This window comes from Girardinichthys multiradiatus, chromosome 18 (genome assembly GCF_021462225.1).
Source record: "Girardinichthys multiradiatus isolate DD_20200921_A chromosome 18, DD_fGirMul_XY1, whole genome shotgun sequence".
Lineage (NCBI taxonomy): Eukaryota > Metazoa > Chordata > Actinopteri > Cyprinodontiformes > Goodeidae > Girardinichthys > Girardinichthys multiradiatus.
This window is the reverse complement of record NC_061810.1, coordinates 20,584,308-20,655,267: the sequence shown is the minus strand read 5'-3', so window position 1 is coordinate 20,655,267 and position 70,960 is coordinate 20,584,308. Positions and strand designations below refer to the sequence as shown.

Below are 70,960 nucleotides of genomic sequence, written 5' to 3'. Positions count from 1 at the left end.
TTCTCATACTAGTTCGCTTCAATTTTGATCCATTCCTCCTGAGTCAGGTTTGTTGACTGCTTTGCTCATACACACATTTTCAGCTCTAGCCAAATATTTTCTAAGGGATCAAGACTCCAAAAAACATACTTTGTTGTCCTAATCCACTTTGTAACTAAAGTTGACAGTATGGCTGATGTCTTGAGATTTTGCTTCAATATTTCCATATAATGTTCATTCCTTATCATATCATCCATTTTGTGAAGTGCATGAGCTCCTCTTGTAATCTTTTTATGTTGCCTTTGGAGTAATGCCTTCTCCCTCATTTCAGCCCATGTCAGTACAGGATTTGTTCCACTGTTTCCCATCTTTCAAGTTCAAAGTTGAATCAAAACAGGTTCATCTCATGGGCACAAAACCAATATACTTTCTGAACTGTATGATGGCTGGACATTCCCATGCTGTTTATACTCCTATGTGGTAATCTTCTTGTACAAACTTCAGCATTTGAATAAAGTCAGAAAAATACTCTAAAACAATGTTGGCTTTTAAATAGAGACCATTTGGTAATCCTGACTGACCTTCAGGCAGGAAATTTAAGTCAAAAAGTAAAAAAAAAAGGTTTAGTGTATTTTTATACAGTCTATGTAATAATCTGGTTTACTTACTTTTTAATGTTTTACACAACTCCGTTTGGCCAGTAAGACATAACTTTGTCTTATCCTATGCAATTTTACAAGGTGCAGCACAAAGAAAGAGGCATGCTTGATCATTGCTCTCTTTGCACAATCTTTCAAGGTCAAGAATGTCATACTCTGGTCTTCAAGAGCCACTATCTTGCATGGTTTAGACCCTTCCTTGGTTCTGAAGATCTAAAATAAATGAGTGGTTCATTACCCAGCCCTTGCAGAATTTGATGAGATACTGAGGGAGTGATTCAGATTTAGTCATCATTTTTAGGTAACATATTCTGGTATTTCAACGTATTCATGATGGCACTCACTGTAATAATGTTTCAGGGGCCTTTAGAATATAAAAAAACCCACAGCATTCAGCATCCTCCACCATACTTAACAATGGGGGAATCCCACATTCTTTGTTTTATACCTTGACATTTAGTTTAAGTGTTATATGCTTAGTCTCTTAGGCTTTTCCCTGGAATGCCTCCAAAACAACAATTGGAATGCAGAAAATGTCTAATGGTTGGCATAGACTTTGGGTGACAGTTCTCTGTGAATAAGCCTGGGAGTTATTTGTTTTTAACTTTTAACTCACCATTGGGCTAAAAGGTGAATGGTCGGAAGAAAACTTTGATTCTTATCCAGCCTTGTTTGTCATCCTTCCATTTGTTTTATACTTTGCTCAGTGATTTGAGTCGAAATGAGCAAATTTTGGTAAGTAGCTATTTTCAAGTTGCCATTTTCTGATGTATCAATTCACAAGTGCCTTATTTAAATGGCATGGTATTTTGTCATTTCTATTTTGAAAAGTGGCTAAGATAAATTGACTTATGAGGACACACAAACCATGTATTACTCCTTATAGGTTCCTAAAGACTCTTTAAAGACAAAAAAAAAAAACAACTTTAAAGAGTAAAATATTTTTTAACATGACATTTTTTGTCATGGAAGAAATTTACCTAAATAAATGGCAGGATTTTTCTGAAAGTTTTTATTTACTATAGGACTTTCACACATGGTAAACAGGACGTCCAACAGGTTTGGTGAGTTTTGTCCATTGGTAGAGTGAGAGTGGCAACAAAATATGGATCAGATTGAAGAGAGGACAGAAAGGAAGACCATCATAAACAGATTTATGGACTGGAACCAGAAAATCTTTTGTAACCATTTTCACTGAGCATAGTCAGTTTCTGTATCAGCTAAACGTAGGCCCGAAACAGTTCATAGCCCTGGCAGATTTACATTTCATGTCATTTCATGCCTTCCAATCTCAAAAATCATTGATCATTGATACCCAGAGCAGACATGGTAGAGATGATCAGGAATCATTAGATGGGTCTGATTGCTGTAATACCTATACATACTTCTTCACTGATTATTAGGAGGGCCATAATTTTCAACAAGCAATTTTCAAATAAAATTATTTGTAATGGATTGTCATTTAATTTAGTTTAAATATAATTTATTATTTATTCTCAGAAACAAACATCTCAGTTGAGTAAAATTAATTTTAAACCTGAACCTGGTAGGTGCATGAATAATTTCAGGCTTACTTATAATTCAATTTCTGAACTCAAAGCACATAAACACTCCAAATTCATATACAAGACCATAGTGAGAGACCTTTCTAATGCTACACCATAATCCCAGCAGTTAATGTTTTTTTAATTTTGCCATGGATAAACTACTTGAAGCAAGTGGACAGAGTCCACGTGTACCACATTTTGGTTGTTTGACGTAGGACCAGAGCGCAGATTCTGACGAGGAAACCACATATTGAGTTGTCTTCAGGGACCAGGTCCAGGAAACAAACAGAGATCTGGTCACAGACTGACAAAACTCGAGGAAGGTAACAGGCTGTCAGCCGAGGAAGTTTACAGGAGGAACCAGTTGGGAACAATGAGAACCCGCAAGCTTATTAACTGAAGGAAATGGAGTGTGGACCAATGAGACAGGGAGGCAGGTAATCAGGGGAAACATGTAACAGGTGTGGACCAGGCTGCAGGGAGGCTGAGGGAATGTGTCTGGTTAAACTAATGAGCAGGAGGAAAACAGAGACATGAGAAACTGAGCAAAAAACTAGATTAAATAACAAAACTCAGGGAAACAGATCTTAAGGAAACTATAAACAAACATATAAAGTACAAGAACCTAGAAAGTAACAACTAACAGAAGTAATCTGAGGACATGGATGAACACTTAACTGGAAAAAGTAAACAAACACAAGTGGCTGATAGTGACACCATGTGACATTCCAGTTCGCTTGCAAAGTGCAGAAAAGCAGTCCTGTGTCCTTCATGTCATGTTAGAAATCATGCAGCATCATTGTTTTCCTTTCTTCAATGTCAGTTCAATCTTCATAACAATTCAGCAAGTGAAGGATTACCAGAGTACCACCGCCTGTATGGGGGGCCTGACCTCAGTTCAAACAATTCATAACATCACCCATCAACAAGGCCATCCTATTTAAGATTCAGTCCGGCACATTAAATACAGCAATCTGCATTTACTGTGGTAAATATTTATCCACATTTTGTCATATTACAAACATAAACTCTAATGTTTTCTTGTTAGTTTTTGTAATAGACCAATACAAAAGTAGTGTAAAATTTGGTGAAAGGAAAATAATAATAACGGTTTTCATTTTTAAATTTTTTATACATATAACAATATAAGGTGTGTGATGCATGTGCATTTAGCCCCTTTGGTTCTTCTAACCCTAAATAAAATGTAGTTTAACCAACTACCTTCATAAGTCACCTATTGCAAACAGAGTCCACCTTTATGTAACATAATATCACTATAACTTCAGCTGTTCTGTGAAGGTCTAAAAAGTCTGTTAGAGAACATTAGTGAATAGCATTATCAAAACTAAAGAAAACACCAGGCAAGTTTAAAGCAGGATTAGGTTACAAAAAATATTCCAAACTTGATTGAATGATTGGCGCTACAGACAGAGGCAGTCTGGGGAGAAAATCTGTGGGGAGACTTGTGGGGAGGTTCACCTTTCAGCAGGACAACAATCATGTAACATCTTCCTTTTGCTTCACAATTATGCAATACCCTATGTGTTTAATATCTAAACAAACCCTGGTCCAGTTTGGTCCGGACCAGGGTTCGCTTGAGTGTATTCACACCTGCACAAAAGGTCCGGACCAAGGGAGGAAACTGTTGGGGTCATCCATTTTGGTCGCACATTTTGACATGTGCAGCTCAACAGACGTCGCAGCTCTGACGTCACTGGGAGCATAAACTGGCTGAGATGCAGAGTTTTGTTGCCATTTCCCGCGTGTCTCACAGGACAGTGCATCGGAGGCGCATATCTGGAGAGACAAAAGCTCGCAGGCAAACTTTTGCTCCACAAGGCCATTCCCGGAAGAGCTTGAAAGCTGGAAATCTGTCTGATACGAGAAGATCAGGAGATTTATTTACCGATTGAAGACTGCGCCGGCACCCGGCGCAGGTGGAAACCCACGGAGGTTCTATGTCCAAGGAGATGAGTTTTCCCTCCTTGTGTATGCAGTCGACTAACAGTTCATCTTTTCCCCTACTGGACGGATGATAAATTGCGTGGTCCCCCTCCCCTTCTTTTTCTTCAGACCTGATCCATCCTCAACTGGTGGAGAGCAGAAATCAATGTCAAAGTAATTTTGTTCTTTTCATAGTAAACCGGATAGGTGCATTTAGAGGTCTGGGCAGGATGAGGCAGTTAAGGTGATGTAGGATCACCAGTAGTTAATCTCAGGTATTAACTTGTTGCATGCAATACTGATTGAATTATGTTATGCTGAGCTGTGTTTTGATTTGTCCGGCTGATCTCGAATCAGCCAGGAGTTAGAAGTCGGACTTTTAAAAGTTTTCCATTCAAAGCAGCTGCGGTCTGTATCTCGTGGTCTGACCACTCTTTGTTCCAGTTTTATTGCTGGAGATTTTCCACTGAGTTCCTGCCTCAGAGTTTATGACTCTTTGTTAAGATTTGGAGCGATCAGCTGGTTGTGGCTAAAGGGGCGTGGCCCCACCGTTTTATCAGATGTTCGCTGCAATCGAGACATCAGCACGACAGGAGGATTTCTTTCCATTTAACCTAAATTACACATTTTGTCCATAAAAAAACTACTGGTTTGATCTTCTTAGACACTAAATGCGCATATATGTTTTTCTTTTATTATCATTGTTACGTAGTCATTGTTATTCCCTTTTGTAGAATAGTGCTTGTTAGTTAGGTGATGGTTTTGGACCAGAATAATGGTATATCAGAATTATTTGGCTTCAATAAATCTTCATATATATAATTAAGTGAACCGTTTGTGTTTATTTTGTGCAAGAGTGATTTATCTGTCAAAACAAGGTCGAAGTTCCCCCACCTTCGGGGAAGTGGTTGAATAAACAGTGACAGTTGGTAGTTTTGGTTAATAATTTGTAATTATTAAAGAGCTTTGAGTCCATAATCACAACACCAGAGGACATCTCTGATTTCTATTCGTAAGTAAAGATTTTTTGTTAAGAATTTGATTTTTTTCAAATCTTGATTTTAAATTATAATCCTTGATGAATATTAATTAATCAATAATCATAATCCTTACAAAACAAACTCTGGTCTGTTTAAAGCGGCCCAAAAGTTTTAAGGGGAGTGGTGGCCTACTGGTTAGAACATGAGGTTTGTGTTCCAGAGGGCACACAAGGGGCCAGGTTCATATCCCACAGATTACTCTGGGTCCCCAAGCAAGGCCCTTAGCCCCAGAATGCTCCCTGGGTGCTGCACAATGGCCACTGTATTTAACCCCTAACCCTTGTAAGGGATTTTGTTGTAATGTGTATGTGCAATGACCAATAAAGATGATTATTATTAAAATTTTAAGTTGTAAAGTGACAAATTGTAAATAATTTCAAGTAGTATTAATACTTGTGCAAGGCACTGAATTGCTTTCTTGTTACTCCTGACTACAACCTTAAGTTTATTTTTAACTTGTCTATGCTTTGTTAAGCATGCATGACCTCCAAAGCTCTCACATATTCACAAGTTGTCAGGTAGCCCATCTCTTGGAGTTTGATGCCATTTCCAAGTTCAAGTGTGTATGATAGATGATAAAATGCATGCTTTACCACCTCTTGCAGCATACAGGCAATTTTGCAGACACAATCTGAAACTATATACATTATATTATACGTACACTGGTCATAATGAAGATAAAGAGAATGAAATACTTGCACACAATAATGAATTAACATATTTGTCTTTGCATATTCATGCTGACACAGTCTCAGTCACCTGTGAACACCTAACAGGGTGACCTTGGAGCCTACAGGGGTTGGACAATGAAACTGAAACACCTGTCATTTTAGTGTGGGAGGTTTCATGGCTAAATTGGACCAGCCTGGTAGCTAGTCTTCATTGATTGCACATTGCACCAGTAAGAGCAGAATGTCAAGGTTCAATTAGCAGGGTAAGAGCACAGTTTTGCTCAAAATATTGAAATGCACACAACATTATGGGTGATATACCAGAGTTCAAAAGAGGACAAATTGTTGGTGCACGTCTTGCTGGTGCATCTGTGACCAAGACAGCAAGTCTTTGTGATGTATCAAGAGCCACGGTATCCAGGGTAATGTCAGCATACCACCAAGAAGGATGAACCACATCCAACAGGATTAACTGTGGACGCAAGAGGAAGCTGTCTGAAAGGGATGTTCGGGTGCTAACCCAGATTGTGTCCAAAAAACATAAAACCACAGCTGCCCAAATCACGGCAGAATTAAATGTGCACCTCAACTCTCCTGTTTCCACCAGAACTGTCCGTCGGGAGCTCCACACGGTCAATATACACGGCCGGGCTGCTATAGCCAAACCTTTGGTCACTCATGCCAATGCCAATGCAAATCTTGGGCTGTGGACAATGTGAAACATGTATTGTTCTCTGATGAGTCCACCTTTACTGTTTTCCCCACATCTGGGAGAGTTGCGGTGTGGAGAAACCCCAAAGAAGCGTACCACCCAGACTGTTGCATGCCCAGAGTGAAGCATGGGGGTAGATCAGTGATGGTTTGGGCTGCCATATCATGGCATTCCTTTGGCCCAATACTAGTGCTCGATGGGCGCGTCACTGCCAAGGACTACCGAGGACCATGTGCATCCAATGGTTCAAACATTGTATCCTGAAGGCGGTGCCGTGTATCAGGATGACAATGCACCAATACACACAGCAAGACTGGAGAGAGATTGGTTTGATGAACATGAAAGTGAAGTTAAACATCTCCCATGGCCTGCACAGTCGTACTCGTACTCGTACTCGTCGTCTTCCGCTTTATCCAGGACCGGGTTGCGGGGGCAGCAGACTCAGCAGAGACGCCTAGACGTCCCTCTCCCCAGACACCTCCTCCAGCTCCTCCGGGGGGAGCCCAAGGCATTCCCAGGCCAGCCGAGAGACATAGTCCCTCCAGCGTGTCCTGGGCTGTCCCCTGGGCCTCCTTCTGGTGGGACGTGCCTGGAACACCTCCCGAGGAAGGCGTCCAGGAGGCATCCGGTATAGATGCCCGAGCCACCTCAACTGGCTCTTCTCGATGTGGAGGAGTAGCGGCTCTACTCCAAGCCCCTCCCGGATGGCCGAGCTCCTCACCCTATCTCTAAGGGAGTGCCCGGCCACCCTACGGAGGAAGCTCATTTCCGCCGCTTGTATCCGGAATCTCGTTCTTTCGGTCATGACCCAAAGTTCATGGCCATAGGTGAGGGTAGGAACGTAGACCGACCGGTAAATCGAGAGCTTCGCTTTTTGGCTCAGCTCTCTCTTCACCACAACGGATCGGCACAGCGCCCCCATTATTGTGGCAGCCGCACCGATCCATCTTTCAATCTCCCGCTCCATTCTTTCCTCACTCGTGAACAAGACCCCGAGATACTTAAACTCCTCCACTTGAGGCAGGAACTCCCCTCCAACCTTAAGAGGACAAGCCACCCTTTTCCGGTCGAGAACCATGGCCTCGGACTTGGAGGAGCTGATCTTCATCCCAGCCGCTTCACACTCGGCTGCGAACCACCCCAGCGCATGCTGTAGGTCTTGGCTAGAGGGGGCCAGCAGGACCACGTCATCTGCAAAAAGAAGAGACAAAATCCTCTGGTCCCCAAACCAGAACCCCTCCGGCCCTTGGCTGCGCCTAGAAATCCTGTCCATAAAAGTTATGAACAGGACTGGTGACAAAGGGCTGCCCTGCCGGAGTCCAACATGCACCGGGAACAGGTCCGACTTAATGCCGGCAATGCGGACAAAACTCCTGCTCCGCTTGTACAGAGATCGGATGGCCCCTAGTAAAGGGCCCCCGATTCCATACTACTGGAGCACCCCCCACAGGGCATCACGAGGAACACAGTCGAATGCTTTCTCCAGGTCCACAAAACACATGTAGACCGGTTGGGCAAACTCCCATGAACCCTCGAGTACCCTGTAGAGGTTATAGAGCTGGTCCAGTGTTCCACGGCCGGGACGAAAACCACACTGCTCCTCCTGAAGCCGAGGTTCGACTACTGGCTGGACTCTCCTCTCCAATACCCTGGCATAGGCCTTACCAGGGAGGCTGAGGAGTGTGATCCCCTTGTAGTTGGAACACACCCTCCGGTCACCCTTCTTATGTAGGGGGACCACCACCCCAGTCTGCCAATCCAAAGGCACTGTCCCCGTCCGCCACGCAATGTTGAAGAGGCGTGTCAACCATGACAGCCCCACAACATCCAAAGACTTGAGGTACTCAGGGCGGATCTCATCCAACCCCGAAGCCCTGCCACCGCGGAGCTTTTTAACCACCTTGGTGACTTCAGCCTGGGTTATGAAAGAGTCCAACCCCGAGTCCCCAGCCTGTGTTTCCACCAGGGAATGCGTGATGGCAGGATTGAGGAGATCCTCGAAGTATTCCTTCCACCGGCCGATAATGTCCCCAGTTGAGGTCAGCAGCTCCCCACCCCCACTGTAAACTGTGTTGGCAAAGCACTGCTTCCCCCTCCTGAGGCGCCAGACTGTTTGCCAGAATCGCTTCGGGGCCAACCGGTAGTCCTTCTCCATGGCCTCACCGAACTCCTCCCAGGTCTGAGTTTTTGCCTCTGCCACCGCCCGGGCCGCGGCACGCTTGGCCCCACGGGACCCGTCAGCCGCCTCAGGAGTCCCACAAGCCAACCACAGCCGATAGGACTCCTTCTTCAGCTTGACAGCGTCCCTTACTGCCGGTGTCCACCACCGGGTTTGGGGATTGCCGCCGCGACAGGCACCGCAGACCTTACGGCCGCAGCTACAGGCAGCAGCATCGACAATAGATGCGGAGAACATGGTCCACTCGGACTCTATGTCTCCAACATCCCTCAGAATCTGGTCAAAGATCTCCCATAGGTTAGAGTTGAATACATCCCTGGCCAAGGGGTCCGCCATACGTTCCCAGCAGACCCTCACTATGCGCTTGGGCCTGCCAAGTCTGTCCGGCTTTCTCCTCCCCCAGCGGATCCAACTCACCACCAGGTGGTGATCAGTGGACAGCTCAGCCCCTCTCTTCACCCGAGTGTCCAAAACATGCGGCCAAAGGTCTGATGATACGACAACAAAGTCTATCATTGACCTCCTGCCTAGGGTATCCTGGTGCCAAGTGCACTGATGGACACCCTTATGTTTGAACATGGTGTTCATTATGGACAATCCGTGACTAGCACAGAAGTCCAATAACAAAGCACCGCTCGGATTCAGATCGGGGAGGCCATTCCTCCCAATCACGCCTCTCCAGGTGTCACTGTCGTTTCCCACGTGGGCGTTGAAGTCCCCCAGCAGAATAATGGAGTCCCCAGGAGGGGCACTATCCAGCGCCCCCGACAGGGATGCCAAGAAGGCCGGGTACTCCGCACTACCACTCGGCCCGTAGGCTGAAATGATAGTCAGAGACCTCTCCCCAACCCGAAGGCGCAGGGATGCGACCCTCTCATCCACTGGGGTAAACCCCAACACGAGACGGCTGAGCTGGGGGGCGACAAGCAAACCCACCCCAGCCCGCCGCCTCTCCCCGCGGGCCACTCCAGAGTAGAAGAGAGTCCAGGAGATGGGTCCCAGAGCCCACGCTGTGCGTGGAGGGGAGCCCCACTATTTCTAGTCGATATCTCTCAACCTCGTGCACGAGCTTAGGCTCCTTTCCCCCAGCGAGGTGACATTCCACGTCCCTAAAGCCAGCCTAAGCATCCGGGTATCGGGCCGCCGAGGTCTCCACCTACGTCCGCCGCCCAATCCTCTTTGCACCGGTCCCTCACGGTTCCCCCTGCATGTGGTGGGCCCACTGGGGGGCCTGCACAGTTACCAGATCTAAATATTATTGAGCCACTTTGTGCTGTTTTGGAGGAGCGAGTCAGGAAACGTTTTCCTCCACCAGTATCACGTAGTGACCTGGCCACTATCCTGCAAGAAGAATGGCTTAAAATCCCTCTGACCACTGTGCAGGACTTTTATATGTCATTCCCAAGTCGAATTGATGCTGTATTGGCCGCAAAAGGAGGCCCTACACCATACTAATAAATTATTGTGGTCTAAAACCAGGTGTTTCAGTTTCATTGTCCAACCCCTGTATGTATAGAAGGATGTTAAAATGATGGGAGAAGATCATTATAGGATAAAGAGTGGAGGATATTAGTGAGACGGATAATAAAAGAGTTCAGGGGAAAGACGGAATGGGTACAGAAAGGTGAGGGTGGACAGGGCAGCATGATACATGTTGGGTTTGTGTGGGTGGGGGGGTAACTCAAGAGATGACAGGAGGAAAGGAGGGGGTGAGTTTAGAGGCGGAGAGATGTAGAGAGTCGAGGATCTGTATCTGGGACGGCTACAGCAGTGAGATGCTGCAGTGAAGCTGACCAGATGAGCTGGCCCGTGTACAGCTACTTGCTTAGAGAGTTCCTGCACTTTCCTTTTTCCCCCCATATCATCATCTCTCACCATCTCCACCTCCTTGATTAACTTTTACATCACCCACACTTCGGCCTTCGCCATTCCCTCCTCCCTTTTCCGCTGACTCTTTCTCTTTGCACCAACGGTGAGTGAGCAGATTTCAGAACGCATCTGAGGACATGTAGGGTGGGCCTCTCTCTGCCCCTCTTTTTAAGTTGTTGTTTTTCCTTTAAGATGAAGGTCAGACTGTTATTTTCTGAATTTCCCTTTACTAACGTTTTACCTTATTATATTTTTTTCAATGCCATTGGTCTTGTTGGCATTTTCTGTACCTCTTTTCTGTGTGTTTTTGTACCGCACTCCTGTTTAGCTTTTGTGTTTGTACAATATCCAAGTTTGGCGGTGGGAAACAACCATCACTGAAAGGTGAGTCCTGTCTAAAATTAAGAGCAGCTTTGCAGTTTGTAATAATTTACACACACCTAAACCTACTTTGAAAGGAGGAGTAATAGTGCCCAATGTTAGTGCTGACATGTGAGAAAAATCTGCAGACCAACTGTAGATTTGTTGTTGGTGGTTTGTTTTAAGCTAGGTTGAAAAAGCCCGTAATTTACCTCCTAGTTAAACCTTTTGGCAAAGGATTGTATATGTACAGGTCCTTCTCAAAATATTAGCATATTGTGATGAAGTTCATTATTTTCCATAATGTCATGATGAAAATTTAACATTCATATATTTTAGATTCATTGCACACTAACTGAAATATTTCAGGTCTTTTATTGTCTTAATACGGATGATTTTGGCATACAGCTCATGAAAACCCAAAATTCCTATCTCACAGAATTAGCATATTTCATCCGACCAATAAAATAAAAGTGTTTTTAATACAAAAAACGTCAACCTTCAAATAATAATGTACAGTTATGCACTCAATACTTGGTCGGGAATCCTTTGGCAGAAATGACTGCTTCAATGCGGCGTGGCATGGAGGCAATCAGCCTGTGGCACTGCTGAGGTCTTATGGAGGCCCAGGATGCTTCGATAGCGGCCTTTAGCTCATCCAGAGTGTTGGGTCTTGAGTCTCTCAACGTTCTCTTCACAATATCCCACAGATTCTCTATGGGGTTCAGGTCAGGAGAGTTGGCAGGCCAATTGAGCACAGTGATACCATGGTCAGTAAACCATTTACCAGTGGTTTTGGCACTGTGAGCAGGTGCCAGGTCGTGCTGAAAAATGAAATCTTCATCTCCATAAAGCTTTTCAGCAGATGGAAGCATGAAGTGCTCCAAAATCTCCTGAAAGCTAGCTGCATTGACCCTGCCCTTGATAAAACACAGTGGACCAACACCAGCAGCTGACACGGCACCCCGGACCATCACTGACTGTGGGTACTTGACACTGGACTTCTGGCATTTTGGCATTTCCTTCTCCCCAGTCTTCCTCCAGACTCTGGCACCTTGATTTCTGAATGATATGCAGAATTTGCTTTCATCCGAAAAAAGTACTTTGGACCACTGAGCAACAGTCCAGTGCTGCTTCTCTGTAGCCCAGGTCTGGGGAATGCGGCACCTGTAGCCCATTTCCTGCACACACCTGTGCACGGTGGCTCTGGATGTTTCTACTCCAGACTCAGTCCACTGCTTCCGCAGGTCCCCCAAGGTCTGGAATCGGCCCTTCTCCACAATCTTCCTCAGGGTCCGGTCACCTCTTCTCGTTGTGCAGCGTTTTCTGCCACACTTTTTCCTTCCCACAGACTTCCCACTGAGGTGCCTTGATACAGCACTCTGGGAACAGCCTATTCGTTCAGAAATGTCTTTCTGTGTCTTACCCTCTTGCTTGAGGGTGTCAATAGTGGCCTTCTGGACAGCAGTCAGGTCGGCAGTCTTACCCATGATTGGGGTTTTGAGTGATGAACCAGGCTGGGAGTTTTAAAGGCCCCAGGAATCTTTTGCAGGTGTTTAGAGTTAACTCGTTGATTCAGATGATTAGGTTCATAGCTCGTTTAGAGACCCTTTTAATGATATGCTAATTTTGTGAGATAGGAATTTTGGGTTTTCATGAGCTGTATGCCAAAATCATCCGTATTAAGACAATAAAAGACCTGAAATATTTCAGTTAGTGTGCAATGAATCTAAAATATATGAATGTTAAATTTTCATCATTACATTATGGAAAATAATTAACTTTATCACAATATGCTAATATTTTGAGAAGGACCTGTATATGTATAATATTGCTGTGTGTAGGTGCAGGTTTAGAGGAAGGGTCATAGGACATGTGAATTTACCCACTTTCTCTTATTTCCTTTTACTACAAACTTCAGCTAAATCATGGAAATGTGCTGCTGAATGACAGGTGTGCTTATATCTACATTTTAATATAAAATAATTTCTGGTAATGTGTGTTATCTTTTCTTTATGCACATGATTCATGTTAGTTGGTTTTAAATTCATGCTTAACTTTTATTTTTTGCACTCTCTTGATCCAACTGATCTGTGTGGACTGTCCTACTTTTCTTGTGGACCTGTGGTGTTGGTCCAGTCTGTAGCATTTAGACTGATGCAATATGTAAGTCACAACCAACTTTACTTTATTGTAAATGATCAGAAATGTTTTTTCAATACTCTAAAATGCAAAGATTATAGTTTTGTTCCTGAGGCTTTGACAGAGGGTTGTGTACTACTTACCTGAGTTTGGTCCTTCAGCAAAGCAGCCTCAGATATTGCCTAGGACATAAAAATTCAGTGTCCTGAAAAAGTATCTACTCCCTTACAGATATCTGTTTTACTGTTTTCTTGTCACGCTTTCAAGTTTCAGATCATAGTAAATATGATGATTCGTTTTCAAATAATAATATCTTTAAAAAAAAAAAATGCTTCGACTAGACAACTCCAAAATCTTCATGTTGTTTTTTTACCCTTCAGTCTGGAGTTGCTGCACATTTCAAATGGTTTCAACAATTGCAGGAAATCTTCAAGATCATAAAGCAGCACAACATCCCTGACCATCACACTACCACCAAGATGTTTGGCTGTAGATTTGGTGTTCATTTTTGGGAATGCTGTGTTAGTTCCAAAAAGTCTTTTGGATCATTAAGATGTTTTTAGCAAATATGAAATTGGTGTTTTGGGCTTTTGGAACTCTACCAGGGATCTCATTTTTGCCCAGTTTCTTTCTTATTGTTGACTTATAAACACTGAACAAAACAAGTTATTCCAGGACTGCAAAGGTGGCTCATTTATTGATTTTCTAACCATGATGTGTCCCCAAGGTACTGTTGTGAGCAATAGCCTTTTTTTGTTCATCTGATTTTTCTTGATTTTACACATCAGGTTGTTGTCAGGCCTGGATGTGGCCAGTGAAATTGAACCAACAAATGTGGTTAATCAAAGTTAATTTGTGATTTAGAAAAGGGGAAAATTAAATGTTCACACAGGTTGTTTGAATAGCTATTCTCTTTAATAGATGTAATAATCATTGGATACCATCTTCTTGTTTATTTTTGGCTGATAACAAAAATTGTTGGATAGTTTAAAAAATTTAGCAATAACAAGAAATATGTAAGGAGGCAAATACGCTTTCTTGGCATAGTAACTTTCTTTTAGTGCTGCCACCCAGCAATGATTGTGATAAGGTAATATTCAAATGAGCTCAGCATGAGGCCACTGTTGTCAAAACTCCCCCACATTGAATACAAGACTGTTAAACTATCAGCACAATAATAAATCAGCATTGCTATGTTTGTGTCTTGATTATCCTCAAAACAGTCAGAGAAATCCCATGTCTCTGAATTTTTATCACACATAATTGGGAGTGCATTGCATATTGATGCACTGCTGAAGGTCCTATATATACTGTGCAAAGACCACCTATCTTTTGCCTTGCTTTCAACACCATCACACAATCTTTATGCAATGTGAGGGGTGCCATAGCATAGTCAACTGACCATTAAACCTTAAAACTCACAGGGTAACCTTCATTAGTTGCTCGCAGGCTTTGTTCAAGCAGTGACACATTTCATTAACCAAATATATTTATCCTACTAGCCCTGATTTTTAAATACTGTTTTAAACATCAGTTGGTTTTAACAACCAGCTAGCATTGGCTCTGGTTTAGTGCTGCAATCAATTTTGTGTGGGGAAAAACTGTATGTCACCAAAGTGATTGACCTTTCTGTGGAGTTATGTTTATGTAGTTTTTTTGTTTTTGTTTGTTTGTTTCATTTCCTGTTCTAATGCAAAGAAATGCTTATAGTAAGAGAAGGGGGACTGAATTCTGTAAAATCCCAATAATATTGTTTTGACATATACAGAGATGTTTCATCTGGCACTGAATCCTGGTTTGCCTAATACTGAATACCTCTTGAGTCAGATGAGAAACTGGTGCCATGGTTATAACAGTATGTGACGACAGGAAACTCTCTTAATCTTTATTCAAATTATATAATGTGATGACTGCAGCCTGTTTAGAAGTAGCACAGTGCCAACATTACTTTGGTTGTCAACTAACAAAGTGATTCAAAAACAACTATTCAGAGCAAATTTATAGTTAGATACGAGAAACAGTAATACGAAAGAAAAACTATTTTTTACTGTAGTAGTCATATTTTTGATGTTTATTTATTTCTGTGTGGAAACACAGGACATCCAATCATAAACAGTACAGTATATGACATCATACAGCCAAAATAAATATTCTTTTTCCCCATAAAATAATCGGCCATCACCTTCTGATCTATAAAACATGCATGAATACACAGAAAGTCCCCAAACACAAATTGAATTTTTTCCTAATCAACTATGCAGAAACTATTTCAACATGTCAACAAATCACAGTTTGATTCCTACCAGGCCAGTTGTATTGAATGCTAATTTGAGGTAATCGAAAACTGCGTGTAATTATGAATATGTTAATGTTATGTCATAATGTGCAAATTTAAATATACGGTTTCACACCACTTTTCTGGTAACAGAATTTCCCAACATTTTCTACTCCCATTTATCCTCACAAATCAAAAATAAGGGTAGGGAACTTTGTTTTTTTAATTGTTCACAGTATCTCTTGTTTTTTTCTTTTTTTGTACACATGTATTTTCTCTCTATAGAAATGTGTGTTCTCTTCCAGTGAAAAACAGCTCCTTCATGACTTATTATTAAATCACAAACTTCACCTTCCCCCAAAACAAGAAATCATTAAGCTTCAGCTAATGAGCTACAGTGACATTAACAACAGAGCATATATTTCCAAGGTGATTCTGACAGAACAACAGTCAATATTACTGTAGTCACTAAATATAATAGTTATGTGTATCTGGTTTGATAGAGGTGTGGTTTGGTACTAAAAATACTTAAGAGCTGTTGATCGAGCAAGTTACAATCTTTTTGGCCTTAGCTACTGAACTCATAGAGCTTTTTCCAGCAAGCTGCAGTAAAAATTTTTTTTTATCTAAGAGCGGTTTCCACAAAACCATTTTCACAGTTTTGCAAATCTGATCTTCCCTGACCTATATATTATTGCCTCACTTCACAGGTATTTCATATATGACTGTCTTTTTGCAATTAATCTTATATTATTTTCAGTCTTTAAAAAAAAGCTCCCCTTGGCAATAAATAAAAATATCTCATAACATATTTTTTGATATTTTAAAATATATACAGTTTCATAGGTAACAGTTCACAGGGGGCAAAGCAATCACAATAAAGTACACGTGAATAACTCTCACACTAAAATATATGTGCAGCTAATGCATGTCTGAAAATTAAATATGAGATTTCAGTGATAAATTGCACCACTGAATGCTGAAGCAAATGTAAGCCTAAGCATGCTTTGACTCACATTGGTATATATTTTTTGTATCAAAAAGAGATGTTTTTAGCATTATTTTATTTTCATATATTGTGTGTTTCTTTTTGATATGTAGTCTGTGACATGCATTTATGGCAGTATACTAAAATGTGCATGCTTCAGCTGCCAAAACAATTGATTTTACTAGCTTTCATGGATAATTACACCTCACTGATAAACAGGTAAATTAGCAATACACTGCATGCTCTTCTCAGTCAATTCATGACTGTAAAACATTCTCTTGTTGGTCATTTGGTATTGTTTCATAATTTTCACGATAGTACTAAGCTCTTGTGGGTGCCTGATGTCCATGGTCATTCCTAAACAACCATTGTTCATGTGTTTATACCACATTTATTAACAATATTATGAAATATATAATAGTAGGTGCAATGTACAATTTTTGGTTTTATACGTTTCTGGCTGGCAAAAATTGTGTCATCTAGTAAAGAATATTTCACTTCTTTTTCCACTACAAAATTTATATTCACTGTAGCCTGAATGAGGAGAACTTTCACTGTCAATGTTCACATGACTGTAAAATGTATTGCACCTGCAGATAACATAAATATTGAATGTTTGTATTCTAAATTCCTATGTTATTCTTTAAATTAGAGTCTAAGTGTAAAACCAGTTTTTCACTTCAGATACTGCAAGATAAAGACGTGTGATGTCTTTGGGCAAACCTTGTAAAGTTCTATGAAAAGGCTTAAAACAAATGTATTTTTATGCAGTAGCATATTCTGACATAGAAAAGTTTAGAAAAGCCTTAACTTTTTTATTTTAATACATTTATTCAGGGAGTAAACTAACAGTTTTTAACAAAATCAGTAGTCCAAGACAATTAGCAATTATATACATGGTAAACAGTTGTTGTATGATGCTGGAAAAATTCTGTCTGCTAAACTTAAACTGGAACTGTGTGCTTTGGTCAGATGAGACCAAGATCAAGCTTTCTGACAACAATCACTCCAATTGCGTTTTGAAACAAAAGATGAAAATCTTTCACGGTGTCACCTGTTAAATATGGCAGATGATCTGTGGACCTGTTTCTGAAAGCCATGGTAATCTTGTTAGAATGCATGACATCAGGAATTTTTTAAAATTCAATTCAATTCAAAAATACCAGGAGATTTTGTATAAAAAAATCGACTTAACCATATGGCAAAAATAGGCTTCTCATTGTGTATCACACAAGACAGGAGTGATTACCCATACCCAAAATAAGTTTTCTTCCACAGCTATAACAGTCCATTTACCTAAATCCTATAGAAAGTCTGTGGGGTGGGGTGAACTAAGGAAACGTGAACATAAGTAATAATTTTACTAATGTTTCGTCTGACTCAAAGTAATATTAACATTTCGGTATGGCCCAGCAGGAGTCTCAATTTAAATCTGAAGTGAGAGCTTAAGATCAGGGTGAGGCTTTGAGCTCATTACCATGAATAGATGGTCAAAATGCAAGCTGAACATGCAAAAAGCTGGTAAGCATTTATATGTAGGAAGAAAAATATAATAAAGATTTTTCCACAGATTATGAGAAGGGTATAAATAATTTTTGACATTACATTTTTTTACATATATAAATAAAACAGTTTTATTTTTTCAAAAATTATTTCAGAAACTTATTTTAAATTGTTTTAGTGTATTTTGAGAGAGATGCTGATCTCATTTACTATCAGAAACAAACTACTTGGTTGAGTTAAAATTTATATCTAAATCTACCATGGGTATGAGTAATCTTGGGTTTAACTGTATTTCCTACTGTGGGAATTAATAAATTTTTTTCCCAGTATATAAATGTACTCAAAACACAGGTTGGTTGTTTTTTGTTTTTTTTTATATAGTAGTGTAAGACTTTTTATAAAACTTTACAAGGGGGGCAACAAATGTATCCAGGTCCATATGTCCCTTTATAAAAGGATTATCCTAACTAGCAGGAAAAATTGTTGTATGGTGGGTGTGGCCATAATATGGTATTATGAAATAATATAATTTTTAGCAGAAATATATATGTAGTTTCATTGTTTGTATCAAATCTCATAATGTGGTCTGAACCACAACTTACATGATATTAACCAGTGCTGTTATTCAATAAAAAAAACATGAATGTATCATTAACCTCTCGCAGTAAACATCACTAACAAAGGCAAGTAATAAAAACTGACAATGAAATAAGACAGGGCACGTAGAAATGTCCATAAAGTTTTAGTCACTTCCAATGATTGCTTTTAGCTTAACTATTATGTCATAAAAAAGTAATCTTCTTAGCTACTATTGAAGACACCTCACAATTGTTATTGTACTCTCTTTAAATTAATGCTATTTTTTAAACACCTAAAAAAGCTATTAAGACTATTGCACTTAAACAATTTGAAGATAAAAGATATTGGTGAAAGTACAAAGAGTGTACATAATAACTTACTTGATTAAATTAGAGCTATTGCAAATGTTATTGGGTGCATTTGTGCTTGTTCCACTTTGCCAAAAAGCGTTTCCTCTAAAAAAGGCCAGTTCAATAAAGACATCTGATTTGTCAAAACTCCACAATTGTTTGGAATGTTTGAGAATAATCTCTGGCTGAGACATAAGTAGACATTACTGACAAATGTAAACATAGTTGGGCTGAGTTGTTAAGCATTTGCTGACCAGCTGCTGTGATGGACGTTACACATCTCCTAACTTCATTAGCTATATCTAGACGTGTACTGAGAAAAAAGGCATGGCTGAAGACAATGTAGGAAGCGTTGGATTTATATTACATCAGTTCAAAATATCAAAGTTTTGCCTTCATAAACCCATTCCCAAGACATGGATAAGTTTTACGTATATTTAATTGCTAGGGAGCTTTCAATCCATTTTCTTTGTTCTCCTTAAAATTGTTATTAGATATACAAGTTGTGCTTGAAAACTATGTATGGTGACATAAACTGACATTTTTAGCACCAAACATCTTGTAGCTATATTTGTCAATCCCTGCTATTTTTTGTTGTTTATTCTTGTTGTGAAGCACTTTGTTAAAATTGATCTTATTTGAACAACAATGACGCTAAATTAACTGTTTTTCTTCATTTGGCTAGATTTGTCATGACGTAATGACGCTGTCTCTGTCTAAAGATGTAAATTATTACAAGAATAACATAAACCTCCATACAAAAACAAGCTTTCATTGTGTCAGGAGACTTAGTAAATACTAGTGAGTAGATTTGTTATTTCAGTGATTTTGTATTCTCATATTTTTTAACAGCCTTCCTTGTACTCACAATGTTTTGTTTGGTACATCATTCTATATACTTTTTCTTAATAGTTTTGTATCTCTTCACTTATTACCTTTTAACAATGCAGAATTCACAAAGAAATTGAATGACAAAGGTGGGTCCGAATGTTTGACTTGTTGTTAACATCTACTGTCAAATTTTTATTAAAAATGCCCAGACTACTGCAGCCTAAGCTGTTAAATATCAGTGAGAGCAAATTTATTGCAATGTTTAACGTATAACTTTAAAAAGTTATTTTAGATCTTTCTACCCTGTTGAAGGTGCTCTGGAAATGGCAAGAAGAGTGTATATTATTGATCAAATTTTGGAGGTTCAAAACATCAAATTCAGGAGTTTTAAGTCCCTGATTTGTTAAAGAAAAAAAACTAAAAACGGATATCCCATGCATACCTAGATGAATATGTGCATGTACATCGATACATTCAGTCCTCACAAACACAATATTTCCCTCTTTTGTGCATTAGGCACACAGACAGGCACACACATGCAAATAGATGTGGTCAGTGATATGATTCAAGCAGTGGTTACTATAACTTTTGAAGGAGGGGTTGCACATCTCTAAAAGAAAAAAGAGAAAGAAAAACAATATTATGATTTTGACAACCAATGACGAAATGTAGAAGAACTACATGTACCCACTCAAGATAAATCCTTAATTATGTAATATAAGATACTACAAAACATAAAACTCATCTTTATGATGAATTATCACATTTATTTACCAAACAAGGAGCTGGAAGTTGAAGATCCATAGACACTGGTTCAGGTTACTATGGTAATCTAAAGAGAGAGAAAAGCAAACATGTCACTTTAGCAGTGAACAGCTTTGTTCAAAGCACTTACCTAAGTGTTTAGCTTTGTTTTTTTCGGTATAACGAAAACTGTGCACTCTCCAAAATATAAAAAAAGACAACCTCACCTAGTGTCTACACAGTGGGAAAATATGGTTGAAAAGTGTCTATTTGAACGGCGTGAATTTCTTTAGCACTTTTCTAATCGTACTGATCACTCAGACCCCTTTTGCTAGAGCCACAGTCACCCAGCTGCACTCAAGAAAACACTCTTATGCAAGTTGGTAGGCAGCTTTGGGTTAAGCGCTTTGCCCAGGTAGTACATCAACATGTGGCAGAGGGGGAACCTGGAATTGGACAACATCTCTCCTACTGCATGACGACTACTCCTCCCATTGAGTTTCTATCTCTGATCTAATATACAATAAAACTAAAGGTCAATGTCATAATTTAAAGTACACATAGCTAAAATTACAAGTTGTTTTTAAGTAGTGAAAACAAAGGGAGCAGATGGTGCTGAACCACAAGAGATTGGTTTGTGGGCAATAAAAGAAATTGCTGGTTAAAAGCTTCTTTTTTGATAATGGAGCTGCTTCACTTTTCAATTAGAAATGTTATGCCCAGATTTCTTACTTGGTTCCCTCTTCTGCAACAGCTTCAGGCTCAAGCTTTCCTTCCTCCTCCATCTTTTCCTCAGAAATCAGTTCTTGCTTCCGATGTCGGCGAAGACATTTCACCACCACCATCGAAAGGATTAGCAGAGCTAAAGCTCCACCCACTGATGCCCCAATGGCAACAGCAATGGTTGAATCTCTTGGAGGGGGAACTAGGGGAAGGAGAGGAGAGAGTTAACTTTTCCTGTAGACAGAGAATGGAGTCAAGTGCAGCGCTTGCTAAAAGCTCTGATTAAACAAGTGGTGAGAAAGTGCTGCTGAGTTAGCCTGTGTATAATGTGTTTATGTGTGAGTGCCAGTGAATGTGTGTGTTCCTGTCTTGGCATCACAGTGAGAACCATTTTCCCGATTTCACCATCAAATTGAGGACCGTTTGTACCAAAGTGAGGACATTTTGCTGGTCCTCACGACCTATTAGGTTTAGGACTAAGGTGTGAATTGAGTTTAGGTTAAGGTTAGGGTTAGGCATGCACTGGTAATAGTTAGGTTTAGGGTTATTGTCAGGGTTAGGGCATAGAAAGGGTTGAAAATGACTGAAAATCAATGGAAGTCAATGGGAGTCAACAGATGGTCCTCACTACATATAGCAAAACAAGAGTGTGTGTGTTTGTGCATAAGCTAGAGGGATGCTAAGTTCAACCTCTTGTTGTTCATTAATAAGTAAAAAGCTAACTATTCACACATAGATCTCCACACTCCAAGAAAAACACACACTGACACTATGTTTGTTACCTGGATTATTATAAAATTATTATGTCATGTAAAATATAAAGTAACTCATTGCAGCAATCTGCAGCTAATACACCTAGTTGCAACAACTTGAAAGGGCACCTTTGAAAACCAGCATTCCCATGAAAAAGTATTTGGGCCTTTAGAGATTTTTATTTTCTATCACAATTAAATAGTTTTCAAATGTTAATTTTATTTATTATGAAAAAAAAGCTATACCAAAAGACCCTGTGTCCAAAAGTAAATTTCCCTAATCCTAAAGTGGTTGTGCTGCCCTTGGCAGCAACAACTGTCATTAAGTGTTTGCAGTAACTGGCAATGAGTCTGTTACAATGTTGTGGAGGAATTTTGGCCCAGTCTTCTTTGCAATTTTAATTTAGTCATATACCAGTTTTTTTCAAGCATAAACATCCTGTTTAGGGACCTGTCACAACAACTGTATCTAAACCTTGACAAGGCCATTCTAAAGCCTCCATTTTTACAACAATTCAGAGGTGGACTTGCCAGTGTGCTTCAAGTCACTGTCCTGCTCCATAACCAAGTGTACCTGGGCCTGAGATCACAAACCTTGGATAGACACCCTAGGAATGTTGGCAGAGAGCTCAATTCATGGTTCCATCAATTAAATCAAGCTGTTCAAGTGCTGAAGGAGCAAACCAGCCCCAGACTGGAATAATGACTATGATATTCCTTTTTGAAAGTTTGTTTGAGTTTAATGCTTGATGTAACAGGATGCACATCTTCTGTGAAGACGTTGCACTTCTTGCCAGTCCCTAGAATAGTTTCCCAACACTTGTAGGGATAATTATGATTTGTTTTGTAAATGTAAGTTGAGCCTTTGTTTTCTCCTTGGTCAACAGTGGTTTTGGTCTTAAAGTTCACCACTGTTCCATATTTTCTTCATTTCTGGATAACATTTCTCACTGTGGTTTGCTGTAGTTCCAGTCTTAGAAATAGCCTTTCCAAACCAGATGTCAACATAGTTTCTCATCTGTTGTTTACTTTCTTCATATCTTTTACAATCTTCTAGTCAACTTGAAATCATTCAAGCATGATCTGTTTAAATATTGATTCTAATGACAAGTCCTGTGTGTGGCTAATGAAATTGAACCAAAAATGTGTTTGATTACAATCAATTCATGATTTAACAAGGAGGGCATATATATTTTCACATAGTAAGGTTGGATAGCTTTTCATCATTTGAAAACTCCTTTGTGTTTCTACTCAGGTTATGTTTGTTTGATATTGAAATGTAAACCTAAAAGAATGAAATGCTTAAGACATAATTTTAAATCACAGTAAACTTAAATTTTTTACAGGATTGACATCTTCTAAGAATTGAGTTGTGCCACTCTTGTATAGTACAAACATTTTATTGCATTGACCTCAGGAATACGTCATGCAGCTTGTTCTAATGGCATGTCTTATAACAGAGTAAAAGTAACAACTTTGGGGTCAAGACTCCACTGTGGGTCATGACGTACAAAGTGAAAGGCCTAAAGGTGATCTGTGAAAACAAAATTACATTTAAAAATAAATCCTAAGAGGATATCTTCCTCTAGTTGAAACAATGGCCATAAACGGATAAAAAGTGTATAGAGAATGAAAGTGTCATTTATGCACAATATTTGCCTACATCAAGCACCGAGAGTTGGAGATACAAGCCACTGCCACGTTGTTTTTTTATCATTAGGTGAAATGTCTGGGAACAATTGTTGTTGAAGGTTATGCTTTATGTGTTTGTAGAAGAATTCCTTAACATCTTACGTTCTGTGACAACATTGAAGTTAATGAGACCATGTCCTTGGATGCGATCTGGGGGGTTCCTCACATAACAGTTGTAAATCCCCTCATCCTCCAGTTGAACATCCTGCAGCGTGATTGATAAGTCATTCTTATCCAGGTTCCCAGAAAACACAACTCTTTCTCCAAACCGGTTTGAAGGCACTGGTTGCATTCCTTTTTTCTTATCATAAGTCATAAACTATGGGAAGACAAAGTGTGGCTTAAAATTGGGTTTAAACTTTAAAGATGAGTATTCTTGGTAATAATGTGTTTAAGGATTGGGCAGCTTACCTTTTCCTCTGTATTGTTAAGGGTCTCTTGATAAGTCCAATTCATAGCAAACTTGGTGAGGTCAATCTTATAGCAGGAAGTGAAGGTGCAGGGGATTATGATAGTTGTTCCATTAAGTGCATTGATGTCATTGGGCACTAGCACATCCATGCTCAAACAACCTGTTAAAAAAACATTAATGATGCAAATAAGAACAAGAGTACAATATTTTTTTTATTTTTATAAATAGAATATTTCTTAAACTGGCTGAATGTAGAAGAAATCTCATCCTGCCATCATTAGTTGTTTTGTTTTAATGAAAATTCTGATTTTAAACTCAGCTACAATCCTGAAAACTATTAGTTTAGTTATCATAACTAAAAGCTTATGGTGAGTTGTGTCTGGTTGGCAGGTTCTGTACAACAGCAGGACAAGGCCCATAGGCCATGACGCTTAAGGGAAGGTACATCCTGAGATGCATGGTACAAACACCCATGCACAAATGCACTCTGACCAAAGCAGAGTATGTTGGACTAAACCTGGAAGCCAGATTGTACAGAATAACACAGTACTGAACTGGCAAAATCAAACCAAAATTTAAAAAGGGTAATTGTCTTTGCATCTTTTTTACAACTTCAAATAGTAAAGTCATTTCTTTCTATTTTTTCAGTTGAAACACATGGCATTGTCGAGCACTGGTGGTAAGAAGTGTATTATATGCTCTAAACCAGAACAAGATGAAGGGATTAGGTCTTATTAATATGAGCATTAACACAAGCTACACAAAGAAAGAAAACAATATGGATTATATGTATTTCCCAATTTCCCAACTCAAGTGTTCTGAAAAACTGCAGGCGCACTTGAATTCAAACAAAAATATGATTAACTTGATGTCTTTTTAAAATACATTAGTTTACTTAATAATGCGCTATTGCAACTAATTTCATCTGTGACCTAAGATTACACATAATAACTGAAATAAACATTTTTTTAAGTTGCACAAGGTTCTCTCTCTTCTGAAAACCTTTTGTCTCAGCACAGGCTCAACCCCCCACAGTCCATATTCACTCTCAGCTGTGCTGTTTGTGTGTGCTATGGGACTCTGCACCAATCTCTCCTCTGCAGTCGAGTGTTTCTGGCTCCCTTCCCACAGCTGCTGCACCACTCCACAGGCCTGCATCTCTGCACCACATACTCAGACACACACCCTTCTACTTGCCACATCTCCACCTACTCAATATATATAAATAGTTTGCAAATGCACACATACATTCAGATGTGTTGGGTCAGAGCATCGGCTGCTTCAAGGGCTCTCTAACACATAAACATGCATGCAAACACCCCTCCCTCTAGGTCTGCATCATCAGCAGTGAGCTCACCTCTCTAAGTGTGCTGCCAATGTCATCCTTGCATACTAGCCTATATGTACACACACCTCACAGTGATGCATTAAAGCAAACACCTCTGTCAGTGCACCGCACACAGTGAAGCACAGTCAGTGTAACTCAGCTATGCACCATGAGAAACCTTATGGTTCAGACTCCTGCTCCTGTTGACTCAGCAGTGGCTAGTAAAAAAGGAAGACAAATGCAGAGACTTCCTAACAGATGAAATACTGCAGTAAGACACCCTCATGTGGCTCCTCCCTCCCTCTGCCTCTCCCTTGTTACTATCCCATCTTTGTCTACCTTCCTTGCCTCGTCTCACCTCTTTCCTGAAACCTTCACTTAGTAAAGCTCTCACCCACCCCAACCTCCCCCCACAGACTGAAAAACTAACATCTTAACTTTTTAGAACTCCCCACATTTCTGTAGCCTTTACTTTCCATAAATGTTCAATTATATCACAAGACAGGTCTGTAACATTTTCATTTTAAATCAGGATTCTTGAAATATTTTTTTACTGTGAAGGATTACATTGGTAATGATGTGTGTTTTAATTTGAGAGGACAGGTTTTGAGCTGGTTCTTCTTTATCCCCCATTACTGGGACATGCCTGAGTTTGGACAAAAATCACCTCAGGGTGTCTCCGGACTTTTTGGTACTAGCACACAGGATGCCATCAGATCCCAAACCAGTATTAGTTTTTCAGGAAAGCTGGAAGCAAAGAAATTGGTCTGCTTCTTTGACCCAACCACAGCTAACTTTGTGGGGAGCACAGCTTACTCGTCTTATGTTAGCTCAACCCTACTTGGCTTAAATGAACAGTAGGCTGATGATTATCACTTCCAATGTAATTCATAGACCTCTGCATGTAACAGTGTTAGCCACTGTATTTTTTTTTATTATTAATAAGCCTCTTCCACAAAACAGTTCAAGCTGGAACTTGGCTGTCTATGTTATCTGTCAGAATCGACGTGGCAAAGAGGGTTAAAGACAACCTGCCGCTGCTCCACTTATTAAAATGCTTACAACCCTAAAGCAGCAAACTTAGGTGAGGGTTAAGTGGCTTCGTAGCCCTGAAGATGCGATGTAGTGATGACATGGTCTGCACAATCACCTGGTTTGAAGGTCACGTGTACGTGAGTCATGGCTTGCTTGATTGATGATTTAGAAAGGACCAAAAGCATCTTTGGGAGGAGCTTGAAACAGATATTTACACACACTTTAAAAAAATACTTTATTTTTCTTACTCTTGACATTAAATCAGACTAAACTTTTCTTCCCAAAGGTCAGGTACGATTGCCAAAATTACTTATCTTTGCTAAATACTAGAATGAAGTGCAAGACATATTTTTGAGAATTGTTCATTACTTTTCTCCATTTCCCAAAGCTTACATACTCTAAGATTACTATTGTAGGAATCTTGACGCACAATTCTGACCTTGCTGCAAACATATCACACTATGACCAAGTCTTGGGAAAAAGGCCTTCACCATGATATTATACTGAGTTAATTAATTAATTAATTATTTTTTTCATTTAACCTTTACTTAACCAGATGAGACAATTGAGAACGAGTATTCATTTACAACAGCAACCTGGAAGTAATCATTTTTCCACAGACTCTACTCCAGAGATTATGAAAGTACAATATTATAGTAATAAATGGTTTACTGTATTTAGATGCATGTCAATATATGTTAAAGTAATGCTCTTTATAGTAATGATTCAATTGCCAGTGGAAGTGTTTATATTGTGACTCTGGGAATAATTCATAATATTTTCATCTTATTTCTTTGTATAAGGTTATGCAGCTTAGGCTCCCTGAAAAAAATAAAATAAATAAAAAAATAAAAACTCCTTCGGGTTAGATTTTAATACATTTGAGACTGATTACAGAATAATACATTTTATTTAATTAAACAAATTTTAAGATTTTAACACATCATTATAATTAGGTAGCTTTTGAAGTATTACACTATGCCATTACACAATATGGGGATGCCCAATGATCACATCATGACTTTGTTAACATCTAATTGGTAACCCTAAAATAGGAAATGCTGGGTCTTATTCAATGTCAGACAGTGAGAAAAACACAGTTGTGTGTTTTACAGTGTATGTAAATATCTTGTTTTGATTGTATATATTGGAACTAGTTTTGGTCAAGCGGCTGGAGTTTCTTATCGCATTTTTGTTCGGCACCTTAAAATGTATTAACAAAGTATTGTCTTATTTCAGTGGTTGTAGGAAGTCTCAAATGTATCTCCAAACATTAGGTGGTTCATATAACTGAGTCTGTAATAATGATATACAACAGGTTCTTACAAACGGGCAAAGATATCTCAGTAAGGGTTTTGCAGGACCAAAGTGCAGACAAAAGTAAGGGTTAACCTAAAGTCTTAGGCAGGACATGAAAAGAGAATGTAATTAGAACACAAACTCAAAACCCCAAAGACAGGCAGATTATGACAATCTCTTTACGTAAAGTCTATGGCAAAAGTTTTTTTTTTCATAGCCTTTGTAATGTTACACAGATATTGTACTAGAAAGACTGGCAGGTTCGAACAAACCACTCCTTCAGTTTGCAATAAACATTTTATTCATGCTTGATTTGGTTTTTAACCTTTTTTTTAAAAAACTGCCAGTCAGTCGTTTATCCCCAGGAGGGTAAGTGGCAGAGAAAGTGAAAGTGAAAGAGTTTCTCTTTAGAGTTTTTTTCATTATACAAATTTAACAAAGAATAGGCTACATCTCTGAACCCTTTAAAATAACAATACAAATGGTGCAGGTAAGGTCTGTGTCACACTGTATGTTACTGCTGTGTTGGAGAGACAACAAAGCCAGAGACAAGGCCGCATTTCAATGCTGACCTCATTTTTACTGGGGTAATTATAGTTGTACAGGACTTACAAACCTATCGAATATCAAACAACATAAAGGTATCGAGAATCTGTTTTTAGCAACAAGAGGTTTTTTGCCTAAGACATTTTACATCCATTGCCCCCTCTTTCCCCTTAAGTGTACTATGAATTATTGACAACCATGACTGACTGTGCAAGAGCCATAAAGCCTTGATGTTATAAGGAGCCCTTTACAACAATACAGCTTAAAAGTGAGAACAGCTAGCATAAGGTTTCCGACGTCAATAAGCATGCTAGTGTGTGTGCTATTGAGAGCAATTTAATGTAATTCTGTTGGCCTGGCCTCTATGTTGCTTTTAAAACATGTGATATTAATAACTACAGGAAACAAAATACATTTTCAGGCTCCAAACGTTATACCATGTATTTCTTGCGTCATGCCAAGCCCCGTGTCTGCTGTAGATCTATGGTCCCTACAATCCTCAAATTCCCAATACTAGGTATATGATGAAGCACGTCATGCCAACAATACCTTACTAGACTGAGTAACAGCTGCAAAAAAAATGCATGCTTGACCTTTAAGAAGTACATAGTTCCCAATGATGTGAACATACTTTTAGTGACTTGCTGTTATGAATTGACTGTGCCAATCTCTTTGCTCTGCTGCCCTCTAGTGCATTGTCATAGGAACTGTGACTCTCCAGTTGCTGAGCAGAGTTAAAATGATGATAATGAAAAATCGAAATTCATACAGCTACACTGAAAGTTATCATCAGCCAAGACTTTAATTTCTGACTAGAGGTGATACGACCAACTAATTTTGTTGTTTACCCCATTTTAATTAAATGCTCAGACTGAATTACTAAGAAATGTCCAGAAATATGAATGCAATGTGTGCATTTATTGAAGATAGATAAACATAGTGTTGCTTGTAGAGTGAAAGCTGCCTCTTTTTGTGCACAATGCTGTAAACTCACTGGGTATTCTTCAAAACAACTGCGCTGGTTTCTTTGGCTAGATTATGTTGCCAGCCCTGTGACAGCCCTATAGTGACAGCCCTATATCATTTGTTTTTTTCTGAAGTTTAATAAATTAGAATAAGTGCTCTGATGTGGGTCATTTGTCAGATTAAAATTAACTTTTGAAAATAACAACTTTTAAGCAGATATTAAATATTCTTTTCATTAAGCCCACATTATTGTATTAAAAAAAAAAATTTTATTTGTCTGATGTAATATTCTGATATTCAATGTTGTGTTTTCATTACATGTAAGAGGATTATCATCATATTTAACAGAAATAAAAGCTTTAAAACATTAATTTGTGCTTAAATAATCTATTTATTGTGTTTTACTTAGTGAAGTCAATTACTAAAATAAACACATTCTGTTTTTTTGAATGGGTTTGTAATTATGAAAAACATTTTGCTAAGACAAAAAGAGCCCTTTGAATCATCGCCAATAAAAAACAGGATGTCCATATTTGGATTAGAACATTGCTTCTGTGACTGTCCCATCTTGAAGCATGTCACTCTCTGTGGTGGTAGACAGAAAACAGATTGTCTAAAAAATATTTTTTTAACATGAATTTGTGGAATGTAGTGGCTTATTGGGGCACAGGAAAAATGATGTCGTTTGTGGGCATGAAGTTTATCAGGTAAGAAATGATTCCCTTAACAGAGGAGTTTACTTTTTTCTACCATTACACAATATCTGCTCATGTCCAGAGGTTGCGTTATATCAGTAACAGCTCCCTCCAGTCCTTTGATAAAGCTTATAAGCTTGAGCTGCAACTTATTTGTTTCGGTGTCTTAGCCAAAAGGCATTTGTCCTAACCTCTTATTCTTTGTAATATTTCTACTGACTTCTTCCTCCACACAGGATAAATCGCCACGTAAATCACATTATGAGCGCACACTCAAGGTGGAGAGTTTGTTATCATTTTTTTCAAAATGGGTGCAGTGATAAGGATGTGGCTTGGTCTCTCTTCAGCACCTTTTTTATGTGTTTTCACCCCGGATTCTTTCTTTTATGATTTTTTTACATACAAAAATGAAAATAACAGTTTTGAGCTTCAAGCCTGAACACAATAAAAATGGAAAGTTATACACATGATAATAAATCTCCTTAAAACTTTGGTCAGAAATGTCAGTTGTCTCCTGATGTCAACCAGGCAGTGAAGGGCAGGCTGGACAGAGCACTTAGTAACATGCTGTAGTGCTTCAAATAGCTGTAAATCTTCAACAAGAAAAATTTTGCCTTTTAATTTTTCAAATGCAAACTGATCTGACCAACAGTCGATTTGAAGAATTCAATATTGCTTTCTCTAATTTTCACTCATTAATTCTGTACAATTTTGTTAAACAACAACAACAAAAAACAATGTGCAAATAATTAAGTGGTTTTTCTGTGGTTACTACACAATTGTGTTATATACAAATGGGCTCCTTAACAAAACCTGGGTATATATAATAACACATTGCAAGTGTGTTGTTACATTGTAACAACCATTTGGATGTCTGTTTCTATACACTGATTCACGGTGATATGTTATTATATTACACTGATAATTCGCATGCTGTGCGTCATTTTCTTGCAGATTTGTTAAGACTAAATAAAAATATCATGGTTAGACATGGAACCTGAATATGGAAGGAAATCAGCTCAGTAATAGAGGGGGAAATGTTTTAAAGGTTGGCCTTATTAGTTAATGAAATAAAATGGCTACATTCGGTTACAGAGTGTCAAATTACGTCGACCCCCTCCACGCCATCCTTCTATCCATCTGTTGTCCCTAGTTGTCCCATCTGTTGTGGCACACTCACTCAGATATCGGTGGGAAAAAAAAAAAAACATACATTTCTCACGCCATCGTACAGGTTGACTGATCCGTGCTTTATCAACACCAGGATGTTAGATGGATTGGCTGTTTTGTGTCTTACCAGAGAGCGAGAGCAACAGCAGCAGCGCGCTCACCAGCTGAACGCCAGACCTCCTCTCCTGCTGGGGCGAAGACATTTTACTATCCTTCCCCTTAAAGTCCTGTTATATGCGTAAAAAAAAATGTATTAAATCTAACTTAATATACCACCAAGAATGATCTTGGGATGTGGGTTTAAATGCAAAAAAACCAATAATTGTATTTTTCGAGGCAGGACATGGCTGGCAGTGTCTGTAGCCTTGTAACGGTTGATTTTATGGTTGTAGGTCCGTTGGCTGATGTAGCAGGAGAGAGAACGTATAACAGATGTAAAGACGAGAGTATGTGTCCTCGTCCTATAGGTTGGAAAACATTTCTGAGAAATTAAGTGCTGCTGCATAACAAAAACCTGCGGAGCAAAAGATAAAAATAAATGTATATGCCATTATAATATTATACTGTTCTCTTGGCTTTTCTGGAACTCTGTCGGACACAGCATATCTCCTCAATTGGCACAAATTCACATAAATCACATAAACATCAAAGGAAGCAAACATTAAATACAATTTTAATTTACTTATTATTATTATTGTTTGTTCTTTTCTGAGAGCTTAGGTAAACAACAATGACAGCAAATCTGGGAGTATTTGCAGATACTTTTTTAAAACTGTATTCAAATTCAGAAGTTCATATCAGCATTTGGTAGAACAGCCTTTTAAACTGTATGACTTGGGGCTAACATTTTGGGTATCCTTCCTCAATGTTCTCACTGTAGGTTGCTGGAATTGTCCATTTGGAAGACGCATTTGTGAAAGAGCTTTAACGTCCATGTAGTTGTCTTGAGTTGCTTCTTCAATATAAATGCTCAACAATTTTTTTCCAAATAACCTTTCTGATTACTTTGGATTGTCACACAAGAAACAACGTGTGTTGTCAATTAAGTAAAATTTTATAACTTAACCTGTCAGAGGTTTACAAAGCCATGACACCATACAAAATATATAAATAAATATTATTTTCAGGTCTCTGGTCTGGGACATTGGGAAGCAGGTGTCATTTAAGGATATTAGCCATGTTATACAGTAAAATAGGTGGGTAGACTGGGAAAAAAATAAAAGTCCATATTGCTGATTTCCTATGTAAACAACAATAATAAAAATAATGCCTTGCATAATTCTTTTTTTGGGACGAAAACACTACGAAGCAGCAGCAAGCTGGCGTGCAGTGACACACAAAATTAAACAGAGCCCATCCCCATGCATTACATACTTCCTGGATGAGAGACAGAAGGATAAAATATGTTGTATAGCTAAATCCATTTGGTACACATTTTCCCTACTTCATCACAGAGAGCATTACGTTTCCAGTTTGTACAAAACTAAGGTCAGATGGAACTCAAAATCTATGTTTCTGTGGTAATGCCATTTCATTCAATTAACTGCTCTAAATAAGACCAGAAGAGGCTTTTAAAACAGAACGAGCTGAATATGTTTTGGGAATAGTAGTTACCACAGTGACTTTTGTGCAGTGCTAAAAGTCATGTTTTCAAAGATATACTTGAGGTTAATAACCATGGTTTTGCAGATATTACTCACGACCACAAATCTAAAGATAGTTTATTTGAGTTTGTGCTACAGAGAAAGGGTTCTTTTTTATCCATTCATCAGTCCTTGCTACTTAGCACCTCCAAAGGAGAACCAAGAATACCAAAATGTACTATGCAATGGAGAAGTAACTTTCAGTATTATTTACACCATTTATGCGGTGCTTCCAACAACAGGTGTTAGAATATTGAAACACTAGGATCTTTACACAGCCAAAAAAATCTTTATTTTTACATGACATTTGCACAGTTTTTAAGAAAACTCCTTTGTTTGGGTAAAATTGAAGTATTAACTCATGTGTCCTGGTTTGTTCAGCTGTTACAGTGGTGGTTCTTGAACTGTGCCAAACTATTGTAACTCAGTCTTTTCTATCTGATACCTTCCTCTTCTTCCACTCTACAGATCTTCCATCTGCACACTGCATCACCTTTACTTCTCCTGAGCAAATTTTACATTTATTTACAGTGGTGTGTACAATTAGTGAAACTATAAATAAAGGATGCCTTATTCACTGAAGCTCAACATGTGCACCTTTACTGACCGAAAAACACAGAAAGCCAAAAAGGTTTTTTGTTCTGTGGAGTGAAGAATCAAAGTGGACCTTTTTGGGCCTATGTATTAGCTGTATGTCTGAAAGAGGAAGAATGAAGCATACAGTAAAAATTACACTTTTCCTGGCACTTCATAGTGTAGAGCTGTTTTGCTTTCTCTGGCACTGAATACATGCAGCGTGTGGAGGACAAAATAGATTTAATCAGGTATCAGGTAATCCTGGGAGAAAATGTCATGACATCTATGAAGAAGCTTAAACTTGGGTATCACTGGGCCTTCAAACATGACATGAAGACATTCTCTGCGTGGGAATGAGAGTCAATTTGTGACTTAGTGAAGTTGTAAAAAATATTTAGTACTGAAAATAATATTAATAAATTATTATTATTATTCCTGTTATGTAGCAAGAGTGCACTTTCCTTAGTGGTGTTCCCATTGTCTGTTATCTGTACCTACCTAAGTCTTGCAGGATTGTGGGGTTGTCTGGTGCCTTCCTCTGGGTCTCAGTGGGCAAGAAGTGGGGTACAACCTGGACAGGTCACAAGTCATAGTTTAACACTCCTCTCTGCAGCTTCTGTACTGCTATCCACCCATTACCCTATTAAGACAGTGTCTTGCCCACGGCCAAAATTTAATAGATTAAAAAATAACCTAAAAGGAGGAAATCAGGAAAATCTCATAAAAATAAACACAACTCAGACTAAAAATAAAAATAAAACAATCAAATGTGGCTTACTGAACATAAAATCTCTCTCTTCAAAGTCTTTGCTAGTTAGTGACCTGATTTGTGACAATTAGATTGATTTATTTTGCCTCACAGAAACCTGGCTGCAGCAAGAGGATTATGTTACTATAAATGAGTCAACTCCTACTAATTATTTAAATTTTCACATTCCTCGAAATACTTGGTGAGGAGGAGGAGTAGCAACCATCTTTCAGTCCGATTTATTGATTAGTCCCAGACCAATCAATAGTTACAACTCTTTTGAATATCATCCTCTCAATTTTTAGATCAGTTTTTAGACCTTTTATTAGATTTAGTGTTAAAAACAGATAAGGTTATTATAGTGGGGGATTTTAACATTCATGTTGACACTGAAAGTGATAGCCTAAATATAGCTTTTAATGCTATCTTAGACTCTTAGACTGGCTTTGCTCAAACAATTAACAAACATACCCACCTTTGTCTTCATTCTCTGGACCTTGTGCTGACATATGGCATTGAGTGTAATGACGTAATATTTTCATAACCCTGTCCTGTCTGACCATTTCTTAATAACCTTTGAGTTTAATTTAACCGAGTACTCCACACCTGAAAGAAAATTTCATTATAGTAGATTGTTATCAGACAATGCTATAACAACCTATAAAGAATCTGTTCCACTTTTAATTTCCTCATTATCACAGAAAAACACAGTGGAGGGCAATAATTTTGTTTCTTCCCCTTCACAAATTGATTCTCTTGTTCATAGTGTTACTTCATCATTGCGTGGTGCATTAGACAATGCAGCCCCCTTGAAAAAGAAGGTAATTATTCATAGGAGGCAGGCTCCTTGGTTTAATTTAGGAGCTACATCCATTAACATTTACTTTTCCTTCCCATAGAAAGGACTTCTGGATCAGTGCTTCTTTGTTCTCTGTGTCTCTGCTCTGTTCTCTCAAACCCCCAGTCGGTTGTGGCAGATGGCCACTCACATTGAGCCTGGTTCTGCTGGAGGTTTCTTCCTGTTAAAAGGGAGTATTTCCTCTCCACTGTCGCTACATGCATGCTCAGTATGAGGGATTGCTGCAAGGTCAACGCCAGTGACTGTCCACTGTCTCTACATGCTCATCTGGGAGGAGGGAATGCTGCAAGTCACTAACTGGATGCAATCTGCTGGGTTTCCTTACACAGAAAAACTTTCTATCCAATTTGAATGAATAACTGAATTTGACTGCAATGTTCAATGATTAGGATTAATTGGAATGTATGTACCTGACCTTTGTGAAGTGCCTTGAGACAACATGTGAATTGGCGCTATATAAATAAACTCAATTGAATTGCCTTGAGACGACATTGTTGTAAATAAGTGCCGTTTAACTAAATAATCTGAACTGAAACTATCTCTGTAGTTATGCTGCTATTGGCTTAGGCTGCTGGAGGACATAATGACCACTTTCACCCTCTTCGCTACATTCTCACACTACTCTCCAATTTTGCATTATTTGCTGTTATTTCAGTTTTTAACTTTATGTTCTTTTCTCTTCCTAGAAGCTACACCTGGCCTGACTCTGTGTCTACCTGTGACACCTTTTCTGGAGAGGGGCATCTTCCAAGCTTCTGCTGGCAACAACTTAATGCTCCCCTTCTGCAGATGATCCACATGGCCCTGTCTTTCAGTGTTTAACCCTTTCTCTCTCCTAGATATAGCAATTGACTGAGCTTTTACTGTAACTAATTATATGTGCTCTCTTTCAGACTCTAACCTTGAAAACTGGCTCAAAGTTTATCTGTTCTTTCTTTCTAGATGAAACGACTAAAATAGCTACATCCACTAACATTTACTTTTCCTTCCCATAGAAAGTACTCCTGGATCAGTGCTTCTGTGTTCTGCTTCTGTGTTCTTTTTCCTTCTCTGCTCTATTCTCTCAAACCTCCAGTTGGTCGTGCAAGATGGCCGCTCACACTGAGCCTGGTTCTGCTGGAGGTTTCGTCCTGTTAAAATTGAGTTTTTCCTCTCCACTGTCGCTACATACATACATTGCTGCAAAGTCATCGCCAGTTACTGTCCACTGTCGCTACATACTCATTCAGGAGGAGTGACTGCTACAAGCCACTGACTGGATGCAATCTGCTGGGTTTCCTTAGACAGAAACATTTTTTATCCAATTTGAATAAATAACTGAATCTGACTGTATTGTTCAATGGTTAGTTATTAATTGGAATGCATGTGCCTGACTTGAAATCTATATGATTCGATTGAATTGACTTAGCCCATTTTAAAGTGATCCACCTTTCACACAATGCTACAGGAAACAACACTCCAATAATTTTTACATCTGCCTTCCACCCTCCCTGTTGGATGGAGTAAGGGGGAGTCAGGTTTAGCCTAAACCGGCTCAGTTATGGTTGAGGTGCAAACACATCCTCCATTTCTGCTACCTGTGTGATCCCTTCTCTTTTCCAATGGTTATAATTAGTCTGACAGAAAGAGGTACCCCCAATCCTTGTGGTTTTTAGTATAACAATGGCCACCAGTGGGCTCTACATGGACACATTTTATCAGTGTATTATTTTACTTAGTACCCCTACACATAGCCCATTCTAAAATGGCCAAACTAACACTCAGTAGTTTAATCTAACCTCCCCAACAACCCTATACCATTCCAAACCCTTTGTGAGGTGCCTTGAGACAACATGTGTTGTGAATCGGCGCTATATAAATAAATAAATTTAAATAAATAAACTGAAACTACTGCGAAAGAATTAGGATAGGCTTTATTTTTGTCACATCCCCCAACCCTTAATGGTTTTCATTGCTGAAACCACTGATTTTAGGACATACAGAACTGGCAAGTCTCCTTTCCACTGTACCACAAGTGCAGATTGTGAAGACCTAAAGGGTGTCGTATGCAGCTCTGATCAGGGAGATGAGTTGAGTCTATGGGGTAATCTTCGTATAACAGCCCAGGTCTCTGTTCTACTGAACCTCCCTGGTTGTCCACCTTCCTTAATGTTGAAGTCCAACAGCCTTTGTTTTTTTACAACTTCTCCAACACACTTGCCACCTCAATATTCATTAGGTCTTTCCTGTATGTTCTTTTGGCTTTGGACCAATTGAAATTGAGAGGTGCCACAACGGGTGGTCACAGTAATCCTTGGTACACTCCTGTTTTTCCTGTATTTTAGGTGAAAAGAAAACAGTTTGTGTTTTGCAAAAACTCTGAAAGGAGGGACAATCTGAGTGCTTTACGATGCCCAGAAAGGAAAGATATGAATATTGAATTCCACCAATCATAATAACTGAGCCCAGAAAATTGAGTTAAAGCCGGAAGAGATAAGAAAAAGAAGAGACATAAAAAGAGAGAAAGAGGTAAAGGGAATTAGGTTTAATGCCCAGCCCATTAAGCCATTAGGAAGAGAGTGGTCTGGTTGCTCTTCTGTGGTTATCATTACAACACCACTGACTGATATAAACTAATGCTTCAAAGCCATCTCCATAGAGAGTATAGCCATAAGCAGAGAGTAATCCATTCCTTTAGCTCTCAGCAGTAATGACTTTTTGGGATTCTTCTTAAATAAAATCGATTCTATTAAAAATAAAATCTTTGACATACTCCCGAAGATGATTACTTCATCCTCAGCAAGTGAGACAACATTGGAAGTAACTGTAGAACCTGATCTGCGTTTGGACTGTTTTGATCCTGTGGAGCTTCCTGAGTTATCTGAAATATTAGCTTCATCTAAACCTTCAACTTGTATGTTAGACCCAATCCCAACCAAATTATTTCAGGAAGTGTTCCCTCTGATTACCAGCCCCATTTTAGATATGATTAATCTATCCTTAGTAAATGGATATGTACCACAGGCTTTTAAGGTAGCTGTAATTAAACCTTAACTTAAGAAACCTTCATTGATCGAAATGACTTGAAAAATTACAGACCTATATCCAATCTTCCATTCTTATCTAAAATTCTTGAGAAAATAGAAAATAGTTGCTAATCAAATGTGTGAGCATTTACACAGCGATGACCTGTTTGAAGAGTTTCAGTCAGGTTTCAGAGCTCATCATAGCACTGAAACAGCTTTGGTGAAAGTCACTAATGATATTCTTATGGCCTCAGATAATGGACTTGTGTCTGTACTTGTCCTCTTAGATCTCAGTGCTGCATTTGATACAGTTGATCATAATATTCTCTTAGAAAGGCTGGAATATGCTGTAGGGATCGGGGGAACAGCGCTAGGCTGGTTTAAATCTTATTTGTCTGACAGATTCCAGTTTGTTCATGTAAATGATAATTCAACCTGGAAAGACTCACATAAAGGAGAAACAACAAGAAGACGGTTAAAGAATTTATTAATGAAAGATTATTTCTTTGGCGCTCGGACCCCTGAGGGAGACGTAAACGCTGAGGATGAAGTAGGTTTGAATAAACATCTTAGGATTATGATTAGGTACGTCTTCCCCCCCTGGGATCCGATCCTGGTGGTGGTGTAGGCCTTGGTATGGAAGGAGTTGAGAGCCCATGGTGGAGAAGGGGTGGAGGAGGGTCGAAGCACAGCAGAAGAGTGGTGTTTTCCATGCAGAGGGTCTTTAAAATTGATGCTCTGGGAGATTATTGGCTGAGGAGGAGTGTGGACCTGCCGTTGATTGGAGCAGCCAGTGAGGAGTGATTGGACGTGGCGGGGGTGGTGAGTCTTCCATGTTGAATTTTCATTTAAACTCCGTATCATCTTTAATCTCCAGGGTTAATTGTAGAGTACCACAGGGGTCAGTACTTGGGCCAATTCTCTTTACTAAATATATGCTTCAAATAGGTCAAATTATCAGGCAGCATAGGATACATTTTCACTGTTACGCTGATGATACTCAGCTTTACTTATCCATAAATCCTGATCAACCCAACCAGTTAGATAGATTACAAGCATGTCTTGAAGACATAAAATCTTGGATAACTTAAAATTTTTTGCTTCTAAATTCAGACAATACAGAAGTTGTCATCTTTGGACCGGAGTCTTTAAAAAAGAAACTGCTTAGTCAATCACTTAACCTGGATGGCATTAAATTGACCTCCGGTAATAAGGTAATTAACCTAGGTGTTATTTTTGACCATTACGTGTCATTTAAATCCCATATTAAACAGGTTTCTAGGATTTCCTTCTTTCATCTCCGGAACATTGCCAAAATTAGAAATATCCTATCTAGGAGTGACGGTGAAAAACTAGTCCATGCATTTGTTACTTCGAGGCTGGACTATTGTAATACTTTACTATCAGGATGTCCACTAATTGCAGTTAAAGCCTTCATCTGATTCAAAATGCTGCAGCAAGAGTTCTGATGAAAAATAAAAAGATAGATCATATTGCTCCTATTTTAGCTTCCCTTCATTGGCTCCGTGTTAAATCCAGAATCCAGAAATTCTCCTCCTCACATATAAAGCCCTTAATGATCTAGCTCCATCATACATCAGAAATCTGATTGTTCCATATGCTCCTAACAGAGCACTTCGTTCTCAGACTGCACTTTTACTGATGGTTCTTAGAGTCTCTAGAAGTAGAATGGGAGGCAGATCCTTTTAATTATCGAGCTCCTCTCCTGTGGAACCAGCTCCCAGTCTTGGTCCGGTGAGACAGACACCCTGTCTACTTTTAAGGCTATGGGCTTAAAACTTTCCTTTTTGATAAAGCTTATAATTAGAGTGGCTTAAGTTATCCTGAGCTATCTTCCTTATTTTTTTAAGTTGGATGGAGTAAGGGGGAGTCAGGTTTTAGCCTAAATTGGCTCAGTTATGGTTGAGGTGCAAACACACCCTCCCTTTCTGCTACCTGTATGACCCCTTCTCTTTTCCAATGGTTATAATCAGTCTGACAGAGAGAGGTACCCCAATTCTTGTGGATTTTAGTATAACAATGGCCACCAGTGGGCTCTACATGGACACATTTTATCAGTGTATTATTTTACTTAGTACCCCATTCTAAAATGGCCAAACTAACACTCAGTGGTTTAATCTAACCTCCACAACAACCCTATACCATTCCAAACCCTTTGTGAGGTGCCTTGAGACAACATGTGTTGTGAATCGGCGCTATATAAATAAATACATTTAAATAAATAAACTGAAACTACTGCGAAGGAATTAGGATAGGCTTTATTTTTGTCACATCCCCCAACCCTTAATGGTTCTCATTGCTGAAACCACTAATTTTAGGTGCCGTGTATCAGGATTACAATGGACCAATACACACAGCAATACTGGTGAAAGATTGGTTTGATGAACATGAAAGTGAAGTTGAATATCTCCCATGGCCTGCACAGTCACCAGATCTAAATATTATTGAGCCACTTTGGGGTGTTTTGGAGGAGCGAGTCAGGAAACGTTCTCCTCCACCAGTATCACGTAGTGACCTGGCCACTAGCCTCCAAGAATGGCTTAAAATCCCTCTGACCACTGTGCAGGACCTGTATATGTCATTCCCAAGACGAATTGACGCTGTATTGGCCGCAAAAGGAGGCCCTACAGCATACTAATAAATTATTGTGGTCTAAAACCAGGTGTTTCAGTTTCATTGTCCAACCCCTGTATATATAGGCAATGTGAGATTGTTGGTAAACAAGCTGGATGAGGGGAGGCAAGTTGGATGAATTCCAAGCCCTATAAAGGGTCCAGCCAGAGTAATGCAGGGAATGCAATATTACAGGGGAAGGAACAAGTATTTGTGTACTATATGACTACTTGAGTAATACATGGCAGTTGAACAGTGGCGATTGCTCTAAGACTGCAAGGGAAGCTCAGCTTCCCCTAAAACGTTAAGAAATAAGTGATCAAATATATACTGTTGTGTGTACATGTCATTGATTAAATATGCGCTACGACGCACTCAACTTTTGTTCAGAATCAGCTTCTTATCACTGGTAACAACGCGGCTATCCTCTCACTCATTCCCGCAGCTTCACAGTGCTTTAAAAAGTGAGTTCAATAGCGAAGTAAAAATGCTGGGCTTTGTCCCGCCCATCGGACGCTCAGCGTCTCTGGGGTCTATGGGGCACTGGGCTGGCCTCGACTGGCCCGGACAGTCAGCTTCTGCATGATGATTGGATGATCTGTCTGAGGCTAAATCCCTTTTTTATTGACAGCAAAATGAGTGAATCGGCGATCTTGAAATTGAGCTTCCCCTCCTTGAAAGACCAGCATCCACCACTGCAGTTGAACTATGGTTAGGACTATGCATTTCATAATGTCTTTCAGCATGTCTTGTTTTTTTGCATGCTTATTATTTCGACTGCCATGTATTACTCAAGTAGTCATATAGTACACATTTGTATATTATTGCAAAAAATCTCAATGATTTTTAATCAGATTTGTATGTTTCAGCCCAATTTTAAAAGCTGTCCTTTTCCTAGGAAATGACCTCTTCTATGTAAGACAGAAAGGCAGTCTTACATCAACAAAGTTCAAAGTTATTAAAGGTGCTGAGGAAGCAGAAAGAATCTTTGTGAAATTCCATGCCAGCCCTACAGGTGCACATTGTGGCCAGATTAAAACAATAGATGCCATCTCATGAAGGTTTTATTGGCCAGGAATGTCTGTTGACATCAAGAAATGGGTTAGATAAGCACCATGAACATACTAAAGGATTTTCTTTATTACTACCTCCTAAAAGTTTTAAATTTTAGAAAAATGAATGAGTTAGCCCTATTTGTATTACCAATATGGAACTATTGTTGTCCAATAATGTGTACTTTACATGTGTTAAATTCTTCTTTGATTTTGTCTGAGTGCTCATCCTGTCAGGCAAGTGCCCAAGCCCTGAAACAGCCATCAGAGTTCACTCCCATAAAGGTAAATCAATTAAAAGTAAAAAGAGGCACTTTTAGTGAGACTACATGGTAGTGTGGGGGTAAGCAAAGTGGCCTCAACATGCAAGGATGTTTGGTATTAAGGTTTTTTCTGTGTCGGGTTTGCATGTCCTCCCTGTGGGTATACTCATGATAGAATAGGTTTGGTTAACACATGACTCTAAATCGCCTCTATGAGTATCAGTGGTTGTCCTGTTTTCTCGGTGTGTTCTCACTAGGGATTATCCATATACTATCCAAGATGGCGACGACGATGGCCGCCTCGGAGCTTCGCTCTCTCTTTGTTTTTGTATTTTGTGTGTTTTTATGTTTTTTGCGCCACAGTACTGTGGTCTCGGGCCACAATTCTGTGGTCTCTTTTATTAGATAGGATCTTCTCAACATCAGAGAGTCCTCTCTTGGGATTTTTTCACCATCTTTCATTGATCCGAGGTTCACTGAGCTCCTGGCAAGTGGAGCTGCCGCACTATACGGGATAAAGCGTGCTGGCGCGCTGGTAAAGCTCCGCAAAAGAGGACTTCGCACACCACTGCCTTCAATCCACCTGGCAAATGTCCGCTTTCTAAGCAACAAGATGGACGAGCTGCTTCTTCTCACCAGTAAAAACTCAGACCTCTGCGGATCAGCGGTTCTCTGTTTCACCGAGAGATGGCTGAGTGGAAACATCCCGGACCGCGCACTGCTGATGCCGGTCTTCCAGCTGTTCAGAGCAGATCGCAGCGCGGAGCTATTGCGGAAGAAACGAGGAGGCGGAATCTGCTTTTATATAAATGAAGGTTGGTGCAGAGACGTAAAAGTGCTGGGAAAACATGTAGTCCGGATATGGAGTCATTTTCCATAAACTGCAAACCGTTTTATTCACCGAGAGAGTTTTCCTTGTTTATAAAAACCGGCTCATATTTTCTACCGCATGGCTGCAATTCTGCCGCGGAAAAACATCTTGCTGAGCTGATTACAGACATGGAGAAAAAACACACAGGAAATTTCATCATAGTACTGGGAGATTTTAACAGCGCTAACCTCTCTAATGAGCTTCCTAAATACAGACAGCATATTAAGTGTTCCACCAGAGACAAAAACACACTGGACCATTGTTACACAACTTTAAAGGCCTCATATCATGCTGTTACCAGAGCTGCTCTGGGTTTTTCAGATCATTATCTAATCCACCTCATCCCAACCTACAGACAGAGACTAAGAGCTTCCAAACCCAAGGTTCACATTGTTAAGAAGTGGACTGAGGAATCAAAGCAGATGCTACAGGGCTGCTTTGAATGCACAGACTGGACTGTTTTTGAAACCTCAGCCACTGACTTAAACCAACTAACTGATGTGGTGACATCATACATCAGTTTCTGTGAGGACATGTGTGTGCAGACCTAGACCTTCTGGTCTAGGTCTGCCATGGTTGTTGTTCCCAACAACAACCATGGCTTGTTGTTGGGAACAACAAGCCATGGTTTACTCCACATCTCAGGAATCTGCGCAGGGATAAGGAAGAAGCTCACAGCAATGGAGACTGGACGCGGTACAGGCAGGCCAGACTAACAAAGGAGATCAAAGAAGCCAAGAGAAGCTACAGTGAGAAGCTGAAAAACAGCTTTTCTACTGGCGACACTTCGGCTGTATGGACTGGTCTGAGAAACCTGACTGCCTACAGGAGCCCTCACACCATTCCTGAACAGAGTCCTCGCCTGGCTAACCGTCTGAATGGCTTCTGCTGCAGACATGACAGGAAGCCATTCACACCTCAAACCTTCTCCTCCACATCCCATTCAGGAACAAATTCCTCCCATAAAGTAACCAACCCCCTACCTCCAGATCCTCTGCCAGCACTAAAGATCTCCGAGGAAGATGTAAATAGGCTCTTTCAGCACATGAAAACAAAGAAAGCTGGAGGACCTGATAACGTCTCCCCATCTTCAACATCTCACCCGGATCTTCAACAAATCTCTGGAGAAGTGTGAGGTCCCCTTTTGCCTCAAACGATCCACCATCATCCCGGTGCCCAAGAAAACTTAGGTCTACACTTCATCCTGCAACACCTCGACCGTCCAGGGACGTACGGCAAGATCCTGTTTGTAAACTTCAGCTCAGCCTTCAACACCATCATACCAGACATCCTCCACCAGAAGCTCACCCAGCTCAACGTCCCAGCCAACACCTGTCAGTGGATCAACAGCTTCCTGACGGACTGACAGCAGCAGGTGAGACTGGGGAGCATCTTCTCCCACAGCAGATCAATAAGTACTGGTGCCCCCTAGGGGTGTGTTCTATCCCCACTCCTCTTCTCCCTGTACACAAATGACTGCACCTCAGTGGTCCGTGAAACTCCTTAAGTCTGCAGATTACACCACTGTCATTGGACTGATCCAGGACAGTGATGAGTCTGCATACAGACAGCAGGTGGATCGGCTGGTCCACTGGCGCGGTCAGAACTACCTTGAACTCAACCCACTCAAGACTGTGGAAATGGTGGTGGACTTTCGGAGAACACCACCCCCATACACCCCCCTCACCATCCTCAACAACACTGTATCGGCCGTGGACCACTTCAGGTTCTTAGGAACCACCATCTCTGAGGACCTGAGATGGTCTTCACACATAGACACTGTTCGAAAGAAGGCCCAGCAGAGACTGTACTTCCTGAGGCAACTCAAGAAGTACAACCTTCCACAGGAGCTGCTGGTCATCTTCTACACTGCCATCATTCAGTTTTTCCTGTCTTCATCCATCTCAGTTTAGTTTGGCTCATCCACAAATCAGGACAGGTGCAGATTGTAACGAATAATCAGGACTGCAGAGAGAATAATCAGGGCTGACCTTCCCTCCATCCAGGACTTATACAGGTCAAGGGTCAGGAAAAGAGCTGCTAAAATCTCTGCAGACCCCGCACACCCTGCACATAAACTGTTTAGAGCTTTACCGTCAGGTAGAGGGTGACACGGGAGTGGATTTTCTCTCCTGTCCCATCCCGCTCCCACAGAAAAATGTCTTGTCCCATCCCAATCCCAGGCCAGCATAACGAAAAAAATCCTGTCCCGTCCCACTCCTGGTAAATTCACTCCCATCCCGCTCCCATTCAGAACGACTCCCACTCCTGTGACTCTCCCATTTTTGTTTTCTTCATTTAGTCTTTTGGCAATTTGTTTCTTTGAAGGACCAGTTAGGTCCCTGTTTTTAGCTGTAGCAAAGACCAGTTAAAGTAAAAAGAATAATATTGAAGAAATAATAAAATATCAAACAAGGAAACAGACCATGCCTATCTTAGTTGAATAAACAAAATGTACCTAGTTGTATTTTACTTATTTATTAAGTGATCGTTTCCTTTGAACAATGACATCACTTTTATGTTTCAAGTTGCTGGAATGAAAGAAAAATGCACCTAGCAAGAGAACTGTACTTGTTGAACAAAAGGGCAAAAAGGCATTACCGTCATAATTTAGAAACTGTACCTCAATGGTTCACAGCCCTGGTCCCCAGGGACCCCTTCCCTGCAGGTTTTAGATGTGTGTCTGCTCCAGAACACCTGATTTAAATTCTGACATGACCTCCTATACAGGTCCTTCTCAAAATATTAGCATATTGTGATAAAGTTCATTATTTTCCATAATGTCATGATGAAAATTTAACATTCATATATTTTAGATTCATTGCACACTAACTGAAATATTTCAGGTCTTTTATTGTCTTAATATGGATGATTTTAGCAAACAGCTCATGAAAACCCAAAATTCCTATCTCACAAAATTAGCATATTTCATCCGACCAATAAAAGAAAAATGTTTTTAATACAAAAAACGTCAACCTTCAAATAATCATGCACAGTTATGCACTCAATACTTGGTCGGGAATCCTTTTGCAGAAATGACTGCTTCAATGCGGCGTGGCATGGAGGCAATCAGCCTGTGGCACTGCTGAGGTCTTATGGAGGCCCAGGATGCTTCGATAGCGGCCTTTAGCTCATCCAGAGTGTTGGGTCTTGAGTCTCTCAACGTTCTCTTTACAATATCCCACAGATTCTCTATGGGGTTCAGGTCAGGAGAGTTGGCAGGCCAATTGAGCACAGTGATACCATGGTCAGTAAACCATTTACCAGTGGTTTTGGCACTGTGAGCAGGTGCCAGGTCGTGCTGAAAAATGAAATCTTCATCTCCATAAAGCTTTTCAGCAGATGGAAGCATGAATGCTCCAAAATCCCCTGATAGCTAGCTGCATTGACCCTGCCCTTGATAAAACACAGTGGACCAACACCAGCAGCTGACACGGCACCCCAGACCATCACTGACTGTGGGTACTTAACACTGGACTTCTGGCATTTCCTTCTCCCCAGTCTTCCTCCAGACTCTGGCACCTTGATTTCCGAATGACATGCAGAATTTGCTTTCATCCGAAAAAAGTACTTTGGACCACTGAGCAACAGTCCAGTGCTGCTTCTCTGTAGCCCAGGTCTGGGGAATGCGGCACCTGTAGCCCATTTCCTGCACACGCCTGTGCACGGTGGCTCTGGATGTTTCTACTCCAGACTCAGTCCACTGCTTCCGCAGGTCCCCCAAGGTCTGGAATCGGCCCTTCTCCACAATCTTCCTCAGGGTCCGGTCACCTCTTCTCGTTGTGCAGCGTTTTCTGCCATACTTTTTCCTTCCCACAGACTTCCCACTGAGGTGCCTTGATACAGCACTCTGGGAACAGCCTATTCGTTCAGAAATTTCTTTCTGTGTCTTACCCTCTTGCTTGAGGGTGTCAATAGTGGCCTTCTGGACAGCAGTCAGGTCTGCAATCTTACCCATGATTGGGGTTTTGAGTGATGAACCAGGCTGGGAGTTTTAAAGGCCTCAGGAATCTTTTGCAGGTGTTTAGAGTTAACTCGTTGATTCAGATGATTAGGTTCATAGCTCGTTTAGAGACCCTTTTAATGATATGCTAATTTTGTGAGATAGGAATTTTGGGTTTTCATGAGCTGTATGCCAAAATCATCCGTATTAAGACAATAAAGGCCTGAAATGTTTTAGTTAGTGTGCAATGAATCTAAAATATATGAATGTTAAATTTTCATCATTACATTATGGAAAATAATGAACTTTATCACAATATGCTAATATTTTGAGAAGGACCTGTACAGGCATCAAGAATGAAGGGTCAAACTGGACAAAATTAATACAATAAAATCATCATAAAATAAATAAATGTTGTGAATGTCCCATAAGTGAAGTAAATGTAACATGAAAGAAATGTAACATTAAATGTGCCATTAAATTAAAGGTACCATTTATTTATTTAATACATCATTAGAAACAATAAATGTACCATTATATCATGAAATTGACTATTATGCAATTAAATGTGCCACTGAATAATTAAGTATAATTTTAAAGACGACATGACGTAATTAGTGGTACACTTAATATTTAATGATGTATTAAATAAATTGTACATTTAATGGTACATACAATTTTTTTTCTATTTCACAACATATTTATTTAATATCTTCCCTTGATGAAGCTTTTCAACGAGGTCCGTGAGGGGACAAGGGGGGAATTTTTTCTTTTTTGTGTCCCCACGCAATAGTCTTTGCGTTATTTCGCAATACTTTGTGGAATAGTTTCCAAACCAGATTACTGCAAAAATGAAACAAAAACTACACCCGTTTTGAGATTTATTGAGTTTTATTTTGAAATCAGCCTTAAATAAAATTATCTTCAAATCAGACTAAAAGACAGTTTTTATCCACAAGCTGTCAAACAAACTACTGAACAATAATACTGCACGAAACCACATCTGTGACACTTTGCTTGCTTATTACTGCTGCATGATGTGTACTTTTGTTTGTACACCATTAGTGTTTTTGTTTTTATCGTGATTTGAATGGTTCTTCTAATCCTAAGCATTTAATCGCAATGTTTACTGGGTGTTAACCTGCATATGACAAATAAACCATATCAATGACATATCAGTGCTGTTTGTTTTATGAGCAGTTTGTCATCTGTGCTGCTGCTCCAAAATGCCGAACGCAAAAGTATTGCGTGGGGACGCAAAAGGAATAAATTTCCCCATGTCCCCTCACGGGCTTCCGTACCTTACCTCTTAAATCTTTAGTGCACTTGCAGCAATTTTGTTGGTCAGATGAGACTTGACACATGTTGGTACTTTTGGTTTGATGAATGAAGAGATGCAGGACTGATTTAATCCAGAATCTGTTTTACAAGTGTTCCTTAATCACTGGTGAACTTGATTACGACTAAACACGTTTTACAAGCAGCAGACTGCGTGTTAAAACCGCTACATTCAACTCTCCTGGAGTTCGGTAATATTTGCGACTTTCCTGTCAGCTCTATGAGTTTAATAGATAAGTCCTTATTTCTGACTTTACGTTACAAATCCAATTTTACCACGTCCAGTTCTCCACCTGCGTTTGCTCCCTCCATCCTGAACGCAGGTGGAAAACATCGATCAGAAGCACTGTTGGCTTGTGGGTCGTGTAGTTCGTTTGACTCGCATTATAGTTTTGGCTTCTTGGAAAAAAACTACACAATGGCGGTGTCGATTCAAGTTTTTTTTCTTAAAGTTTATAACAAAGTCTCAGTTGTGCATTTCCAAAGACAATTGATCCTAGTTTGTTTTCCCTCCTATTGGTTAGCTCCCGCTCCCGTCTGCTCCCGTTCATTTTTTATCCTGTACCGTCCCAATCACGTGATCTTTACTGATGCTGTCTCCCGTCCCGCGGGACCCGTGGGACTCCCGAAAAAATGTCAGCCTCTACCGTCAGGCCGCCGCTACAGAGCACTGTTTACTAAAACCAGCAACCAACCTGTTTCTATGCTGAACTTTCAATAGAGTACAAAACAACAGCATACCGATGTTGCACCTTTTTATTTATATATGTGTATATTGTACATTGTAAATATTTATATTCTGTAATGCAAAAACAAAACCAAAGAGCAAAGTGTACCGGAGTCAAATTTCGTGTTTGCATGTACAAACTTGGCAATAAAGCTGATTCTGATTCTGAGATGGAACGAGTTGATAGAGAAAATGGATGAATTTATTTTTATTTACACGAGAAGATTCACACTTTCGAAAAGCTATACTTTTTTTCTAACAAAGCTGTGCTCTCAAAAACATACCTCCATTTTATTATGTTTTATTCATTAATTGATTAATTTATTAATTCTTTCATTTAAGGTTTCCCATCCTTTTGAATTAGTTGGAATGGACCTCATTGGAGAACTGACTGAAACCAAATCAGGACACCAGTACATATGTGTCATCATTGACTATTTTACAAAGTGGCCACAGGCTTATCCACTTAAGACAAAGTCCGTCCCCGAAGTTACTGAGTGCATCATAAAGTTTGTGGATCAGTTTGAAGCCCCAATAAGAATTTTGACTGACCAAGGCAGAGAGTTTTTCAATTCTGTAAGCATTTCTTTTTAATCTCTTAAAGACATTTAACACTTTGAATTCCTACTTAAACTATATTATTTGATATGCTGTTTAAATATTTAGTCTATTTACAAATTTTTCTAAAATTGCAGATAAACAAAGAAGTGAGCAAAGTCCTAAACATCAAAAGGAGTCTGCTCTCCTTATCATCCACAAATGTATGGGTTGGTGGAGAAAATGAACGGTACCATTCAGAGGTGAGTTACTATCTTAACACATACATTTTGGGAAGAAAGATCACAAGACAAGATTCATATTTTCCAAAATTTCTTATAGAATAAAATAAATTTTAAGAAATCAGGTCCATGTGTGACATATTACACTTTCCCTGTATCTCAGATCCCTGAGTAAAGTTGTGGATGCCCATCCAAATACCTGGGATGAGTACCTGGATGCTGTCATGTTTGGGCTTCGAACAAAGAAGCAATTAGCTATGCAGCATTCCCCTTATTTGTTGATGTTTGGAAGAGAAGCACGGTATCCTTCTGAAGTTCCTGAACACTGCTTGGTAGGGTTATGGTCAAGCTTTTCATTTCATGATATTGTATTCATGGCAAGATTTCCAATTTTCCATGACCATTTTTTTATGTAGGTACTGTTAGTGTTGTTTTTAATTTTTTTTTCTTGCCCAGTGAGGATTACTTTGTATCTGCTTTAAGTTTGAGTGAGGTCATTAAGTTTTTGTAAAGCATCAACTTTCAATGTATCCCCCACAAAAGTGACACTGACTTTATTCTGAGAAGGGTTTCAGAATATTTCTATAAATTTGAAAATTAGATAAACCCTATCAAGAGACATTGTCAGTTCTCATTCACTGAATATGTTTTGATATCTCTATGGTATGGTATAAATACCATATGGTATATCTCTAAGTGACAGATTTGCTCTGACACTTGAAATATTAATTTTGTGTTGAAAGATTGACAATGGCGTGGAGGACATTATTGCAGTGGAGGAGTTGTCAGAGGACATCAAGATACAAGAAAGCGATGAAGGGAAGAACAAAACACAACAACATTGTGTTTAAAGTCGGTGACAGAGTATGGAGACAAAACATCCAAAGTCAGCAGCAAAAACGTGGAAAGCTAGATGCAGGTTTTCTTGGGCCTTACACAATCATTGCTAGCCAAGGCAAAATGGCACATCTCCAAGATGATTATGGAGCGATTTTTCGTAAAATAATCACCTTAAACTGTGCATAACCGAAAGTCCCACACTGTCACATTATTAAAAAAAAAACAAGGAAACCAAACATTTTCTGCTCAACCTGTCTGCTCCAGCATCACCTCCTGCTGCATCAGTTGCACCTCCCTCTGCCCCAGCTACAACTCATCTTCAGTCTGCTACCCCTCAAAGAAAAACTCTAACTGAGAAATGCAAGCTTATTGTTTGATTTTTAAAAATGTATATCAAACTACATTGTTTAAATATGTCAATTTCAGTTAGCATCCATATGTACAGGGGTTGGACAATGAAACTGAAACACCTGGTTTTAGACCACAATAATTTATTAGTATAGTCTAGGGCCTCCTTTTGCGGCCAATACAGCGTCAATTCGTCTTGGGAATGACATATACAAGTCCTGCACAGTGGTCAGAGGGATTTTAAGCCATTCTTCTTGCAAAATAGTGGCCAGGTCACTACGTGATACTGGTGGAGGAAAACGTTTCCTGACTCGCTCCTCCAAAACATCCCAAAGTGGCTCAATAATATTTAGATCTGGTGACTGTGCAGGCCATGGGAGATGTTCAACTACACTTTCATGATCATCAAACCAATCTTTCACCAGTATTGCTGTGTGTATTGGTGCATTGTCATCCTGATACACGGCACCGCCTTCAGGATACAATGTTTGAACCATTGGATGCACATGGTCCTCAAGAATGGTTCGGTAGTCCTTGGCAGTGCCCATCTAGCACAAGTATTGGGCCAAGGGAATGCCATGATATGGCAGCCCAAACCATCACTGATCCACCCCCATGCTTCACTCTGGGCATGCAACAGTCTGGGTGGTACGCTTCTTTGGGGCTTCTCCACACCGTAACTCTCCCGGATGTGGGGAAAACAGTAAAAGTGGACTCATCAGAGAACAATACATGTTTCACATTGTCCACAGCCCAAGATTTGCGCTCCTTGCACCATTGAAACTGACGTTTGGCATTGGCATGACTGACCAAAGGTTTGGCTATAGCAGCCTGGCTGTGTATATTGACCCTGTGGAGCTCCCGACGGACAGTTCTGTTGGAAACAGGAGAGTTGAGGTGCACATTTAATTCTGCCGTGATTTGGGCAGCCGTGGTTTTATGTTTTTTAGATACAATCCGGGTTAGCACCCGAACATCCCTTTCAGACAGCTTCCTCTTGCGTCCACAGTTAATCCTGTTGGATGTGGTTCGTCCTTCTTGGTGGTATGCTGACATTACCCTGGATACCGTGGCTCTTGATACATCACAAAGACTTGCTGTCTTGGTCACAGATGCGCCAGCAAGACGTGCACCAACAATTTGTCCTCTTTTGAACTCTGGTATGTCACCCATAATGTTGTGTGCATTTCAATATTTTGAGCAAAACTGTGCTCTTACCCTGCTAATTGAACCTTCACACTCTGCTCTTACTGGTGCAATGTGCAATCAATGCAGACTGGCTACTAGGCTGGTCCAATTTAGCCATGAAACATCCCACACTAAAATGACAGGTGTTTCAGTTTCATTGTCCAACCCCTGTATGTCTCACAAAGACCCTATGTCTTTCTACAACTATGGTGTTGTCTTGTTTTAGACTAAAGAAAAATGAAAATCAATCAATATAATTAGTACTGCAAGCTTTATAATTAATTTCTGGATTGAAAATAGCTGTCTTCATCAGTGAAGTTTCTACTTTCACATACTCCAGTCATCTGATTTGCGGAATGGTGGATAACATAAACAGTATTTTTTTAAATTACAGGAAATAGGTGTCATGATAACTGAACTTATCTTTAACTTTTGTTTTGTCTTTCACTACCCACTACCCCTTCCTCATCATTAGATGTGCATGATGCTTTCACGGGAAAAGACAACCATGTCCTTCTGTCGAGAGTGAATGCATACATGTTGTTTTACTCTGACGTAAGTAAAATTGGTCCTAATATGGAACTGGAGAGTGAGGTACAACGAATATATTGTTTTTAAATTTCAAAGTTGTTACAGTATTTAGCTAATCTTTGGTCTTTTAATACATTTGCAGTTTATTAATGCATGTATTGCTATCATTGTGAAGGATAACAACGTCCAGAATACAGGACAGGCTGCTTTTATTGATTTATTTGCAATGACAGCAATGTGGCAGGGAAAAAGTCCAAGATTAAAGGTATATCTCATGCATTCTACTATGTGTTTATGTGTGAGTTTTCCATGTGGTAATAACAGTTTTGAATCAATGATAAGATAGTATGTTATTGGTTGTGATATTTATTTTTGAATATATATTACAATTTAATTCAATTCAATTCAAAAATACTTTATTAATCCCAAAGAGAAATAAATGTTGTTATAGCTCATATTATGAAGGTTTCCTCAAAGAGCCGTTGTAGATGCTGATGGCTGTGGGCAGGAAGGATCTCCTGTAGCGCTCCGTCTTACAGCAGATCCGAAGAAGCCTCTGACTGAAGACACTCTGTTGTTGTAGGACAGTCTCATGAAGAGGATGCTCAGGGTTCTCCATAATGTTCTTCATTTTATGAAGAATCCTTCTTTGCGCAATGATCTCCAGAGGTTCCAGAGGAGTCCCCAGAACAGAGCCAGCCTTTTTTATCAGCTTGTTGAGCTTTTTTAGGTCCCTAGCTCTGATGCTGCTTCCCCAGCAGATGATGGCAGAAGAGATCACACTCTCCACAACAGACTTATAGAAGATATGCAGCATCTTGCTGCAAACACCAAAGGACCTAAGCTTCCTCAAGAAGTACAGTCTGCTCTGTCCCTTCTTGTAGATGGCTTCACAGTTGCATCTCCACTCTAGTCTGTTGTCCAGGTGAACACCGAGGTATTTATACTCCTCCACCACCTCCACTTCTTCTCCCATGATGGAAATAGTTTTTGACTTATTCCTGTTTCTCTTAAAATCTACAATCATTTCCTTTGTTTTAGTCACGTTCAAGATGAGATGATTGTTTCCACACCATGCCACAAAGCGGTCCACCACCTTCCTGTACTCAGCTTCTTGTCCATCTCTGATCCACCCCACGACTGCAGAATCATCCGAGTATTTCTGCAGATGACAGGAGTCTGTCTTGTACTGAAAGTCTGAGGTGTACAGAGTGAAAAGGAATGGTGAGAGTACAGTCCCCTGTGGTGCTCCTGTGCTGCTGACTACCTGGTTAGACTCATAACCCTTCAGTCTCACAAACTGTGGTCTGTTTGTCAGGTAGTCTTTGATCCAGGAGATTGTTGAGGCCTCCACCTGAGTCTTCTGGAGTTTCTGACAAAGCAAATCAGGTTGGATTGTATTAAATGCACTGGAGAAATCAAAGAACATGATCCTCACAGTGCTGCTGGCTTTGTCCAGATGACAGTGGGTTTGTTGAAGCAGGTGTATGATGGCATCTTCAACTCCAACTCCACAGCTATAAGCATACTGAAGGGGGTCCTGATGGTTTACTGTTTGCTTACTCAGGTGGGCCAACAGGAGTCTCTCTAGAACCTTCATGATGTGAGATGTCTGGTTTTGCTGTAGCACTTAGACCAAATTCTAATCTTGGCACATTGTATAACTAAAGATACATTTTTGGTTGGTGACATCAAAACATGTTTACTGCTTTTTTAAAACCACATATGAACCCAATGGATTATGAAGTAATTCTGTGAATTAATAATCATCACCACCACTGGACATTAGTGGCAATAATTTGTTTTTATATTTTAAAAATATCTTATATAATAGTTATGTCATAAGCAAAAACCACATGAAGACTCTTGATTGCACACTTATTAGGTGATCTACCCACAAGACAAAAGATCTTTGTTCTTGGATCCACTGGGGGAGTCAAGGCAAGACATCCAGAAATGTTTGCAAAGCACAAGGTGTGGGTAGATATTAAACGTTTACTTAAGCATTAAATTCAGATGACGGTTCTTCTTATTAATATACCTATATTAACAGGGCATTTATGAGGATGAAGGGATGCAGTGTGTCAAGGTGGACATGTGATACTGTCAAAAATCCCAAACAACAGGACAGTACATCATGTGGAGTATTTGAATTGAAGGTCCATACAAATTTTCACACAATGTATGATTATGATGTATATTTTGATATTATATTACAGTTGATAAAGATAGGAATACTTAGCCAAAAATAACTACATTGACAATAGGGTCTACAATAACATTTATTTAAGAAAATGTTTCCTCTCTGTCCATAAATAAATAAATACAACCATTTTATTTTCTGTTGTTATTAAACTTCATAATGCTACTTTTATCATTAATTATGTCCAAACATGGTACATTCTCTTAGGCAGCTCCTGAATAAATTGTGTTGGTGCTTACCACATCCTGTTTAATAGTTACCAGACAGTGACCAGATTTGCATCTTGAAGCAAGTCACTGAGCTCCACAGGCAAACAAACTTTGAATCACAAAAGATTTGCAGAGTGAATGTGCAAAAACAAGAAAACTGTATATATAGGTATATTTTTTTACTTCACATTTATTCTTATAAGATGACTTCGAAGACTTGTGCCACTTCTGCGGAGAGATGGAAAAAAGAGACGGACTTGAACTGGGTAACAAAATTTTACAATTATTCAAACATGTATTGTTAGGACGTTAAATGGAGAGGAGCTACAGTGCCTTTCGAAAGTACTCGACCCCCTTGAACTTTTCAATCTCTTGCCACATTTCAGGCTTCAAACATAAAGATATAAAATTTGAATTTTTTGTGAAGAATCAACAAGTGGGACACAATCGTAAAGTGGAATGAAATTTATTTTTGCTGTGTCAAACGTTTTTAACAAATAAAAAACTGAAAAGTGGGGCGTGCAATATTATTCGGCCGCCTTGCATTAGTACTTTGTAGCGACACCCTTTGCTGCAATTACAGCTGCAAGTCGCTTGGGGTTTGTCTCTATCAGTTTTGCACATCGAGAGACTGAAATTCTTGCCCATCCTTCCTTGCAAAACAGTTGGAGCTCAGTGAGGTTGGATGGAGAGCGTTCGTGAACAGCAGTCTTCAGCTCTTTCCACAGATTCTCGATTGGATTCAGGTCTGGACTTTGACTTGGCCATTCCAACACCTGGATACGTTTATTTGTGAACCATTCCATTGTAGATTTTCTTTATGTTTTGGATCATTGTCTTGTTGGAAGATAAATCTCTGTCCCAATCTCAGGTCTCTTGCAGACTCCAACAGGTTTTCTTCCAGAATGGTCCTGTATTTGGCCCCATCCATCTTCCCATCAATTTTAACCATCTTCCTTGTCCCTGCTGATGAAAAGCAGGCCCAAACCATGATGCTGCCACCACCATGTTTAACATTGGGGATGGTGTGTTCAGGGTGATGAGCTGTGTTGCTTTTACGCCAAACATATTGTTTTGCATTGTGGCCAAACAGTTCGATTTTGGTTTAATCTGACGAGAGCACCTTCTTCCACATGTTTGGTGTGTTTTCCAGGTGGCTTGTGGCAAACTTTAAACGAGACTTTTTATGGATATCTTTGAGAAATGGCTATCTTCTTGCCACTCTTCCATAAAGGCCAGATTTGTGCAGTGTATGACTGATTGTTGTCCTATGGACAGACTCTCCCACCTCAGCTGTAGATCTCTGCAGTTCATCCAGAGTGATCATGGGCCTCTTGGCTGCATCTCTGATCAGTCTTCTCCTTGTTCGAGATGAAAGTTTAGAGGGACGGTTGGGTCTTAGTAGATTTGCAGTGGTCTGATACTCCTTCCATTTCAATATGATTGCTTGCACAGTGCTCCTTGGGATGTTTAAAGCTTGGGAAATCTTTTTGTATCCAAATCCGGCTTTAAACTTCTCCACAACAGTATCTCAGACCTGCCTGGTGTGTTTCTTGGTCTTCATGATGCTTTCTGCGCTTTGAACAAAACCCTGAGACTAGTACAGAGCAGGTGCATTTATACGGAGACTTGATTACACACAGGTGGATTCTATTTATCGTCATCAGTCATTTGGGACAACATTGGATCATTCAGAGATCCTCACTGAACTTCTGGAGTGAGTTTGCTGCACTGAAAGTAAAGGGGCCGAATAATATTGCACGCCCCACTTTTCAGTTTTTTATTTGTTAAAAAAGTTTGACACATCCAATAAATTTCATTCCGTTTCACGATTGTGTCCCACTTGTTGTTGATTCTTCACAAAAAATTAGAATTTTATATCTTTATGTTTGAAGCCTGAAATGTGGCAAGAGGTTGACCAGTTCAAGGGGGCCGAGTACTTTCGTAAGGCACTGTAAACTAATTTTAACTTGAGTGTTGACGATGTTGACAACTCTGATGCCTCTGCTCTGGGACTACTCTGAAACTAACGTGTTTTCTATTGCCTGCACCCTGAAATGCAGAAGAGGTCCAATTACCAAATTAGATATTCATTTAACTGTTTCTTATGGAATGTCCAAGATACCTAAAGGATTGCACTGAAGGTGGACATAACTCACTTAGCTCTGACATGGGAAGCTGTCTGTATAAATATTCCCAATATCCCAAAACAACAATTTCATGTTAGACACATGTATTACCAGTGAGAAACCAGTGACCTTTGACATGCACCAGGCCCCTTTGACATACACCAGGCCCTCACCTGTTCATGAACCTCTGTCTTGACACTTTGGAGGGGTTGGGAGAGCTCTAATGACTTTATTGCCTGTGTCTCTCTCTCTCACACACACACACACACAGTGTGGAGACTGAATCAGAAGGATGAGATTGAAGGTTGAGGTTGACACAGAGTTCAGTTTACATAAAAACAGGTTTTTCTCTAAATCCCTTGATAACTTTTGCTCTAAGTTGAAAAAGAAAATGTTTTAGAAAAGCTAAAGGTAACTAAAATTATCATTCCTCTCCAAAATGGAGTCTCTCATGATTCCAAACAAACACATCTTCGCTAAAGTCAGTTTAGAACTTGGAAACAGTATACTGAGGGTTTTGTAAAGTTTCTGTTAATTTCATATTTGTTTTACCTTTTTTCCCAGGTCATTTTTGTTTCTCTGTTTAGATCATCTCTACAAGTGGTTGGTGCAGATTGTCTCTTACTCAAACATTTTAACAGAGGAGGGCCTTGGAGTTGTGTTCTTTGTGATGTTGATGCAGAAGTGGAAGGTTCTGCTCATTCTATCACTGTAGGGGAGCACAATCTTTATTTACTTTATTTTTTTTTAGGTCTTTCTATTTTGAACTGATTCAAACTGGCTAATATATTCAGCCAATGGATCCTGCTGTAAAGCAAAATGAACTTACAATTCTGCCAGGTTACACTGTTCGTTTTATTAGGATATCATGTGACAGGCCAGCATTAAGTTGAGTATACCTTTAAAGTATAAAGGTTGCATGTATTTTTTTAGATGTATTAACATCTGAAAAACATACAATTAATTAATAACACCCTTAAACACACCCCTCTGTTTTTATTAGTTCATTTAAGGTCTCGCCCATAACACCCTTAAATACACCCCTGTATTATAATTGATTCATTTATGGTATCGCCCCTAATGACAACATCCAATCAGCATGCACGGTTACGCCCCTCGGCCACACCCTGTTGACCCCATGTCCTCCCCACCCCCATGACCCCATGACCCCCCTTAAGTTCACAAGTTCACCTGTCAAAACTTTGATAAAATGTTGTCTTTATATCTCTATTGGCGACCTGTCCAGTGTGTACCCTGCCTCTCCCGTAGACTGCTGGAGATAGGCACCAGAAGATGAATTAAATTAATTAATAAAAAAAACTGTGTTCCACCCAGGCATATACAGTTTTCTCTACAGCCTCTTAGAAGGTGATGATGACCTGGACTAAACATAAAAAAAAGAATTGAAAAGAACGAAAATGAAACCTTTTGAATAGGAATGTTAATATCACTGCCCTCACGCACAATCCACAGTCAGTACATCAACAAAACCTGGGCTAGAGATGGACATCTGCAGAGAATCATATTGCACCCTAGTGGGTGGAAAAAGAAAACTAGCACAGCTGTTGCTTTGCAGAAAGATGGTCTTGCCTTTGAATCTGGACCTGGGTTTGCATGTTTAAACTGTGCATATGTGTGTCCTCTCCAAGTACTCTAGCTTCCTGGATAAATAAGATTTAGTTAAATGTGCTTGAAAGGGGAGTGATGAGCGTTTGAGATCTCGCGAGAGTTGTGCGTAAGTAATATGGCGGTATATTGGTAAACAAACACGACAGAACTCAGGTAAAACAATCCAATAAATTCAAGCAGAACATAGAAACGTGTAAAAATACTAACCACTGTTTCATATTTTTCCAATAAAACAAACTGGACGAGGAAACATTGGACAGCCCGGAGAGCTACGTGGACGTATGTTTTGATAACATTGTAATGGGCAAGCCACAAAAATCTCCACCCATGGCCACACCAACATCAAAACGCACCCGTTCAGAGTGCTCGGCTAGCACCTCCACATACCTGTGGAGGACCGATCCTGACAAAATAAAAAATAAAAGCAGAAATATATATATTTTGTTTTTCCTTTTCCTTACACATGCGTTTTCATCAAGAAATGTATATATATTTTGTTTTTCCTTTTACTTAAACATGCGTTTTCATCAAGAAATGTAAATGTTTTCTTTTTCCTTTTCCTTACACATGCCTTTGTTCTTTTTACATTTCCTCGTCTCTCTTTTTCCTTTACCGTATGCATTTCTGCTTCATTATGCAAATAAGGAGGGCTGCCTTCTTCTCTCCAGCTCCTCTCCTATTGGTCAATATACAGGAAGGAGGAGGATCCATGTGCAGGCCGAGGGTGTGTCCCAATTCAGGGGCTGGATCCTTCCAAGTGCCTACTTGTGGGCTGATTACATCACAGCGCGGCGCGTAAGGTCTGTCAGATGCTACCGACAAAAGTGTCCTTCTTTTGCCAGATTTGAAGGATGTGTTGTGAGTATCCTTCGCGGTCCATCTTTTCCCATGATTCATTGCAGGTCGAAGCAATTTCATCAAACGGGCAGCCGTGGCGGACCACAGTGGCAAAAGCTGTGAGTAAACTGAAAAATTACACTTTCTGTGACACAAATGAACTTTTACAATGTTTTTAGTGCACAGTAGCAATCTTAATTCACAAAAATGTTAACTTTACAGTATTAGACACAGTTACAGATCCAGAGGGTAGATTTATAATAATAAAAATATCTATACATAACTAAAAGATATGTATTCTCAGTATATATGCCCCAAATGTTGATGACCCCCCATTTTTCCATTCTTTTTTTTCTGCACTCTCTGAAAACTTGGATTGCTCACTTCTTCTTGGGGGCGATCTCAACTTTGGTCTAAATGAAGAAATAGACAGGCGGAGTACAACAGGGACTCAGCGCAGTTGGCAATCAATAAATATAGTTAAACAGTACATGAGTGATTACGGACTTTGCGATGCATGGCAATCTCTTCACCCTAATCACAGAGAATATACATTCTTCTCACATGTCCATCAATCTTACTCTCGTCTGGATTATTTCTTAGTCAGCAGCTCATTGTTGACTGACATTTCAGACACTGAGATACACCTTATAGCTGTCAGCGATCATGCACCTGTCTCCTTAACTCAAGTAAATAAAAAAGAAAACCCACAAAGCAAAAACTGGAGGTTTAATACACCATTGCTTAAGGACGGAGAATTTATTAAATATTTAAAAAAAGAGTGGACTTCATATTTGGAATTCAATGATATCCCGGGGACATCAACATCTGTTCTCTGGGAGGCTGGGAAAGCAGTGATGAGAGGTAAAATCATCTCATTCTCATCACATAAGAAGAAAAAAGAAAACAAACGTATACAGGAATTAGAATAAATAATTAAACTGTTAGATGCTTCCCAGGAAGAGGAAAAGTTGGGCAAACTACGTAAAGCTAAACTAGAATTAAATGAAATCATCGACAAAAAAAAACAATTCTTTGTACAAAGACTTCGTATACAAAACTTTGAACATGGCAATAAATCCGGTAGCTTTTTAGCTAGTCAGTCAGTCAGTCAGTCAGTCAGTCAGTGGTGGACTGGCGACCTGTCCAGGATGTACCCCGTCTCTCGCCCATAGACTGCTGCTGCTGCTGCTTTTTAGCTAACCAACTAAAAATAAAGAAAGAAAGAACAACTATATTTGCTGTAAAAGACTCGACAGGGAATACAGTTTATGATCCTGAAAGAATAAACCGCACTTTCAGAGATTTCTACCAAGCTTTATACTCACCACAGATAGACCCGTCAGATAATGACATTGATCAATTTCTGGATAAAGTAACAATTCCTAAACTATCAGGTAATCAAGCAATGGCCCTGGATGTACCACTGACTTCAGCCGAAATCCAAGAAGCTCTAAAAACCATGCCCAATAAAAAGGCTCCAGGCCCAGATGGATTCCCAACAGAGTTTTACAAAGAATTCTGGAATATTTTGGACCCAATATTCCAAAGAATGGTGCAGGAAACCAAAACAAATGGCAGGCTTCCGCCAAATATAAATTCTGTCAACATCACTCTCTTGTTAAAGCCAGGAAAAGACCCAGTACTCCCTACCAGCTACCGACCCATATCCCTTATTAACGTCGATCTCAAAATAATCTGTAAAGCCCTCGCAAAAAGACTAGAAAAGGTTACTCCTCTCATAATACATCCTGACCAAACTGGATTTATTAAAGGTAGGCATTCATCCACTAATTCACATTGATTACTTAATTTAATAGATTATTCCTACAGTAAAAATATTGAGACCAATATATTATCTCTAAATTCTTGTTTGCAACCTTGACTAAATTTGGTTTTGGAAGCTCTTTCATAAACTGGATAAAAATATTATACAGTTCCCCAGAACAAATAACCAAACATCTTCCTGCTTCTGTCTTCAGAGGGGCACCAGGCATGGATGCCCACTTTCGCCCTCATTATTTGCTATTTTTATTGAACCACTAGCAGCAGCAATCAGACAAACTAAAGATATTAAAGCCATAAAATGCAGGAATATTGAACATAAAATATATCTTTATGCAGATGATGTATTACTCTTTCTCCAGCATTCGCAAACCTCTGTCGCTCAGGTGATTGGATTGATAAATTCTTTCTCAAGAATTTCAGACTATTCTATAAATTGGTTAAAATCGACAGTTCTTCCAATTAATTGTTCTTTCAACAATTTTTCTAATATACAACTACAATCAGGGAATATTACATATTTGGGCATTCATGTGTCTCCTAGATTGGCAGATTTAACAAAACTAAACCACATCCCGCTCTTAAAAAGAGTGGAAGATGATCTTGCTAGATGGAAATCTCTACCCATATGACTCATGGGCAGGGTTGCTTCAAAAAAAACGATGGTCTTGCCAAAAATCAATTACTTATTCTCAATGATTCCAAATAAACCGTCATCTGACTGGTTTAGATCTCTGGACTCCTCCATCACTAAATTTCTCTGGAAAGATAAGCCCCCACGTATTAGCCTAAAAACACTACAAAAGACCAAAGATAAAGGAGGACTAGATCTGCCTAACTTTCATCTTTACTTCTTAGCTAACAGGCTACATTACATCTCAAAATGGTTTAAACACAGTCCTCTAGATGAACCCTGGCTAGACGTAGAACAGACATTATGCAATAATATAAAGATTTACAATCTACCATTTATTAGCTCAAATATAAAACGGCGTGTATGCTTCAAAAGCCTCAACGTCAGCACCTCTCTGACAGCATGGTGGGAATATCTAAAAATGACAGGGCCTTCACTAATCCCATGCAGACGTACACCCATCTGGAACAACCCTGACATCCTACAAAAAAATAGTATAATAAATTTTCCATATTGGAGGAGTAAAGGAATTGAATACCTGGAACATATATTTGAAGGAATTCAGTTCATCCCATTTAACAGATTAGTTATACAATACGGGATGGACAAGAATACATTTTTAGAATATCAACAAATTACATCTATAATAAAAAATAAATTTAGACTTAATAACGTTGGGTTACAAATGCCATCAAGTGTACTAGAGTTCCTAAAACTCAACCCCCCCAAATTAATGTCAAAAATATACAGGACACTGTCTAATATAGATGAATCAATTTTCCTTTTTATTACAAAATGGGAGGTGGACTTATCAGTTAACTTTGACCAAACATTCTGGTCTCAGATATGTTCCAGAACTTTCAAACTGACAAGTAACCCCAGTTTGCAATTAATACAATATAAAATCCTTCATAGAGTATACTATACAGGTCAACGGATGTTCAGGATGGGCTAGGCAACTTCCAATATTTGCTTGCACTGCGCAAGCAATATACCAGATAATTATGTCCATGCACTATGGTTATGTACACCCGTTCAGAGGTTCTGGTGCCTGATATGTGAAGACTTATCAAAGTGTCTGAGATGTAATATTTCACCTTCCCCTTCAGTTTTCTTGTTGGGCAACTTAGATGATGTCATCACAGAGACAAATTCAGTTCACATGGTTTTCACTGCCTTATGCATCGCTAAGAAAACTATCCTCATGAACTGGAAAAATAAAAACCTTCTTAATATTAATCAGAATATAAATTTTCTGTTGGATTATATAAGCCTTGAGACAGCCTCTGCCTCCACATCAGATCAATCTCTCTGGGCTCCTTTAATCGGCTACATCACCTAGTGGGGGTGGGGCGCCCTTGGCTTCATCCTGTGGGGCATTGTGGCGGATTCAGGGGGGTGTCTGGGTTGGGGCATTTGGGGTGTCCCTGGGCTGGGATCGCTGGGGGATCTGGCGCTGGGGGTTGTGGTCCCGACCGGGGTGGGGCTTTGGTGGCTCTTGGGGGGGGACATCTGGTAGCTGCATACAATGGTTTTGGGGGGCGTGCGCCGACGGACATAGGTCACTAGCCTGGTGCTCCTGGGTGGGTCTGGGGTGGGCTTGGGGGCTCGGGGTCCCTGGGGCGTATCGCCCCCAGGCTGGGGTCCTGGCTGGGCCTTGGGGGTCTTGGGTCCTGGCGGGTATGTCGTCGGGGTTTTAGGCTGGTGTATGCCCGGGCGCCCGGCCCTGGTTCAGGGACCTTTGGTGTATCGGTGGGCATAAGGGCCTCCGAAACTGGCGGGTAGGTCCCATCTCATTGCAGGTGCTCCTTCCTTCAAGGAGCACATTCTGCTGGCGGGGAGTAGGGTCTGCGGGAGGGGGTGGGGCGGGGTCAACCTGGGTGTCCAATGTCTTATGTGCTCTGGGAGTTGTTCGAATGTTGGGGTGGGTGTAAGTTTCCTTCTGGGGTGGAGATGGGTGGTTGGCCTTGGATGGTTGGGGGCGTTGTTTGGGTGGTTCCGGCCCGGTTTCTGGTTCCTTGTCTTGGTTCCGGTTACTGAGGCCGGTCCCTTTTCTGTCTGGGGAAGGGTGTTCGGAGGGGTCTGCATGGCTCGAGTGTGCGGGCTGGCCAGGGTTGGTCTCGGGGTGGATTGGTCTCGGCTTCCGGATGGGTTTTGGTTTTGGCACTGTGGGCTCTCTTGCCTTTTGTGGGCTACGGGGTGGTTCTTCTTGCGGGGCTGCTTCTGGCAGGGGAATGGGTGTCAGGCATGTTCTAGGACCTGGATGGTGCGGGTCTTCTTTTCGTGGGGGTGCACTTCCATGGGGGGGCTTTGTTTTTGGGGGGCTGGTGGGGGCACATTTGCGCAGTGTGAGCTTTGTGTGCAGCTTTTGCTTTGGGTGCTCTTTGCTGCATTCCGTCCTCCACTGTATGGCGTGCTGTGGTGTTGGGGCGGTGGTCCTGTACGCGGTGGCTCTGACCTCCGGGCGTGGGTGCGGCAGGGCGGGCGTCGCTGGACTCTGCGCTTACATCGGGGGGCTGGGGACGTTGGTCCCGGTTTTCAGTTGGTTCTCGGGGCCTGTTACCTGTCCCTAGTTTTTTGCCCGGCAGATGTGCCTATGCCTCCCTCCTTTGTTGGGACTCGGCGAACGGGGGTGCCTATTGGGGTCAGCCGGGGAGCTGGCTCCCTGGGAGAGCGGTTTGCCCCCCCCGTCCTTCCCTCCCCATCCCCGGACACCTCCCTCTGCCAGCTCCATCACAATACCACTCATGGAGGGCCTTGGGGTACGGGTGTGCCATCGGAGTGCTGCAAGGGTTTTCCATTTCTGTGCTCCCATGGCAGCCTGTGCCCCAATTTTATTGTACAACTTAGACACTCTCTCTTATAACATTTTCATGACATTCACATGTAGGGTCTTGGGGGTGGGCGCACTCAATGGCATCAGGGGGGAGGATATCCTAGTAGCCTGACCTCTGGTGCCTGCGCTCACCTCTAAGGGTATAATTGCATGTAGACATTGAGGGTTCAGAGTGGGGGTGGGGCAGACCTCTTCCCCACCGTTTTTTTTCTTTTTAAATGCACACTACAACAACATGCATCAACACCACATTTGAGATGGCAAAGGCAGGCTAGGGGTCTTTTCAGACCCCCGTTTGCTATTTCCCATCTGTGGTCGGAGGCCGGGAGAGGGAGGGGGCCCTCTAGCCGGGTCTGGGCTGGGGTTGGGGGTCAGGTCTTGGGGATTGTCTGGTGCTGGGCTGGCGTTTCGGCTCTCTCGGGATCGCTTGGGTTCCCTTGGATCCCGGCCCCTGGCTTTGGGCCCTGGTCTGCTGGCTGGGGGGGTGCTGGGCTCTGGCAGTGGGGTCTTAGCCGGCGTTGATTGGGATGTGGCCCCGCTTTGATGGAGGGGCTGGCCGGCTGGACTGCCTTGTGGTGTGCTTTGGGGGTGGGGTTGGCGGGATGCCCGGTAACTGGGGCCGCCGTGGCCTTTTATTCCACTGCTTCCTTCTGTGGTCGGGCGCTGGGCTGCGGTTGGCGGTCGGGTGGGTGGGGGCTGGCAGGTTGTGCTTGGCCTGGAGCGGTTGGCCTGCATGGCTCAGGTCCCCGGCCGATGCATGTATCCCTCTCGTGGACTGGTGGGCTGGGGCTGTTGGCGCTGTCTGGGGGGGTTGGGCGGGCTTGGAGGTGTGCTGCTCTGCTGACTGTCTTGTCCAGGGGGGGATCGGGCCGGTGGGCTGGGGGGTGTTGTGGAGGGGCTACGGCCTGTGGGGTGGAGGGGTTGTGTCCACTTCTAGGGCATGGGGTCAATGGCGTTTGGATTGGCTGGGCGGTGATGGTGGAGCTGAGCTGGATAGTGTTTCTCCCTGGGCGGTTGTTGCAGTGGCAGTGATGCAGTGTTTTTTGTTGCTGAGGGGGGCGTGGTGGGGTCACTGGCCCTGGGTGCCTACCGCTGGCCGGGGACCTCTTCGTGGATGAGTTTGTCCTGTCATGGTGCAGGGTCGGGGGTCCGGTTGTGGGTGCGGTGCTGGGTGGGGTCTGCCCTGTTGCACCAGTGGGCAGGGGTGGCGTTGCGCGGGGCCCTTGCCTTGCCGTTGCGGCGCGCTGTGTGGTGGGGGAGCGGGGTGCGGCGGGGGTTCTTAGAGCGGGGCTGTGTGTGGAGCTTGCGCTGTGTGGGTGCAGGTGTATAAGCAAGCAGGGTGTAATCTTGTATTCTCTTCATCCTTCTTTCTCTCCGATATGATATTTTTCTGCCAATACCGATGTACGATAATTGTATTGCTGCTGTGGCCAATATCTGATATTTTCCGATATTAAAATGAATGAAAATTTTTAATATTAATACTAATAATAATAAGAAAAATTCAGATTCTGTTTTTTTATTGAAAATGCAAATTTGCCTTTAAATTGTACAATCACATTGCACTGGCCTTAAAATGTTTAGGCAAAGATGTAGCTGGAACATTTACAAAGCCCCTTGTAACAACAAACAATAAAAAAAATAGAAGCTCAGCTTATCTGACTGTAAACCTATTTGATGTAACTGTCAACATCCACCTTCAGTTTTAGGTATGAACTTAAGTGTGTATTACACTATGACTTTGAACCCTAAGCTTACAATTTCAATGTGAACTTAAGTGTCATTGAAGCAAAGTGCTATTGTTAAAAGTTGGAAATCAACTACTTCATAACAAAGTCCATGTTTTGTTTTAACAAAGCATTTCTGCTTTCTCACAATGGATTCTGTTTCTTCTTTCATCAACAATAAGTGATGCAGCTGAGAAGAGACGTTCACTCTCTATGCTGGAGCCGAAATATACTTGCGTGCAAGTTGAGCAAGTGCCGGGAAGCGAGAACAGTTGTTCTTCCAAAAGAGCAGGGGATCCTCTGATCTAGATATGGTTGGATCAGTCAAATAATTCTGTACCTATGAAAACAGAATCAAGATCACATTTTTAACACATTTAAAAGGACTGCCAGCATATAAATTGCTAGTAAAATTTTTTTAACATGAAATCACGATCCTCAGTGGTCTGGAAAGATGCAATTACAACGATTCAACACAAGAGGGCACTATGCACTTTTATAAAATTACATCACTAAATTTAAAAGTGACATTTAGGAAATTTTGTACAAAAGACTCACCTGGCCAACTGATGGGCTTCTTTGGAGTGTGTGCTGCTCTGAGCTCCTCCTTTCCTCTAAAATCTCATCGAACATGTTCATCAGTGAATGCCCGCTTTCATCGCTCAGTCTGATCCTCTTTTCCCTTGGTCCCTCCTCTTCTGCAGGAGCCTTGTCGGTATCCTTGTCATTTGTCATCATGTGAACTTCTTGCTGTAGTTCATTAATGGCAGTGGCCCTCAGTTTAGTGTCAAAGTAACAATCTTTGTACCTTGGGTCCAAAAACGTTGACAGGTAGTAAAGCGGTTCACAGAAAGCTGACTTGAAGCACTTATTAACTGCTTCCAATAAGGTGGCCTTCGCAGTGCCGACTCCGGCATCTGTGTCCGTGTTCTTGCTTAGTAAACGTTTTAGTGCCACAACGAAGGGTATCACATCCGCAGTAGAAGCCGATTGTGAACTTTTTTCTCGCGTCAGCTGTTCAAATGGGCCCAGCAGTGTGGTCATGTTTTCGATAAGACTTTATTGCTTTACAGTCAATGACACGGGGAGCTCGTGATCTGCCCCATACACGCCAAGCACACGTTTCTGTTCCAGTAAGCTTCTCATCATGTACAGAGTACTATTCCAACGTGTTGTGACATCTTGTTGGAGGGTCTTGTTAGGCAAGCCCATCTCTGACTGGATGTCTCGCAGTCGTGATGTAGCGAGATGTGAATGCTTGAAATGTCCCACTAAACGTCTTCCTATAGCAACGCAGTCAGAGACGCTACGCTGGCTAATAAGTCCATTATGTACAGCTAGCTGCAGTGTGTGTGCCATGCAACCAAGGCTTTTAATACCACATTCGTCAAGTCCCTTTTGCATATTGGCAGCATTGTCACGAAGGACTACATGCACTTTCTCTTTAGAAATGTTCCACTGAGCCAACATGTCGTTAAACGCAGCGGCAATTGCAGCGCCTGTGTGTTAGCCTGTGAATTTGTGGGCATGCAACACAGCTCGTATTAGTTTGAAATTCTCATCAATCCACTGAGCTGTGAGACTTAACATACTTATTTGATTGACAGTGGAGCTCCAGATGTCCATCGTAAAGCTGATAGTAGTCACATTTCCATCCAACTGCTCACGAATGCGTGCAGCAACAACCTTGTATAGTTCAGGTAGTCCAGTGTCGAAAAAAAAAATGGCGATTCGGTATGCTGTAGCAGGGCTCAATGTGTTCCATGTGCCAACGAAACCCTGTGTTCTCTATTATAGAGAAAGGCTGGTCGTCCAGCGCAATCATTTCAGTTATCCTCTTTGTTATAAATATGGCTTTCGCTGAATCTTTGCTGAATTTCTTTGTTTTCTCCAGTGCTTGTGCAATAGTTCCCTGCTTAGCGGTAGCTCCGGGCTTGCTTACATTAGCTTGTTGCTGGTATTCATTGTACACCGATGGGTGTTTATTTTTCAAATGTGTTCTTAAATTTGTGGTATTGAAAGACCTCGCGTGCTCACCACCTCGCATAACTTCACCTTTGCACGAATTGCATATTGCTTTTCGGCTGTCTTCTTGGGATACCGTAAAATACTTCCAGAGTGCTGACATGTTGGCTTTAGCGTTGACCTGCCATTGAACTTTAACGTCCGCATGCGTGAATTGGAGAGTCTCCAGCTGCGTTCAGGGATTGTTTGGAATCCCGCAGTCACACAAACCAAACAATATGACATCGGCGAACATTTTTACTCATCGGACCAATGCCGATATAAAAAGAAATTACATATATCGGCCGATAATATCTGCCGTGCAGATTTATCCTCCATTCCTACTTGTTGGGTTTACTTGTAACAATGCATTTATTTCTTGATTATTATTTGTCAGCGTCATAAGACAGTCTCAACATCTGCTAAATCACAATAACTCCAACAGTTTTTACAGTTTATAGATTGTTTAGATGGTCTCTGCTTATGGCTATACTCTTTATGGAGATGGCTTGGAAGCATTAGTTTATATCAGTCAGTGGTGTTGTAAGGATAACCACAGAAGAGCAACCTGACCACTCTGCTCCTAATGGCTTAATGGGCATAGCATTAAACCTAATTCCCTTTACCTATTTCTTTTTTTTTATGTCTCTTCTTTTTCTCATCTCTTTTGGCTATAACTAAATTTTCTGACAGCTCAGTTATTATGATTGGTGGAATTCGATATTCATATCTTTCCTTTCTGAGCATCATAAAGCACTAAGATCTTCCCTGCTTTCAGAGTTTTTGCAAAACACAAACTGTTTTCTTTTCACCTGAAATACAGGCAAAACAAAAAGAGGAGAATTCCAGGGATTACTGTGACCACCCATTGTGGCACCTCTCAATTTCAATTGGTTCAAAGCCAAAAGAACGCACAGGAAAGACCTAATGAATATTGAGGTGGCAAGTGTGTTAGAGAAGTCGTAAAAAAACAAAGGCTGTTGGACTTCAACATTAAGGAAGGTGGACAACCAGGGAGGTTCAGTAGAACAGAAACCTGGGCTGTTATACGAAGATTACCCCATAGACTCAACTCATCTCCCTGATCAGAGCTGCATACGACACCCTTTAGGTCTTCACAATCTGCACTTGTGGTACAGTGGAAAGGAGACTTGCCAGTTCTGCATGTCCTAAAATCAGTGGTTTCAGCAATGAGAACCATTAAGGGTTGAGGGATGTGACAAAAATAAAGCCTATCCTAATTCTTTCGCAGTAGTTTCGGTTTATTTATTTCAGTTTATTTATTTATATAGCACCAATTCACAACACATGTCGTCTCAAGGCACTTCACAAAGGGTTTGGAATGGTATAGGGTTGTTGGGGAGGTTAGATTAAACTACTGAGTGTTAGTTTGGCCATTTTAGAATGGGCTATATGTAGGGGTACTAAGTAAAATAATACACTGATAAAATGTGTCCATGTAGAGCCCACTGGTGGCCATTGTTATACTAAAAACCACAAGGATTGGGGGTACCTATTTCTGTCAGACTGAATATAACAATTGAAAAAGAGAAGGGGTCACACAGGTAGCAGAAATGGAGGATGTGTTTGCACCTCAACCATAACTGAGCCGGTTTAGGCTAAACCTGACTCCCCCTTACTCCATCCAACAGGGAGGGTGGAAGGCAGATGTAAAAATTATTGGAGTGTTGTTTCCTGTAGCATTGTGTGAAAGGTGGATCACTTTAAAATGGGCTAAGTCAATTCAATCGAATCATATAGATTTCAAGTCAGGCACATGCATTCCAATCAATAACTAACCATTGACCAGTGCAGTCAGATTTATTAGTTATTTATTGAAATTGGGTAAAAAAATGTCTATCTAAAGAAACCCAGTATATTGCATCCAGTCAGAGACTTGTAGCAGTCACTCCTCCTGGATGAGCATGTAGAGACTGTGGACAGTCACTGGCGTTGACTTTGCAGCAATCCCTCATACTGAGCATGCATGTTGCGACAGTGGAGAGGAAAAACTCCCTTTTAACAGGACGAAACCTCCAGCAGAACCAGGCTCAGTGTGAGCGGCCCAAAAGTCAGGTACATACAGTATATATATGGGCAATAAATATATATATATATATATATATATATATATATATATATTTATATATACAGGTCCTTCTCAAAATATTAGCATATTGTGATAAAGTTCATTATTTTCTATAATGTAATGATGAAAATTTAACATTCATATATTTTAGATTCATTGCACACTAACTGAAATATTTCAGGTCTTTTATTGTCTTAATACGGATGATTTTGGCATACAGCTCATGAAAACCCAAAATTCCTATCTCACAAAATTAGCATATTTCATCCGACCAATAAAATAAAAGTGTTTTTAATACAAAAAACGTCAACCTTCAAATAATCATGCACAGTTATGCACTCAATACTTGGTCGGGAATCCTTTGGCAGAAATGACTGCTTCAATGCGGCGTGGCATGGAGGCAATCAGCCTGTGGCACTGCTGAGGTCTTATGGAGGCCCAGGATGCTTCGATAGCGGCCTTTAGCTCATCCAGAGTGTTGGGTCTTGAGTCTCTCAACGTTCTCTTCACAATATCCCACAGATTCTCTATGGGGTTCAGGTCA

General features: G+C 40.5%; 1 protein-coding gene and 1 long non-coding RNA gene across 5 annotated transcripts; one reads left to right on the top strand and one right to left on the bottom strand.

Moving 5' to 3' along the window:
* Positions 1-10,436: 10,436 nt before the first annotated feature.
* LOC124884652 lies at positions 10,437-52,602 on the top strand. 3 transcript variants are annotated; one of them, XR_007042484.1, is made up of 5 exons: positions 10,437-10,703; positions 48,991-49,224; positions 49,344-49,448; positions 49,591-49,759; positions 52,279-52,602. It is a non-coding gene; the product is annotated as an uncharacterized LOC124884652 (long non-coding RNA). The 3 variants fall into 3 exon arrangements; XR_007042483.1 differs by lacking the exon at positions 52,279-52,602 and adding an exon at positions 50,171-50,805; XR_007042485.1 differs by lacking the exons at positions 10,437-10,703; positions 52,279-52,602 and adding exons at positions 29,719-29,831; positions 50,171-50,805.
* Positions 19,668-31,348, bottom strand: scn2b (sodium channel, voltage-gated, type II, beta). Of its 2 annotated transcripts, XM_047392688.1 has the most exons (6): positions 31,117-31,348; positions 23,951-24,111; positions 23,642-23,858; positions 21,105-21,297; positions 20,403-20,460; positions 19,668-20,238 (listed from the first exon to the last, which is right to left on the bottom strand). In XM_047392688.1, exons 1-5 carry the CDS (start codon positions 31,190-31,192, stop codon positions 20,451-20,453), a joined length of 657 nt encoding a protein of 218 aa, XP_047248644.1. In that variant the 5' UTR covers positions 31,193-31,348; the 3' UTR covers positions 19,668-20,238; positions 20,403-20,450. The 2 variants fall into 2 exon arrangements, with proteins under 2 accessions (XP_047248644.1, XP_047248645.1); XM_047392689.1 differs by lacking the exons at positions 19,668-20,238; positions 20,403-20,460 and having other exon boundaries at positions 21,101-21,297.
* Positions 52,603-70,960: the final 18,358 nt, after the last annotated feature.

Excerpts from the sequence above, each read along its gene's own strand:
- scn2b (XM_047392688.1), bottom strand. The coding sequence starts at position 31,192 with ATGTCTTCGCCCCAGCAGGAGAGGAGGTCTGGCGTTCAGCTGGTGAGC. Across the intron at positions 24,112-31,116 it reads GCTGTTGCTCTCGCTCTCTG|GTTGTTTGAGCATGGATGTG; the intron begins GTAAGACACAAA and ends TTTTTTTAACAG. Across the intron at positions 23,859-23,950 it reads TTAACAATACAGAGGAAAAG|TTTATGACTTATGATAAGAA; the intron begins GTAAGCTGCCCA and ends GTCTTCCCATAG.